The 71,325-nt window shown below is 44.2% G+C and overlaps 1 protein-coding gene across 6 annotated transcripts; it reads left to right on the top strand.

Annotated features, from left to right (window-relative positions):
* The first annotated feature begins 12,294 nt into the window (after positions 1-12,294).
* Positions 12,295-70,453, top strand: GPAM (glycerol-3-phosphate acyltransferase, mitochondrial). 6 transcript variants are annotated; one of them, XM_032312441.1, is made up of 21 exons: positions 12,295-12,504; positions 38,298-38,428; positions 39,580-39,702; positions 43,579-43,652; positions 45,910-46,023; positions 47,764-47,910; positions 48,836-48,932; positions 49,560-49,696; positions 52,284-52,383; positions 52,730-52,942; positions 54,822-54,935; positions 56,209-56,294; positions 57,039-57,154; positions 58,987-59,057; positions 60,094-60,358; positions 60,902-61,044; positions 62,424-62,501; positions 63,120-63,260; positions 64,483-64,672; positions 65,863-65,921; positions 66,596-70,453. In XM_032312441.1, the coding sequence occupies exons 2-21, from the start codon at positions 38,327-38,329 to the stop codon at positions 66,710-66,712; spliced, it is 2,487 nt and encodes an 828-aa protein (XP_032168332.1). In that variant the 5' UTR covers positions 12,295-12,504; positions 38,298-38,326; the 3' UTR covers positions 66,713-70,453. The 6 variants fall into 6 exon arrangements, with proteins under 6 accessions (XP_032168332.1, XP_032168331.1, XP_032168329.1 ...); XM_032312440.1 differs by having other exon boundaries at positions 12,295-12,513; XM_032312438.1 differs by lacking the exon at positions 12,295-12,504 and adding an exon at positions 36,248-36,612.
* Positions 70,454-71,325: the final 872 nt, after the last annotated feature.

The raw sequence follows: 71,325 nt of genomic DNA, 5'->3' as shown, positions 1-71,325 counted from the left end.
TACTTTTGTTACAGAAAACTCAAAAATAAAATGAAATTAAAAAAAAAAAAAAAAAAACCAGCACATTGGGGTGCCTGAGTGGCTCAGTCGTTAAGTGTCTGCCTTTGGCTCAGGTCATGATCCCAGCATCCTGGGATCGAGCCCCACATCAGGCTTCCAGGAAGCCTGCTTCTCCCTCTCCCCTTCCCTCTGCTTGTGTTCCCTCTCTCACTGTGTCTCTCTCTGTCAAATAAATAAATAAAATCTTAAAAAAAAAAAAAGCACAGGAAATAAATTTTTTAAAAATCTATAATTTCATTATTTGGGGATAATTACTATAAAGTGTTTACCTAACTATTCTTTAAAAACATATTCTTAAAAACATAATTGCTTTTAAAAGCCTACTCTAAAAAAGATAAAAATGGGGCTTTATTGTACATTCAGTGAGATCAGGGACATCGTCTATTATAATATGACTATTTAAAATCAAGGATAGTTCATACATTATAGGTTCCGTGAAACCTATTTAAATCACCTTCTCCCTGTGTCTCTCTACTATGAAGCCTCCTTGCAGCTAGGAGTGGCCATATGAGTTGTTCTGGTCAATGATATGAAGGCAGATACCCAAGGAAGGCTTCTCTTCCCAAATGAAAAATGATTAACTTAAAAAGAGAGGATTTGAAAAAAGAAGACTTTGCCATTTATACTTCCTTCTTTTTTTCTTCTTGGAAAGTGGATATGATGTTTGGGGTAGGGCGGCCATTTTGAAAACATGAGGATAAAATCCACAAAAGACAGTATAGCAAGGAAATAATAGAAACTGTTGATGATTTTCATGACAACTTCTCCAGCTCTGAGCCGTCTACCTTTGGAATTCTTACTTAGTGAGGAAATACACGCCCCACACTAGTCTAAACCACTATTTGTGAGTTTTCTGCTACGTGTAGCTGAATGCCTTTTTAACTGATTTGAGATGCATATGAAATCCAGCATTATTAATGTTTGTCCTTTATCTTTGCTCCATGTAAAATTACCAACTCTCACATCAGAGCTTGGTGGGTCCGTTTTGACAATAATATGCCTAATCCAACCACGGACTTGTTTCAGGTGTTCGTTTCAGTGTGAGTTCATAACATCTGGCTATTTTCACATTATCATTTTTTAAAAAGATTATATTTATTTATTTTAGAGAGAGAGAGAAAGAGGATGAGGCAGGGAGAGGCAGAAGGAGGAGAGACTCTCGAGCAGATTCCACACTGAGCGTGGAGCCTGATATGGGGCTTGATCTCACAACCCAGAGATCATGACCTGAGCCAAAATCAAGAGCCACCAGACATTTAACTGACTGAGCCACCCAGGTGCCCCCTCGCTCCATCATTTTTATGTAGGTTTGTAACTTTGCTGTTCCCCAAACCTCTTCAGTGACCAACTCACATCCACAAGTCAAGGTCTGAACTCTATATTTCGACATAGCTCTATATATCAACATAACACAGTGTTGTGTGAGTGATAGATACTCAATAAATATAAAGGTTTTATTGTCTGATTTTAACTCTGATTTCTTGATTACAGAACATGTAAACAATTCTGAGACTATTGATTTAGACATCTTTACGGGACCCACAAACACAAAATGATGCTTGTTTCTTAAAATGCTAGGCAGAATAGTCAACATGATACTGTCATACTGCTTTGTTTATGGAGTATTTTCAGCTGCCCATCACTCTTCATTTGCTTATTGTTACCAACACCTTATCTCTGGCCAGTGGTAAGATCCCTTTTGAAAGAGAGGATGTATTTCAAAAGACTTGAAAATGATTAGTGAGAAGGCTTTGATACTGTTCCTATTATCTCATGATTGCAAAGGGAATGTGGTTAATTAGTTGCCCTATGCTCGGGGTACTCAGACCCTTGAAGGGCTGGTGTTCTTGCCTGTTGGAGCAGGTGGAGCATCAGCAGGGAGCCTCATGGCCGGGCAGACAAAGAGGGAAGAGAACAGTATGGTTGCCCAATGAGCCTTTGAAACAAATCGATCCAGACTGTTTGTGGTTCCAAATGCCACTGGGTACTTGGCATGCAGTTCACCTTAGTATGCAATTGGTCAGTGGTTCAGGTGGGGGCAGGAACCTTGACCTCTGCTTGACCACTGCAACAGCAGATTGAGAACCAATTGCTTAATGAGTGTCTTCAGCTTGTCTTCATTTACCTGCTTCAGCCATGGGGACCCACACAATGAAGAAAAAGTCACTTGAGACCATAGCTTTGTTGGCTTCTCCCCAGTGGGAGGCCAGAGGGCCAGAAGCCAAGGCCTTGGTGAGTGCAGGAGTCTACTAGGCCTTGGCCTCACAGCCAATCCGATGAATCACTTGAGGAAGAGAAGAACCAGAACATCCAGTGGCTGAGCTTCAGGATGGAGAGGTGCCAGAGGAGAAGGTGGGGCAGGAGAGCGAGCTCTGGGTTCGTTGGAGAGAGTAGAGGAGAGAAATCACTGACCTCTTTTATTCTCCTTCATTCTCCAAACTCATTTTCCTTAAGAAGAAAAAGTTCAGGTTTAATGGACCCTCCCTTATGCAAAGATCACATTTATGAAAACACCGTTAGGTCATTTTTCTATAAGGAGACATTAGAAAAGGGTCCACAGGAAGTGAAGGAGGAAGACACTGTGTGGGTTAGAAAGGATAATAGATGTTTGCACATAAAGAGGTTTGGAGATTGTTTGGGCCACCACTTGCCTTTACTGACGTGAAAAAGCCAGGAGAAGAGTGGCATACCCAAGGTCACATGGTTCAGGGGGTAAGCTGGCTTCTTTTCACCAGCTCTGGTGATCTTGTCCTATATCCCCTCTGAACCTCCTTTTTCATTTCCAATGGGAAATGGCTGCCCACTCCCCTTCAGCCTCTGGGTCCTGACTTCTGTGCTCTGCAAGGCCCTTCTCAGTTCCTCTCCCATCACCTGCCCATTGATGACCCTCTGCCCAGGGCCAGGCCCCATGGTTGCAGAAGAGCACGTAACACGAGACTGGGAGTGTGCTAGTGTACAGCAGGTTCAGCCTTCTCTCTTCTTCAGCATCCTCTTGCTCCTTGGGGAGAAAAAAAATACCAGGAAGCAACTGGAAACCCAATCTGGATGTTTTGTATGTATTAAACGACGTTGCAAACTATTTGATGGCAAGGACTTTCATTAGTCTCTCCTGTAAATCGAGGGCCCTAGAGGACCTGGCACGTCATGGGTGCTCGTTATGAACTTGTTGGAAAAAACGAATGAATGTCTGTAAGAAGAATGGTGTGATTCTCAGAGTAGTTAGAGGAGGGTCCCAGAGAAGGTAGAGCCTAAGGCAGGCTTCAAAAACATGGCTACCAGTAATGCCTTTATTTATTTCTCAGATGTATTTACTGAATTATTTATCAGGCCAGGAATTCTTCTAGGTGGGGAGGAAGTTGCCACTGTTTACACAGAGGTCAGCGAAGGCTTCACTTATGAAGCGAGGAGTCATATCTGTTCTATGAGCGATCGCAGCGCCTGGGGAGTCCTACTCAGGACCCTTCCGCCCCCAACCCATCGCTTCCTAGAACATTCTTTTTCCTTCACTTCTGCACATAGACATCCCAGTGTGAATTGGGCTGGCTGGCTGGCTGACAGCGCTGGGAAAGTGAAACAGTGGAGTGCAAATGTATGTCAGTGACACCTGGGCCAGGTGACTCAGTGTCCTGAAGCTTTGAAAGTCAGGCCCCGACTTTCCCTGGAGTCTCTTCCCCAAGAGCCAGTGGCCTCCAGATGGCTTATCCAACATGGGGCTCTCTTCCAGGATGAAGAAGTTGTGGACACATCTGTGCTTGCGTGTGGTGGGAATCTGAAGAGTGCCAGCACATTCTGCATTCTAGATTAGAAGCTGACATCTGTTCCAGGGCAACATCTGCCTGGTCTGGGAGGGATCCCTGGGCACTACTCTGTCAGGCAGCTGTGAGGCTGGCAGCCACACAAGATCCCAATGGGATCTCTCCATGAGGGAGGTCTGAAACAGGCAAAGTCATCCTGAGGCACGTGCTCCAAACTGAGCTGGGGAATGTTCTGCTTAATGACGCAGAGGACTATTTGTGTTCTGTGGAAATGATTATGTTATTAATGAGTTTGGGGCTATAGTTTGGATATACATAAAGAGGTGATCCTGGAGGCTGGGGAAATTGAGGTGACTACTGTACATGTGTCTTTCCTATGGAGAAGGTCCATGGCTATCATCAGATTCCAAAAAGGGTAGCTGATCCCAAATGTGGAGTCCATCGTTCACTGTGTGTAAGGGAACTTGGCTTCTCAGGGGCAGGTGTCCAGATGGGCCCTGCTTTGAACGGACCCTTGCTGGGAGGGAATCTAAGAGAGCTTGCAACCCTGTTCCAGCATCTGTGTGGTAAGCAGGGGAAAGATCAAGACCTGTCTCCTGGCTCCAGCCCAGGGCCCGGGGAGCCCAAACTGTTTCCTGTCAGTGGAAAAAACAGCAGACTTTTATCTTTACAAACTAAGATGGTGAATTCCTACTTTCCATGAGATAGGAATAGGGCAATAGAAAATTCCAACCCAATCATTCCAGCTTTGGAAAATCATGATCATTTTTTATGTAATGATTTAACTTATTATTACTTAAATATTATCTTAAGTGGCTGTTTTTTAGCCCCATATAGGTGCATTTTGCAGTAGAGATGATGGTACATATTTTAAAACACTTCTATATGCATTGTCATTGAATCACTGGCCTGACTTTTCTCCTTTAGGAGTTGTGGGGACTGAACAAGTTCAGGAGGAAATGATAGACATCACTTTATATACCAGCCCCCTTGATCTACAGCCCTGTGTTAAGAAGGATTCTGAGGCCTCCAGTAAGCACTGTAAGAAGAGGCTTCCTGATTGGGACACTCTGCCAGGAACATAGGAAGAATGTTGTTGGTACCCTGAACCTCACAATGTTTATTCTCTTTTCCAACCATAAGATTCCATGACTGTATGGCAAGGGTCAGCAAATTACAGCCCTTGGACCCAAGGCAGTCCCCTACAAGTTTTTCTTTAAATAAAGTTTTATTAAAATACAACCCCATTGCTTTTATTTATTTTTATTTTTTTATTATTTTTTTCTCCATTTTTAAAATTAATTTATTTATTTTCAGCATAGCAGTATTCATTATTTTTTCACCACACCCAGTGCTCCATGCAATCCATGCCCTCTATAATACCCACCACCTGGTACCCCAACCTCCCACCCCCCCACCACTTCAAACCCCTCAGATTGTTTTTCAGAGTCCATAGTCTCCCATTGCTTTTACATATTATCCTGGCAGCTTTTGCCTACATGGCTGTTAAGTAACTGTGACCGAAACTGTAAGACCCATAAAGCCTAAAATATTTTCTATTTAGCTCTTTATAGAAAAAGGGTGTCAATTTTGTTTTAGGGCACTCAAGACATGTTTTTTAAATGTATACATCCAGGGAGGTAAGTGTTAACAATGATTGAGTGAGACAGTTCCATGGATACAAACAGCATTGGTTTAACGTTTCATGGAGCAGGCAGTCTCTGTTCCCATGGGGCCAGAGAATGGCACGATGTGATAAATGGATAGAATAAGGCATAAGGGATAAGGCAGAGACAAATAGAAAATGAATAAGGGACAAGAAAGTAAGTCTGAGCCCAGAGTTAATTCACACTTGGTTCAGGGGATATATTATGTTCATTTACAGGGAAATGAATATCACCTAAGATTGTGTTTGCCGAGGTGGCACCTTGGACAGGAATATCTCCATCCGGGGCCTAGAAATGTCTTTCAACCTCTGGAAGACTTATTAGCCTTATTAAGCAAACGAGGCAGCCCGAAGGAGAGGTCCTTGCTCAAGATCACATGCCATGTTCAGCCACCTTGTTCTCCCATGGCCCCCAGTTTGTTCCACTGCCACTCCCGGCTTCACAGAAGAGAACATCTTAGTTGAGGGCAGAATTCCCTTCATTGGTTCTAAGGTAAGAATTTCACACCACGATTTTGAATGTAAACTGGTAGGCCAATGGATTTTTTTTTTTTTTCATGTGCAAGAAAGGGAGCGTGGAAGTCCCCAGCTGCAGGTGGAGTTCAGACACTTCGACAGTCCAACAGTTGGAGCGTTTCTCCAAAAAGCAGGTGCTGAAACAGGAGTAGACATGCAGGGGATTTGTTAGGGGGAAATGCTTTTGGAGGATACAGAAGGAGGGAGCGGAAGTAGGTCGGCCTTGGATGGCGATGCTGGTCTGTGCCCTGTGAGGGGAGAGAGGGGAGGAAGGAAAAGCTTCAGACCACAGTGCAGTTCTGAGAACCTCACGGCTGGGCTGATGGGGCCATGTCGCAGGGGCAGAAAAGGACTGGTTCTAGTCTGCTGTCATACCCAGCCACGGACAGGCAGCAGCCTACTGAAACGTGGCCTCTGCTGATACGTGTCATGGATCCAAAATGGCAGCATCCAGAGGACGTTCATCAGCTACACCCCTGCGGCAGGTTCTCTTGAAAGGGAAGCTGAGTGACACATCTCTGTGCTGGTATGACACGCATTGCTTGCCTGCACGCCCTTGCCAAGTGCTGTTCCAGGCCTGGCAACTACTGGGATCTGAGGAACATTTTTCCCATGGCCAGGGAACTCATGGTCTAGCCAGGAAGAGTAATCTGCCCACCTGGACGAGGGAAAGTGCATTAAATCATGGAAAGATAATAAAGGAGAGCGACGGAACAGTCTGAGGTTGCCAGGAACAGTGTGTGGTGGTGGTTCAAAGAGGCATCCTTGGAGGAGAGCTTGGAATGTTCTCATTAGGCATGATGAGGATAGGCGTGTGTACTGGGTGTTCGGCCTCCGTTCAGCCCTGCCCGTGCCCACGTGTCTCCGCCGCCTACTCAACATTTATTGAGTATCCACCAAGTACCAGGCCCCGTGCCAGGGGCTGGATTGTGTGGGTCCCTGGCCACAAACAAGCTGAGGACATTGAGGGGCCGTAGAGACGCGGATGAGTCATTTAGAAACAACATCTACAGAAATACGTGTGGGTTTGTGTGGAACTCCTCATGACTGGAATCCTGCTGCTGTTTACAGTGGGGCACCAACAGTGGGCAAATCCCGGTTTCTCTCCCTAGGATCCCTAGGGTGGTGTCTGGAGATCTGTGTGCTTAGTAAGTACCTGGAGACTTTTGATAAAAAGGTCCTCCAACAACGCTTTAATTACTCTAGGGAAGCAAGAGAGAGAAACCCACAAGCCACTTGGAGGATTGGCTCTTACAGTCTATTTAGAAACATTGGTCACTGTGAAAGTGGTAGTAAGTAAATGTATGTGAATGTGTATTTTGTCTACCTGATCGGGAAAACAAAGACAGCCCAATGGCTGAATTTATCTTGAAAATCTATGGGGACTGTCACCCAATTTTAAAAAGTTTTGGGGATTTCACATTAAAGTTCATATTTCCATCCTCTCTTGAAGATAAAGAGATCTGACAACACAGCCTCCATTTTCCCATGCAATATTTGGCCAGAGATGGTAGATATTCTTAGATGGGATTACGTACACTCCATTTGACCTCGGTCCCCACCACTCCCTAGTAATTATGCCTAACTCATTTTTCTCATTTATATTACCTGTCTGGTGCTAAGATACTTTTTGGATATATGAGATATTAGACCATCTCCCCAATTCAATTGACAATTGTGTGTATCTCTGTGTGTGTTCTGTCCTTAAGTAGTACAGATAGAGCCCAAATCAAAGAGGGTTTTTATTTGGCCATGACATAATCATCAATGGTATGTGTCATTAATTGGGCACTTGATTAATGGAAGTTTTACGGATCTCTGGGATGAAAGACCCTTCCCAGGACCAGCTACTCAGAAGATGGCTGCAGTAGGAAAATTTCCCTGGTCAAAGGAGTCATTTTCTCTACTGAAGAGCTGACATAAATAGAAAGACTGTCCGTCAGCCAACTCTTTAAGGTCAAACTTTGACATAGCCTTGAGGAAATGAAAACTAAAGCTACCTGCACCCTTCTCTGAAGGCAACAGAACAGAGACAGCTAAAAGCAAGGAAGCACACACATGAATATGTGCCCAGATATGTCTTCCCACAGATATGTATGAATATGGATCTAGAGGCATATATGTTCTATGTCAACATATACACGGCTTTGGGAATGCTAGAAAAATCACTGAAGGGAAAATGGGAGTAAGTGACAGCTTGTAAGAGACAGAAGGGAAATGAATCTAAGAACTCTCTCTCTCTAAGATTTATTTATTTGGGGGAGAGAGAGGGAGAATGTACATGCTCGCACTGGTCGGGGGAGGGACAGAGGGAGAGGATGTCAAGCAGACTCCCATGAAGCACCCCATTTCAACATGGAGCTGGATCTCAGGACCCCCAAGATCACGACTGAATCTGAAACCAAGAGTCAGGCGCTCAACAGACTGAGCCACCCAGGTGGCCCCTAGGAACTCTCTTATGAGTGCTAATGTGAAATCACAGAAAGATCATTTGTGGGATTTGGAGTCAGATGGCCTTAGGCTTAAGTCCCCACTTCACCACATATTAACTGTATGACCTCAAGCATTTTAGTTAACCTCTCTGAGCTCTACTATTTCATTCTCTGAAATGGGTGTACATATTCCTACCCTGTAGGGTTTTCTAGGACCGGACCCATGATAGGTGCCAATAGACACGGTTTCTTCTCACCAAGTTGAACTTATTGATGGGTGCTTGCCTTGTTTTGCCTCCTGGTGCCCAGTATTCTCTGGCACTTTGAAGTGGGAGCAGATCTAAAGTTACCCTTTCATGTTCTGTAAGTGGGTCTTATAGACAGCTCAGAGATAGGAGGGATCTGGTACAAACTTGGGACTGTTTCGTACTCTTAGAGAGTTTTCTTTTTAATTTTTTTTCTCTTAGAGAGTTTTCTAACCAACTCTTTTGGGCAGTGGTTTTCCTGGTGTGTACTATATTCTGCAAGTGATGGGTCCAAGGAAACCAAATGCAGTATGCATGAACTTGGTGCAATGGGTCAAGAGCTAGGAGCCTTGAGACAGCTGGCTGGTTCCAGAATTCCAGTACTTTCACACCCTTCTGTCCATCCCATGTTTCCTACTCCCAGGTGAGAAGCCCTTTGCAAGGAATCTCCACTTCAGAGTTGAGCTGTGGTCATGCCTATCACCTGTGCTCTCCTGGTCTGCCAGGCCTCCTTCTCCCCATGGGGATCCCGCTTTGCCCTCCTGCTTCCCGGAGGATCCCTCATGGGTGGTGTGCACCAGGTCTGTGCTCTTTGGTTGGGGCTGGACAGGTGATCAAAGCTGGGTGGATTCTGTAGCTCTGACCCCACTCTTGCTATCCCTGGTTCCTGTTTTTCCCATCCCATCCCACCGAAACTCTGTTTGCATTATTTATCAGACGTTAAGGGTTGGATGAAACGTTGCCGGCCACAGGACAAGCTGGGAACATGGTCAGCCTTTGAATAGGACTCTCCCCACAGTCTCTCTGTTATTTCCTGCTCTTCTCTTCATAGTCATCTTTCCTCTCTATCTTCAGACTCGGGCATTCCTTACTCCCCTGCGAAGCATGGCATCTTCTTCCCTTGTCCCTCCCTTACGTGCAGTGCCTCCTCCAAGGTTACATGTTCTCCCACCTGAACTACCGGGACTTCAACGGCTCTCAGTTAAATGTTAGCAAGAAAGTACGCTGACTTAGCCCGTGTCTGGGAGTCACATATTTGCCTTTCAATTGTCAATGTGTGGCTCACTAGGTCTGTGTCTTTAGAAATGAGATGTAATCTTTCTGGACCGAATGTGCACATTTTTAAAATGCGTACGATAACATCTATTTTGTTGGGCTAGCTGTCGTTTTTTTAATAAATAATAAGGAAGTTCTTTTTTATTTCTTTATCTTTTTTTGTCTCCTTGAACTGCACATCCTAGAAGCCAAGACTGAGTATGTATGAAAGATTAAAGATCTGTTTTGTGTGTGTGAAGAGCCTGAGTAGAAAAAACATAGGACTTAATTCTGGCTTCAATTTTTGGATGGATGACTTTTGGCAAGTTACTGAAACTTTCTAATTTTTTATGGTATCATCTTTAAAATGACAATAAAAATAATATCTCCCTCATGCTTAGGATTGTGGAGACAATTACATACAAGGGAATGGGTGATGATGCTTCTGTAGAGTAAAAATCTATGCAAGTATCAGAGTCAGCTATTGCTGGGGTACTCTAACTTGTGGCCCTTCGAAGGCTCTCTGACCTGCTCTCTGACCTGCTTTGATGCCTTCTTTCTCTTCTACTATGTGGTTGTGAATTTGTGGGTAAAGGGAAGTGGAGGCATGTGTATGAGTCTCCATAGCAGCACTATTGCTAACAGCAAAAACGTGGAGACCTTCCAAATGTCCATCAAGCAATGAATGGATAAACAAATCATGACATATTTTTGCAATGGAATATTATTCACCTAAAAAGGAATGGAATGAACCTTGAAAGCTTTATGCTAAGTAGAAGAAGTCAGTACAAAAGGCCACATAGTATATGATTCTATTTACATGAAACGTTCAGGATAGGCAAATCCGTGGGAGACACCAAGTAAACCAGTGGCTGCCTAGAGCTGGTAGAGGTGGGCATGGGGGATGGTAGGCAGAATGACTGCTAATGGGGAGGCGTTTCTTTCTGGGAGGATAAAATGTTTTAAAATTGACTCTGCTGCTGGCCACACAACTGTGTGAATACGCTAGAAATTGTTGAATTATATAATTTAAATGGGTGAATTGTACGGTATGCAAATTATATCTTAAGGAGGCTGTTATATATATATATTTTTTAAATGGGGTGCCTGGGTGGCTCAGTCGGCTAAGCACCTACCTTCAGCTCAGGTCATGATCCCAGGGGCCTGGGATCGAGCCCTGCATCAGGCTCCCGGCTCAGCAGGAGCCTGCTTCTGCCTCTCCCTCTGCCTGCCATTCTGCCTACTTGTGGACTCACTTGAGCTCTCTCTCAAATAAATAAAATCTAAATTAAAAAAAAAAAAATTGGAGATACAATCTTGCTTTTCCTCTTTTTTTTTCCCCCCATAGTTGGAGCCCTGCAGGGGGCCCACTGACTTGGGTCCAGTTCCTGTTCATCACTGCTGGTTTCCCCCTGCCTGCTTTGGACGGGTCCAAACTCTCTGTAACAAGCTGCCTTGACTGGCCCCTTCCTTTGGTTTGACTGCACTGAAGACTAATATCAAACTCCTGCCTTCTGTGCTGTGAGAGTTTCATGAGGACAGGGGACTCAACCTGGTGATAAGGTAGATACTAAATCCATCTCTATTGCATAAAGTGTTGATGGAGAAGGTTGGGTGGAGGTAAGGGAAATTGACTGCTAATGGGAAGGGTTTTCTTTCTGAGGACCCTTGAAATGTCTTAAAATGGATTCTGCTGGTGCCTATGTGTTATTTGCATAACAAAGGGATACTGAAGTTCCTTCACAGAAGGGTTTCTTCACTTTTCTTAGGGCATGTAGAAACTTACAGGGACCTGGAAGAGTTCTCCCACTGAATCCTTGGCAGCCTCTGAGCCGAGAAGGGGCTGAGGGACATGTTCAAAGTCAGAGGGCTACAAGGCTGCCTAGCTGCCAACACCCACCCTCCTCGTGATGCCTCTGTGACCCCACAGAGCACAGACAGCATGTGAGGGGAAAGTGGTGGGGAAGGATGAAGACTACGGAAGCTCTAAGTCACTGCCAAGGAAATGCATGCGGAGCATCTCCAACACGTGATAGCAAGTCCCTAGAGACTCCATGGCCTCTTCGGGGACACAGCCAACAAGCTGCTCCTCTGGTGCCAAATACACTTACCACCTCCCCCACCCGCACGGTGACCCAGCCCTGCTCAGCCCCACTCAGGCTTGGTTTCTTAGCAGCAGCGAGAACTCTCTTGGCCTTGGCAACATGGAAACATCCAGGCTGGGAGCTGAGCGCCCCACGTGATAGCTCAGGATACTCAGCTGCAGGGCTAGCCCCCCCCTGCCCCCCCCCGCCCCTCCTGTCCCCCCTCCCCCGCCGCCCCTCCCCCCTCTGCCGGGTCAGGCTCCTCCACCGAGAATGAGCCTCTGAGCTCCCTACTTAGAAAATCCCCACCAGGCAAAGCCAAGAAGACACCACTTACAGCATCATTAAATTATAACGAGCCCTGAAACTCACTCCAAAAGCCCGGGTCTGTTTGCCCTTGCGGTCTGAAAGAAGCAGGCGATTGGTTGGCCCTGTTCGGCCTCGAAAGCCTTATCTCAGGCTGGTTATTATTTGATTAAAGAGGCTTCCTCCTCCTCTGGTGTTTCAGAACTGTGCTGGGAGGGTTTGCTGCAGCCTGGGGACTTTTTCTGAGGTTACTCTCGAGCACTCAAAGTCCTTCGGCCTCCAGCAGTACAAACAGACAGCCAGACGCCGCCACACACAGGGGCTGTCTTCCGAAAAGTTTCCATCAGCTTTGCACATCAGCTGGTTGAACATAATTCTTCAAACACTACAGAGTCAAGGATACAGGTATTAAAGGTAATTTATTTTGGCGGGGTGGGGGCGCACCTAACTTCCTAGGATGCCATGACACTCTAAATGGGGATACGGTTGGAGCTCTGGGGCTCAGAGTAGAAAGCAGGAGAGGTGGAGAAAGTGGAAAAAGGAAGTGCAAGAAAAAAACCTCAGAATCTTGGAATTCTACAGAAAGGCAAGACCAAGGGGTGAGTTATTTGCAGCTGGAGAGAGCTGTGAGCGCGATCACCAGGTCTCATTGACATCTGAGCGCTTTTGCTCCATGAAGCCCTTCCTGAGGTCTGTCCCCTTGGCATGTCCATCATCCTCCCCACTGGCTCAGAACCCCAAAGTCCTGACAGGGTTTTGGACGCTGTGTGAGCAATCCAGTTGCTTTAGCTTGAAACTTACCCGATCTGGTTTGCAAATGGGACATGGCGCGCCAGTCCTCGTGATGCTGACCGCAGAGAGGGGCAGAGTGGGGCCGAGCCCCGCATTTATGAGAATTTCTTTCCCACCTTGCAAAGATCTCTGTGTGCTGTGCACAGTCTGTTCTCATCCACTCGATGCCCCCACCTCAGTTGGGCGGGTAGAGGACAAGTCTGAGGACTTCCCCTGCTACCCATGCAGGCTGGGCTCCATGGGGTGCCAGCAGGGGTTTAGAGACCTAGGACGAGGATGAGGACAGGAGCATCCTCTCTGGCCAAGGAGGGGAGGAGACGATGCAAAACAAGAAAAACATTTTATTTTGCCATTAAATAGAAAAAAAAAAGGCTTTTAGGGTAAATTGGTATTAAAACTGGTTTTTCCCTCCACATGTTAGATGACTGCATCCCCTCTCTCTAGTCCTGGCAGTTCTTTTAACCACCCGAGGCTTCCATTCGGGATATCTTAATTCTGAACTGGCTGTATCCAGGTTGTTTGTGCGTTGCTGGCTTCAGTGGGATGGAATGTTGGCATCTCTTTGCCCCCAAAGCTTCTCCAGGAGGTGGAGAGCCCTTCTTCCTGCTGAGGACTCTGCCAACCCCCAGGAATTTTCTCTGCCCAGGCCCCCCACTGGATTTCCTGCCACTCTTCAGAGTAATGGTCAGAGGAGTTCATCAGAGTAAATCCTGCTTCCCTCTCAAAATTTTAAGGGACATGACAAGAGGGGGGACAAGCTCAGAGCAGGGGGGCTGTACCTCTTGGACCTGATTTCTTTCCTGCTCCTTTGGGAACACCTCCGCCCTTTGCCATCGTCTGGATGGCGTGGGACTTCCCCTCTCCCCTTCTCCCTCCCTGTCCCACCACATGGGGACTCGTTCTTCGCACCCGCCATGGTGTTCTTATTTCATGCTCTCCTTTCCGCTTGGCACACTTTCCCCCCTCCCCTGCCCCTTGCTCTGGCCAGGTCAACACGTGAGTTGGGTCTTTGAGTAAAGGTTCTTCCTCTGGTACTAGGTTAGGGAACGATCATTGTCTTACGATCGTTTGTGTCCTCGTCCATGGCCTCCCCTACACCGGCAGCTCTGTGAAGCCAGGGGTTTTACACTTGTTGACTCAGTTCTCATAACACGCCTGTGGGGTGACCGTCAACCCATTTCACAGATGGGAGAGCTGGATTAAGAAACAAGTTCACCGGGTAAATGGTGGGCTTCAGAACCCGTGCTTCCACACCTTTGCCGCATGCCAGTCTGGTTCTGAGTGAGTCCATGAGAAACAAATGCCTAGTGTCAGGGGAATGAGCAGAGCACGAGGCAATGCTCCCATCAGCTCTGCTGAACCGTTCCCTCCACTGAGAGGACAGCACAGGAGCCACAGCGCAGGTTGTGGGCAAGGCTTTGAGGATGTGGGGGTAAGTGGTCACAGACCCTGAACAGGAGCTCTGTCCTCTCTGTCAGGATCGGCTTTCCCCGTCAGTCTCTTGCCTACCTTTGTAGCCACGTTTAACCCCTTCTGGGCTCCATCCTGGAGACTGAGAGGGACTCCAGATCAGGAATTTGGCCAGCCTTGAAGGGGGTTCTTCAGGAAACCATCATGGCTGGACGCTCGGAGTCCATCAGATGTTGTCCTGAGGGCTCTCCCTGCCAGATCTCATTCGTGAGGGAGGGGGTCAGGATCATCCTGTGTCTTCGAGGAACAGACTAAGGCTGGGAGAACCAGCTTGCCCAAGCTGGTAAGTGCGAGAGCTGAAACTCAATTCTGGGTGTATCTGGCCTCAAAGCCGGCGCCCTTCCCACACACCAGGGGCTTTCACAAGCACTTAGCTTTGAACTCACTGGATCCCCTCTGAAATTCCCGTCAGGCCGATAGTCCTGCTCCACTGTCTGCCTTCCCAGTTGCTGAGTGCGGATCCCCTCACTGCGGTGTGGTCCTCAGCATCGTCTTCCCTGCCTGGACCACGGTCAAACATGGGGCTTGACAAGACCAGGGACTGGTTTGGGGGCATCTGGTCCAAGAACATCACAGCCAAAAAAGCCTCAACCAAGGTCCCCAGCCTAGGCGGATCTACAAAGTCTGAAAACCTTTGTTAGGAGAGTAGTAAGGCATTGGGAGTGTCATTTACTGCTGAATTTCGCTTTTTCCACTTGTTATTTGTGTTGTCTAAGTTCTAGTCTTCCTCACCTGGAAAAAGGGTGTAATGTGTCTCTCTTGGAGTTACTTGGGGAGTAGAGATTCTGTGTTCATTGGATGTGGGTGTGTGCCTGCCAGCTGTGAGGCACTGGGATACAGTAGAGAATCAGGCAGCAGCAGCTCCGTTCCCTTGTGGAAGTTACAGTCGGATTGGGGGCAATAGGCATTAAAAAAAAAAAAATCACACAAATAATTAGTTCCCTTTGTGGTGAGAAAAAGAACAAAGGACCTCATTTAGATGGGGGTGGCGAGCTAGTCACGAAAGACTTCTCTGATGGATCAGTAGCATATGAGCACCTCTCATGCCTCCAGAATGTAGTAGGTGCTCAGTATGTGTGGCCCTGGCCAACTTCCGGCAAGTCTCTGGGACTCAGAGGCTGTGAGTCTCAAGTGTGTGTGATGGGGGTGGACTGAATGATTCCTCAGGCCGAGTTGCCCCTATCCAGTATTTAAAATTCCCTTGATCCACAGCAAGATAGAGTCAGATTAAAAGAGACTCTCCTAACTCCCTGTCCAGTGCTCTTCTACCCAGCCGTCTCCTTGGATGGAGAGAGTCTGAGTCTAAACTCAAGGAGGCCAGGAGGAAGACTTGGCTGATTCTGTCTCCTGGAAGTCTCTTTCTCTAGCACCTCCTTCCACTCCCCAGCCACGACTCAATATCCTTGCTCCCTGGGGGTCACTCCTTCTAGATGGAAATCCCTCAGCCCCTTCCCAGGAACAGAAAACAGATTCTCTGTGTCTTTGCCCTCCAGGTTCCTACATGTCCAGCTTGGATGATTAACCCTCCTGCGGCCATCCTCTCTGATGGTGAGATCGCAACCACAGGCAGGCTGGGAGGGAGAGCTGTGAGTTGAGGATTTGGGGAAGGGCCCATCATCTTCCTTGGCTGCCCATGAGTGCTCCCAAGGCGGCCCCCTTCCCCCACCCACACAGCCTACCCCCAGGAGCACCATGTTCCTTTTGCATTGCACATAGTGTCATTTGTAAGCTTTCCGGCCAGGGTTTTAGTGACAGCCCTTGTGAGGAGCTGGTTAGCATTTTTTCCAGACAAAGCCAGAAACTGGGAGGTGATGGAAAGTCTAAGCTTGCCAAGAATGATGAGAAGAAATGATCAGTCTCAGGCTCCTGAAAGAATGTTCTTTAATTCTCTCCCACCTTCCCCATGGAGGACCCTGTCCCCTTGTTCTCCAGGGGCATATCAACTTTCTATCTCCTCTTCCTTACCAGGGGCCATACTCTTGCCTTCAGCTGTCTGTTAGCCAATCCCTACCAACTGTTTGCTGGTCATAATGCTTAGTAGGACCTCCCAGGGACATCAGTGTTTTAGCCAGTGATGCCTAAGGGAGCAATAATGGCGGGAAGACAGGCTATAGGATTGATCCTTCAAAGCATACCACTGTCTTCAAATGAACTCAGGATTTGAAAACCTTTCTTTGGTGGTGGTGGGGTTGGTCAGAGAGGATTGGATGGATATTGAGAAAGGAACAAAAATGCTGTACAATAAATGATACATTACCCCAAGAGCATTTCCAAAGAGACTGAGTAGCAAGTTGTACCCTGAGGCAAATCCTCCCCAGTGGGTCATAAAAGGAAAGTGGCAGCATATTTGCAATGGAAAGCACACCCTGCCCATTCAGTTCCCAGAACCTGCAGTCTTGCTGATCTTACCAAGGTGAAGCTGGGTTCTCTGGCCATGAGCAGCACTTCAGATGTATAATGGGGCTCCAAGCTGCCATGCTGAGCCAGTGGTAATGAAATCCTCCATGACTCCTGAGCCCTCAAGCAGGAGCCCTCTCCCCTCCCCAGCTCCCCAGCTCCCCAATGCTCTCCTTGCCTCAATGCACTTGCTTCATGAGCTTTGCATTTGACCTCCAACCCGCCCTATAGGTCTGGCAGGAAGTTTAGCTGCAGCTGGCTCTGTGCATTGAGCTTTAACCTCTTGCCAGAAATCAAATCGGCTAAAACAACAACAATAATAATAAATAACAACAACAACAACAAAAAAACAAGGACCCAAAATGAGTTTTCACAGAAAGCAACATCATTTCCCTGTGACTTCTTCTGTGGAGAGGAGTGGTTGCTGTAGAATTTAACCAGAGGGCTGCTTGGTAACAGCGCAGATGATGTTTGCTTTTTGTCAATTCCAAATTATAAGTGACTGTGGGGAACAGGGACCTGGGAAAATGGAAAGCCTTGGGACCGAAAGCTCTTCTCTGACTTGGCAATGGGAAAACCAGGGGGATCAAGCAGCAGGTGGGCAGGAGATTGGCTGCTCCACACCCAGCCCCAGTCTGGCCCAGACAGTTCAGGGACACAAGAGAGGTGCTGAGCCTTCACTCATCGGTCCCCTGGCATCTCCCCGGGGCGGTAGCAGTCCTAACCCCCATTGCACTCCCCTTGGGGCTCATTTTAATGATCTTGTGGGATGATGCCCAGGGTGAGCCTGCTGGTAGGATGGAGGTGAGGCTCTCCATCCATTGCACCAGCCAGAAACAGCATGCATGGTTAGACGATAGAAAATGTGCCCTCTACTCGTCACATTGTCTAAGTTCACGAAGCAGCACTCTGTGTTCCTAGTGCTTTGCCATTGCTCCTTGGAATGCCCTTTTCCTACACCGTCACCCCTGCCCCACAACTAATTAGCTCCGTGACTCAGGGTAACGAGGCACAACCCCTGCTCTCAAGGAACTCAAAGCCCAGTGGAAGAGATGGGTAATTAAACAAATAATTTAGGGTAGCATTACCACGTGGAGATTGCTATCATAGAGCAGAGAGGCTTATTCTAGGGGCAAGTTCTATCCCTGCAACCCTACCCCTCACCTCTTCTTGTCCTTGTCCTGCAATACCTTCCCTGTTCAATCCTGGGTCTCAAACCTAATTCTTCTCCCAGCAACGCCAGTGGCTACTCGCAGTAGCCATGTTCCAGACTGCAGACCAGTGCTGGTTTATGATGTTTTTCTAAGAACTAAGGACAAAGTAGCCAGTCTTTAATACAGCTGTGTGTATTTCCTTGGAGGAACCTGCTTTCCTTCTGAGAGTCTATCCCTCCTGTTTGTTGAGATATTGAGACATTCTTTCTTATGAGATGATGATGTTTGTAGGTTATCAATTTATGTTGCATTTAATTTTCATATTATGACTGGGCAGAAAAAATAGCATCCATTGTTTACTGCACAGTGATAGTTCAAAGTCTGGGAAGCATTGTCCAACAAACTGCTTGTCATCAAGGTTAACACCTATGTCCAAACCCAAGTGGGAGCCCCTGGCATGTCTTTCTTCGTGTCTGATTTCTCAGTCTGTAGCCAACTGGCCAAGCTGATGTATTCAAATTCTACTCATTTCCCGGAGACACTTAGCTGGCCGTGGCGGCCAGATCCTTAAATAGACACTCCTGTTTATTTGGCGTCACAGGCTGCTGTATGTTTAATGCCTTGAGTATCCAATTTCTGGGCCAAACTCATGAAAATCTAAAGGGGAATTATCTGTCTCAGAAAGCAATTGCAATGGAAATAAAAGCAATTCATACTCAGTGTTATCAGGGTGTTTAATTTTTCATTGAAATTGCAAGATAAAAGTTGATCTTGTGTTAACCCAGATCTCCAGCTTCCACTGAGCTGCAGCTTAGAAACTGCTAGAAAAGATACAAGTACCCTCACCCAGAACAGCCTTTCAGGGGCTGTCCCTCTATCTCATGAGGTTAGGAAATCTTGAGGTCGAATGGTCTTGTCTAGCTAAATGAAGTTCCATACTGCCTCTGGTTATCCCACCATTGAAGATATGGTCCAGGGCATTGGAAGTCCCCACAAAAGCTTGATGGATAGAAGAAAATGCCCATCAGGCAAACCAAATCCCAATAACATATGTGGTAAAGTCCAAATTCTTGGGCCATGGTTGAATGTTTCTATATTAAAAGTTATTTAAGGGACACTGAGGTGGCACCAACCTTGGTTGGACACCACCTCTTGGTTTTGGCTCAGGTCATGACCTCAGGGTTCTGAGACTGAGCCCCGTGTTGGGCTCTGTGCTGAGCATGGAGTCTGCTTGAGATTCTCTTTCCCTCTTCCTTTGGCCCTCCTGTTTGTGCACTCTCTCTCTCAAGTAAATAAATAAATCTTTAAAAAAAGATTATTTAATATAAGCGATTCATGCCGGGCTTAGATAATTTAGCTATAAGGAGGGTTTTCTTTTACCACTCTGCAATGTTGGTTTTGCTCTGCGATGGCCAATCAAAGGGAGACTCTGATGTTTGGACTGAGTCCTTCTTGAGGTCAAGGATGTGTCTTGTGTGTGTTATTGGTGAACACGCTCTTCTCCTTCTGCCGAGGTCCCCTGGGACCTACCCCATCTCTTGGCAGGTAAGATGCCAAAAAATTATTGTTGGTGGAAACAATAATACAAATGACTCTTATCTTTTGGAAAGAATCAGTTTCTGGCAGTTTCTACCTTGACCTAATGTGACCACTTAATCACTCATATTTTTCACTTGCCTATTTAATTATTAGAAGAAAAATTTTTTTTGACTTGATAATTATGTTTTGGTTTGCAACCCTAAGAAGAGGAAAAAGGGGGAGCAAAACTGATGGGCAACTAAGGCCTCTAGTGAGCACTCTGCCCTCCCATTGGTCCCAAGTTTTCTGGAACCTTCCCCGGCTGCTTATTCAGGGTGTCATCCAGACTTGGGAGCAGCAGGCTTGGTCCACTTACTTGTATTTGGTTTGCCTGGACTCTTTGGCCAACACAGTCGTTTCCACTGAACTCCTCCCACTTGTAACGGGCAGCCCTCTTGTTGGTCAGCAACTTGAGGTCTGGCAAGAACAACGTAGAAGGCTTAAGTGTGTTTCTCATCATGGCATTGCCATCAATCCATTGTATGGTCCTGGGCAGGTCATCCTTCTCTCTGGGTCATAGTTTCCTCATCTGTAAAACACGTTGGATTAGATCAGAATTTCTAAGCTTGACCCTATTGACATTGTGGGCCAGATCATTTTTGTTGTGGGGCTGGCTGTCCTCTGCATTGTAGGATGCTTAGGAGCATCCTGGCTTCTACCTACTGGTTTCCAGTAGTACTCTTCCCCTCTTTTGTGATGACTGAAAGTATCTCTAGACATTTCCAAATGTCTTCCTGGGGGCAGAATTATCCCCAGTTGAGAACTATTGGATTAGATTGACCCAATTGGATTGGGTTTGAGAAACCACATTGAGTTGTTAATCTCTCCTGTTTTATTGAGCACCTACTGTATACTAGGCACTATATTTGGTTTTGTAGCCTAAATATTTTTTATAGATATTCCACTGAGTAAGTGCCGTCTACTTTACAAAAATCTGAGTAAGAAGCTAGGCATTGAGATAGAATGAAAAAAGAGAATCTCTCTTTGGATTCTTACTAGCCTCATCTCTAAAACATCAACTTTACCCACGGTTGTCAGGACCTAATGCTTAGTGTATATAAAGGACCTTAGATCATAGTAGACATCCAATAATTAAATTCATTCTCCTTTCTTACCCACCCCTGAGAGAATCAGATCTGCACAAAACATTAACTTTATCAGCCTTGCTCTGCCATCTCTAGACATCTACCCTTCACCGACCACATGCTGCCTCCCCTCTCCCCAGTCAGTCCAGTACTGATATGTCTTCTTTAAAAAATCTCAAACTGGGGGGCACCTGGGTGGCTCAGGTCATGATCCCAGGGTCCTGGGATCGAGCCCCGCACCGGGCTCTCAGCCCTGCACTGGGCTTTCAGTTCAGAGGAGGGAGCCTGCTTCCTCCTCTCTCTCTCTGCCTGCTTCTCTGCCTACCAGTGATCTCTGTCTGTCAGATAAATAAATAAAATCTTAAAAAAAAAAATCTCCAACTGTTTGTTTCAAGGAGAGCCCCCTCACTGCAGTCTCTTCTATCACCAGATTATTAACTTGGTCCATTTTTGAAGGAGTTGCCTCTCTCTAGGGAAGAAAAAGAGTCTTCAGAGTCTGGAGAATCACCAAGATTTGCAGAGGCCATTGTTTCATGTTTGCTTTGCCTGATGACAATAAGGATCCAAGGAAGAGGGAGCTCCTGCTCTATGAGTTATCAGCACTGCCTCTCTGGGGCCATTGGTTGGGCCATGGGTTTTAGCATGGGTTCTGAGTGTCTCAAGGGCAAAGACCATGCATTGTCTTCTGTGGGAGCTCCTGCACCATCTCCTCCAGGGAAAACATGTTGGTGTTTGGTAGCTGACATGGCGAGAGGCATCATAGGATTTCAGGGCAATGGAGTTGGAATCTGTATTTTCCTTTCCAGTCAGATCCTGACCAGGGGCTCTGGGGAACATGCAGACAGTGTAATTCTTGGGGAAAAAAATGGTTCATGCTCAAAGCCTAGCTCTGTCGCTTCCTCTCTGTTTCACCTTGGGACATTTATGTTATTACTTGGAACCTCAGCTGTTGTATCTGAGAAGTCTGCAATCACAGGGGTCCCTTTTCACAGGGAGGTTGTGAGAATGAAATGCTAGAAGATGTGGACAGTATACGGTACAGTCCTGGTAAATATTAAGTGCTCAATAGAAATCCACTTTGATTGAAAATAGGTATCATCTTAAATAGTAACTATAAATAATAATAACTAGGACAGGTATTAGACAACAAAAAGAGGGATTTGGGTGGTTGAAAACGTAGATATGAGATTGACTTGTTCCATTGCTCATGAGAAAACAGGCTCAGAAGGGGAAGCGAAGGGAAGGGCGCCCAGGTTACTGGCAGAGCTGGGGGAGGTCTTGCATCTCTAGATTCTCCTTCACATGCTGGTTCTGCCATGGTGGGGCTGCTTTCCTGTGTTAAAGAAATGAAATACTCACTGACACCTGTAAACATGGTCAGGCAGATTCTTCAGGACTCCCCAGAGGCATGAGGACCATCACGATGGGGCTTTTTACAGTGGGTAGGACAGACTGGGCTTATCTCCAAATACAGCACTGGCAGGGAGAGGGGAGGGGTCAGCAGATGGAAAAGTACTAAGCGGCAACAGCAAGGGTAAGGGGGACTCTGACTCAACCGACCTAACCGGATTCTTCACCGAAGACAGGCCAGGGTGGTCAGGCAAGACCTGTAGGCTGCTGGAGGGTGCTGAGCCTGATCAGATAGGAAAGTCAGGGACCTGGCGAAACTGATGTAGCAGTGTTCTTGCTAACACTGGGTTTTACTAGAACGTGCACAGAGGGTCTTAGGAGAAGGTCCAGGAGACCACCTAAAGTTTGAATTTTTGTCGCCTGCCCAAATATTTAAAGCCCATGTTTGGAAAATTACATACAGATTGGGGAAAATGTGCCTGTTAATTTAAGCACTATGTGCTGTTCCAGGAGGGAAACTTTTTTCTAGGTAAGAGAGAATGAATATTTGTCTAATGGGTTTGTGATGACCTAGGGTTGCCCGAGAGAAAAGCAGAGTGTGAGAGGAGGCTTAGCACCCCCAAAACTCCCCGGCCACACCAGCCTGTCCTTCTGTAGAGCCCACCACTACAGAAACTACGGCCTTTGTCCCTCCTTCTCCCACCTTCTCAAAGGTCAGCCCTTACCTCCCAGCCCAGGCCCAAGGCACTGGTGGGCTGATCTTTTCCTTTAATGGGGACATTCAGTCTCAAGAGCTGCTATGAATGACCGTAATATAACTGAGCACAAATTGTGTTCCCCTTCCCAGTAAAGTACAAGAGATTGCCCTGGCCTGGCTCCGAGCTGTGATTCATAGCGTATCTTTCACCTCTTGCCAACAACCGTAAGCTTGCTTGAGAAGGAAAAGACTGAAGGTTTTAGGCTCACTGTTGAAAGAGGAAGAATTTTAACAGAGTGGCTTTCTTACACTTGGTCCTTCAATATTGACCATTTGGGGGCTTGCTTGCAGTGGGAGGTTATGTGGTTCTGTTCAGACACTGGCATCACGTCTAATTCATATGATGCAAAATCAGGTATAACTACATGTGAATGGAACCTTGGTAAAAATGGAATAACTTAATTGAATTAGTTTGTACTGTACTCTTAAATGATGGTCATAGTTCAGTTAAGAGGTTGAATTAGTAGAGTCCGATTTCCTATCAGAACTCTATCTCTTACTCTATCTTTTTCTATGTAAGTTAAAACTTACCTGAAAATGGCCATCTTTCTTATCTAAAGAGCTATCAGTGGCACAGAGCACATATTTTAATGTTTGCCTTTTATTCCCCTCCTCTTTTGTTTAACCCCCTTCTGGCATAGCGTATCATCAAATTATGAATTAAACGAGGGATCTGGGGGCACCTGGGTGGCTCAGTGGGTGAAAGCCTCTGCCTTCGGCTCAGGTCATGGTCCCAGAGTCCTGGGATCGAGCCCCGCATCAGGCTCTCTGCTCAGCAGGGGGCCTGCTTCCCTTCCTCTCTCTCTGGCTGCCTCTCTGCCTACCTGTGATCTCTGTCTGTCAAATAAATAAATAAAATCTTAAAAAAAAAAAAAAAAAGGAGGGATCTGGGCCAAATCCTGCCAACCATTTGTTTTGCAAATAAAGTTTTATTGGCACACAGCCACATCCATTTGTTTATGTACTGTCTATATCTGTTCTCATGCTACTGTGGGATTGTGAGTTGCATAGTTGTGACAGGGACCACATGGCCCCCAAAGCCTTAAGCATTTACTAGCTGGCCCTTTATAGAAAGAGTGTCTGATTCCTGATTTAGAGTATGAGTGTTGGAGTCAAACATGCCTAGGTTCAAATCAGGTCTTGGTTACTTGCTAGCTTGTAACAAGCTAGTTTTAACATTGGAAACACTGGCAGAACCTCTCCAAAACCTAATATGTACCATAGGGATAATTGATAAATACCTACCATGGAGGGGTGGTGTGAGAATTCAGTGAGATAAGCATTTGTGTCTGGCACAGAGCAAATGTTATCCCTGAGCATTCATTTGGCCCACAAATGTTTATCTAGTGGTTTCTGTGGGCTAAACTGGCGTTGGAGGGCAGGAGGAGGGGGAGGACAGGGTAGGATGGTGGGGTGGGGGGGCATGGCCATGACAGAGATTGACTTAGAAGGTCCGGGCTCTACTAGAGCTTACATTCTAATGGGGGAAGAGAGGAAACATAAAGAAAATGAATCACAGATTATTATCAGATAGTGATAAATGCTATAAACAAAATAAAATAGGATGGCACAGAAGAAAGTGACGAGGCAGGGAACACAAAGTTGCTAGCCAAGACAAGACCTGCACATAAGAATGAGTCAGCCATGTACAGATCCAGAAAAAGAATGCTCCTGATAGCAGGAACAAGTAAGGAATCCCTGAGCCAGGGATGATTCAGGTTGGTTTAAGAAGAGGGATGGCCTCGGGGACCAGGGCTGTAGGGGAGAGGAGGATGGCGGAGGTCAGCAGGGGTAAGAGCATGCTGACACTTGTGGGCCTTGAGAAGATTTTAGAAGCAGAGGTGCAATCTGAGACCATAATGGAGCAGAAATGAGGTCCTTGGCCTCATTCTCTGACCTTTGTTGTAAATATATTATTCTTCCTCTTTGGTGTCTGGCATGTGACACTGTTAGAAACCGGAGACAGAAAGGGGTTAGGGAGTCCTCATCAAATGGGAAGCTTTTGGTTGTGGCAAGCCCATCCCACCACCCTGGCTGATCCCAGCCGCCCCACTTGGGCTCGTCTCCTTACAGTACCCCTGACTCACCCAAAGATCTATTGGCCGATGCCATTACCTCTTTGAAATTTTTCTTATCAGGAGGCTTTAATGCCTCTCCAGGCAGAGCACTTAAGGTGAAAACCAGTTAATGTAATCTTAAAACACTCTAAAAAATTTCCAGCAATATAAGACCACCAGATAATCATTTTGTCCCTAGGGTCACTCAGAATTCACAGCTCAGTTCCCATAATTAGCATTTCTTTTGTGTCTGAATCATTGAACAGGCGTGAAGAGCCCCAGTGATAATATTTTGCCTGCTGGACATTTTAAAGAGAGCAGAGCCATAGATACAATCAGTTACCCAAAATGCCTCTGGAGTTGCTGATAATAATAGCCATGTGGCGTTTCCCAGGTTCAAAGCTGTGCTGCAAACCTAGCTTCCTTAAATTAAAAATCTACCTTTAGTTGACCTACCTTTATTGGCTTGGGAAGACTCTTCCTCTTCATCCTCCTTCTTCTTCGTCCTCTTCCTCATCACCACAATCCTTTATTGGAAAGTACTTACCTGACTAATAGTAACTAGACTTCCTTTACAATGTACCAGTACGTGTTTCTGTCTCATCTTGCCTTTAGACATTGTTCAAAGAACAAGATTCCGAATGGGGCTGTCTTCCAACCCATGCTTTCAAACACTGATTCTTAATCTGGAATCCATGAATGACCTTGCGCAGGGCAGGGGGCATGGAGAGTGGGTGACGAACCCCCTGAAATCAGATGTGAACTTCTATATGTACCTTCCTCCCCCCCTCAGGAGAGGGTCTAGAGTTTCATCAGATTCTCAAAGTGTTCCCCTGACTCTAAAAAGTGGAGTCTTTAAGACTTTAGTGACATAACCCCATAGCATAGTCACCGAAGGAAAACTCTGTGCAAATGTGTAAGTGGAAAAGGGAAGTTGTTGGGGTTGGAGCTGGAGAAGCCCGTGATTCTGAACTACCACACTGATTGATTATGAACCTAGATCCTATGAAGCCTCCCAGACTAGATATTTTCCCAGAAACTCTTAAGATAATTGCGAACATTATATATTGGCCACTATTCACCAGGTGCTGTCTAGCAGGATCTTCCATATTTTAACTTTTAGTCTTCACAGCCACCCTACAAAGGAGATACTATGACTAGTCTTGCTGTACAGATAAGGGAAATGAGGCACAGAGAGATTAAAACCATAGATTGAGTTTGCATTTAACATTCCAAGACCCTCCATAGTCCTGGATAATGTATCTTGTCAATCTGTAATTAATGGTCTAGAGTAATTACTATTTCAGACATGTCTGAATGGTAGCCATGTTGTAATCTTCAAACACATGCCTAATTAATAATAGGATTCCTGTAGGGGCGTCCTCCAGTTTTGTGGATAAGAAGAGATTGCAGGTCATGTGCAGAGGAGAGCCAGCTGACTACTCTTATAATTAAAATTTGTCTAAGAGCGTCGCTGTGGTTTATAAAATGGGGTTACTGAGTATGTAGATAATTTTACTGTAACTATTATCACCATTCAAAAATTCCTGCCATGTACCTAAGGCATGCCATGACACTGTAGAGCTTAAAGCTAACTAAGCCTTCTCTCTGAGAGGTTACAATTTCCTTCATTCCAGGAGGGGATCAGTTTATGGGGCTTTCGATATAATTCATGATATATTTTTCAACAGTTAATGAGCAGGTGACCTAGAAGTTTAGGGACTATCCTCTAAAAACATCATTTATAATTAACCTAGAGAAAACCAACATTGTGGATATGAAGGTTTACTTAATCCCATCTATAACCTACAGTGGTTACTAGGAATTCTACAATTCATGGATGAATGCTAAATTTATATATGTGTGCCAGTGATTTAGGTTGGAACCCTGGATCAGAACTGACAGCTTTTGGAAAAAGTAACTATAAAATAAGTTGATCAAGGGGAATACTGTTTTGCCATCTCCTAAGCAGAACTGGATGTACAAGAGGAATGCGGGAGGTGTACGTCACCCAGTGAAGGGTCAGCCTCAGTGACCTGTGCAATCAGCGGTATAACCAAGTGGGACTACAGGAGGGGATTGTACCCTGTGACTCAGGATTATGGAAAGCCTATCATACAATATCTTACTTTCATGTCAGAGATCATCCTTGTAATCCATCTCAAATATTCTATGGGATAATATGATGACAACCGTCAGAAAAGATTTGGTAAAAATCACAGCCAGTTGTATTATTTTGCTTTTTCAGGTTTTGCTTTCTATCAGGTAATTTAGAAAATTGGAAACTGTGTTGATAACACTCTTTGGAAACCTTTTATTTTAGGAAATGTGTAAGTAAAAAGCTAAAGATGGTTATAAGGGGTACGTTCGGAACACCCAATATTTTCTAAAAGAAAATCTTGGAGCTTCTGTGTCCCCACAAGTAATAAAACTAGATGTCTTTTAAAATATTCTAACTGGAGATTTAGTTAAACTTTGTGGATCTTCCTGATTAGATTTAATAAGTGAAGTTCTAGCTTACTTTTCTCTCATTAGAAAATGAATAATTTAAATGCAAAGTAGTTTTGCTTCTCCTTGTCCTCTTCATGAAAACTTTTTTCCTTTTTGACAAAAACTGATTCTAAGGAGGAAGTAGAAATAAATCCCTCTCCAGCCATTTCTAACTTCCAAGTATTTTCAAATTCCTCCCTTCAAGTGTCCTGGGCACATAGTGTTTGCCTCCCAGCCTCTGCTTTGCCTTGTTCTCCATTGCGGATCCTTACCCATGGAAGACCACCACCCTGGTGTGGCTGGTCACCAATGGAGACCTGGGCCCCTATTCACCCTGGTGTTTATGTTGTTCCCTCTCCTCTGACCCAGGAAGGGGGAGGATGGGTAATCTGCTTCCTATCTCTCTACCAAGCTTGAATACATGTTTCTCTAAGACCCATAGAGTCCTGAGCCCCTAAGACTCTTTGGTTCGTTATTGCTCCTGGAATACTTCTGTTCTCAAAGTTATACTTGTCCACAACTATTAATAGCTGTAATAGCTACTCACACTCTCCTTTATTAAATAAGTAATCACATCTTGTACTTAGACATTCAACGAACAGATCTTGAGCACCTGTTTTGTGCAAGGCACTGTTGGGTGCTAGGAAATTGAGAAAGGAATGGGAAAGGTCAAGAATTTAAGAGGGACAGGCAGGTGTTAAATGGCTAATTCTACAGCCGAGTCTTCAATTAAAATTGTGATAAGTCCCATGGGGGAGAAGCATCTGACAAGGGGTCTGACTTAGTCTGGGGGTCAGTGAGGGAGCTGGGAACTGAGCTGTGTTACGAGGCATGGATTGTAGAGAAAAGAGGGGCTTGTGGTGGGGACCACTGCCAGCAGACGAAGCTGTATGTGCAGGAGAAGGGCAGAGCCATCTTACTGAAGGACTGAAAACAAACCAGGGTGGCCCAAGTCAGAGACAAAGAGCAAGTGGGAGCAGAGGAGGGTGGGAAGATTAGCAGGCCAGGTCTGAGACTTTTCCTAAAAGTCTCTGTCGTAAAAGTCCTAAAAACTGCAACAACAGCAGAACGGATTTTAATCACTTGCAGTGGGGATCAGGCAAAGAGATGGGAGTGTTTGAAATGCTCAGTGTTGCATTTTCAAAGGTCCATTCTGGCTGCTGTGTGGGATGTCTGCATGGGAAGCAGACATGAGAAGCCTTGGCAGGAAGTTTTGTGTTTCCCAGGGAGGATGGTAATGGCCTGCATTAGGCTAGTGCAGGTGGAGAGGAGGAAATGGGTGGTGGGTTGAAAGCTATGTAGAAGGTTACATTGCTGGAAGTTGGTGTTGGATTGGATCTAGGAAGAAATTAAGAATGACTCCTGAGTTGCTGATCTGCTGATAGAATAGGGAGTAAGAATGAAGGACGACCTTGAGTCAGCAAACGTTGCCAAGAAAAAACACCCAGGTAGGGAGAAGGAAGTCCAGGAGAGCATGGGGTTGTGAAAGCCGAGGAAAGGCCTTGCCCCTTCCACTAGAACTTGAACTTGCTCAGCAAGTCATCAGTATCTGACAACCTGATATCATGCAGATGGTAGTATAAAAGCAGAAGGGCTCTGGGTAAGTGTGGGCACTCACCATCTAGTCCACATGAGGATCCCTCTTCCAGAAGACAAGATGCTTCGTGTCCAGCTAACATCTCAACTCCATAAACCACCAGGACAATATCTTCCAGAAACGGACAGCGATTTTCAGAGAGGTGACCTAAAGCAGTTTTTAGGAACAAAACTACAAGTTGTCTTCAGAAACGCAACAAAAGCACAACAAAGGCAAGCTTTTATGAGGTCATATGGGGTGGTCTGGCCTGTTAAAAGCTCCCAAATCTCTTCATTCCAGATTGGGAATTTTGGTTTATCCATCCCAACTAGAAGGTTCACTGAGATTGTTCTGATAATCATTAGAGTTGTTCGTTAATGTTTGGGTATCTTGTTTCGGACACATGGTAGGATGACATTTTCTCACCTACTTGCTTCATACAGAGCTCCAGCCAATGAAATTGGAACTCAAGCCCTGTATGGATTAAGAGCCAGTGGGTGCTTTATACTCTCTGCTCTTGACCTCAGCACATAAGGAAGTATGTGTCAACATGGAGCCTCCCCAGTGACCTTCCTGAGCAGAGTTTCTATAATAACCTGCCCTTTACATGTAGCATACACAAGAAATAAACTTTGTTGTCTTAAGACTCTGAGACATTTGTTACTGTATCATAACTTAGTCCATTCTGACTGATACAGAGACACTTTTTTCCAGAACAAAGTAACCTTAAGAGTTCCTACGAGTTCCAAAGATTTTAGGACAAATTCTTTGCCAGGGTTTAAACTCAAAGAATTAAGATCTCTCTTTTGTTTCCAAAGTCTCTGCAATAGGAGACCTACTGACAATGATAGTAATAGCTCCTATTTAGTAAATCGTAACCATGCAGCAGGTGCTATGTTAATTATCTTGCATACATTATTCCATTTAATTTCAAAATAACCCAATAAGGAAGTGGACATGAGCAAATCTACTTTAAAAATGAGAGAACTGAGGCTCAGAGAGCTTAAATAACTTGCCCAGGGTTACGCAGCTGGTAAATGGCAGAACCAAGATCGGAATCCAGAGTGTCTGGCTCCAAAGTCCTTGCAGTATTCTCAGACATTCTGCTAGAAGGATTCAGAGTTGTTTTCCACTGATGTCCTCACTCACAGTTCAGTTCTAATGCCAACCCCATCTGAATATCTTTGTGGAGTGGGGTTTAACATTAAGATATGCTTTTCAGACCTGGGACTCGACTACCCTAACTGCTAGGCCCTCACCGAAAATGTTTGAAAATGTTTGTTTTGTGTTTGTGCTCTAGAATCAGATAACTTTGAATTCAAATGGTGGTTCTACCATGTCCTGGAGTCACTTAACCTCTCCGTATACCTCAGTTTCTCCATCTGAAAAATGTGGGTAATAATTGTTCCTGGCTCATGGGGCTGTGGGAAGGATGGGCCCCTTCTTTTTCTGTTTGCTCTTAGATCCATTCCCCTCCTTTCCTGCTCTGTTTTATGTCCGGGAGGGGAGTGGTCCCTGCAAACTCATTCCTTAGGCTTCTATGCAGTTTGTTTCAGCCCGTAGGAGGGGTTTGCAGGGGGAGGGAGGCAGAAAGAGGGGAAGCCAGGGAGGGTGTCCCTCCCTTTTCAGGTGGCATCTCCAGCCATGGTAGCCTTGTGGGTTGGAGGACCCAACCCTTTGGGGTCCTCCTAGGTAGCCCCCTCCCCTTGGTCCTTGGTCCTAGATGTTGCTTAGGTGGCTCTGGCTCCTGGTTCTGTCAATATTTTACTTTGTTGCTCCAGCCCTAGGGTACTGATCTGTTGTTGCTAATCTCTGGGCTGCCTCAGGGTTCCCTTTTGTTCTTTCAGCTCTTCCAAGACCTTCCTAAGATGGATTCTGTGTGAAAATTACACTTTCAGTGGTCTAGCCTGGCTTGTTTTCCAGGTTGTGCCACGATTGATACAGAGGATTGCTTCAGATAATGCCTCCAAAGTACTTAGAACACTGGTTGGCACATCAGAAGTGCTCAACCCATGGTAGCTTACAAAGTGCGCCTGCTTTCCTCTTACCCAGATTCTCTGTGGCCGGTTGGCCCCAGGCAGGCCCTTGCCCACATCACAGCTCCTGAGTCACTGCCTTCCCCTTCCAGGTTGGCCAGTGCCCAGGACCTGGGCTTCTGTTTTGATTCATCCTCCTCTAATATTTATAGAGTAAAGGGCCTGTGAATTCCTCCATGACATTATTGACACGTCACAATGTTATGTTTAATTTTTGAGATTTCTTATGGTGTCTTGAAAAGCCCGGCTTTACCTGGCCCCTTTGGCTTCCCAACACCTCCCTCTGCCACTTTCCTACTTATTCCCCTCCTGTCCACGCCACTCACTTCTGTCTCCCAGCCCCATCCTCCCACAGGGTTTTGGCATGTGGACTTCCCGCTCCTTGGAAAGGTCTTCTCTGGGCTCCTGTCAGACATGGTCCTTCTCACACCACAGTCTTGGCTTGGCTGCTCTTTCCTTAGAGAGGCCCTCCCTGACCACCTTCTCTAATGCTGGTTACCTCTGTTGTCCTCTGTGACAGAGGCTGTTTGGAACTTCACTGTACTTTTCCATAGCATGTCTCCCTCCTGACCTGCCAGAGGCCATCAGACTCCTAACACCACCTGGGCAGATCCGTGTGACATCCCCATATCGCCATCTTGTATCCTCAGGTGCTAAAAAGATGGGCCCCAAAGGGGCTCTCAGTCAGTATGTTAGGAAAGAATGGTTATCAAAGTAACTGCATGTCAAGGTCCATGGAAGTCCAATAGTGATCATTCTTGGGATTTGCCTCTTCTCCCTTATGGGCACCTGTGTTGTGCAGAACGCCTGTCAGCCAGTTTCCTTCGCCACTGTTGCTTGCCCAGGCCTTGCATGGTATGTGGGCCCCATTCCCTCCACAACACACTTGGCCACTGGGATCTTCACTGAGGCTCCCAAGACTCTAGCCTTCTGGTCCTCTGAGTCCTCCCATGGTCACCCTCCTTCTGCAGACTGACCACCTCCACTGGCCCTGCATGAGGCACTCTCGAGTGGAATCCAGAACCAGCTCCCTCAACGCTTAGCCTCTTCTCAGTGCTTGGGCCATGTGGGTCCCTGCCTGCTTCTCAGACGACATCTTCTGGCACAACCCACGGGATTGTGTCTTCTTACACAACTCCCAGGATTCCACAGGAAAAACAAAAGGCTCATTCAGGGTTTGTCTTCTTGGTGAACAACCTGATCAATAGTTTCTCATTTTTTGACTTTCAGTAACAAAAAGGCAGATACTTGCAATCAGCCTCCCTTAAGGGCTTGGGGAATCTTGAGATTTGAACCCAAGAGTCTGGCTGGATGCCTTGGGAAAAGGGGAAAAAGTAACTTCCATTTCTTAACCATGAACTTAATAGTTGTAAAAAAAAAAAAAAATCAACTTGCAAGCTAATTTCTTAATTACCCTGCTCCACTAGTTCTCTGATCCTATGCCTCAGATGCCCTCTGGAAATAGTGCCCTGCCCTGAGGCACAGCTGATGGCTGAAAGAAAGTCTGGAACCCTGCCTAGTTCCTGCAGGCTTTCCTTCTTGGCCGTAGAGGTGTGGGGGGTTGAGTCCTGTCAGGTAGCCCATCCTGTAGGAGGTCCTGGCTGAGCAGCCAACCCCAGGACCCCTGGATCTGTAACCTGAGCCCAAAGCAGCTGCTTAACTGACTGAGCCACCCAGATGCCCTCTTTGAATACTTTAAAGATGCCACTTCCCTGATTTCCTGTTTGCAAATTTCTGATAAGAAATCTGTCCTCATTGTATCTTTGCTCCTTTGTATAGTGATTTTTTTTTTCTCTATGATTTTAAGATTTTCAATTTACCACTGGTTTTAAGCAATTTAATTGTGATGTTCCTTGGTATAACTTTCTTTATAGTTGGGCTTCTTGGATTTGTGAGATTATAGTTTTTATCAAATTTGGGAAGTTTTCAGCTGCTATTTCTTCAACTATTTTTTTCTGTCTCCCCTGACCCCTCCTCATTCCCATATTTCTCCTGTCCTTCAGGGACTCTAGTTATGTGTATGTTAAGCTCACTGATACTCTGTATATTCAGGCTTTTTATTCCTCTGTATTTCACTTTGGATAGTTTGTATTGCAGAGTTTTCAGGTTCTTTAACATCCCCCTCCCCCGCCTCCTTCTCCTTCCAGGTTGGCCAGGTCCCAGGACCTGGGCTTCTGTTTTGATTCATTCTCCTCTAATCTTTATAGGGTAAAGGGCCTGTGAGACCCAGTAATGTTAATCCGCTATTAGTCCCACAGAAGTGTAGGGATGTGTGTGTTAAAAATCTCAGACAATGTTTTTATGATTTCTAGGTATTTGCTTTGGGTCTTTTTAAAGATTTCCCATATCTCTATTTCTTTGGCCATATAGAATATAGTTACAATTTTTTTTAATGTCCTAGTTTACTAATTCTATAATTTCTGTGACTCTTTCAAGTTTGGATTGTTTTAAAAGGTCACCTCTGCATTTTGAGATGGACTTAGAAGTAAAAAGTTCAAGAAAAGGAATTCTTGTTTTCCTTCCTGCTCCTTTTTTTAAAGAAAAAAAGGTTTTTTTTAGAGGTTTATTTATTTATTTATTTATTTATTTGACAAACAGAGATCACAAGTAGGCAGAGAGGCAGGCAGAGAGAGAGCCTGGTGTGGGGCTCAACCCCAGGACTCTGAGATCATGATCTGAGCTGAAGGCAGAGGCTTAACCCACTGAGCCACCCAGGAGCCCCAAAGAAAATTTTTACTTATTTATTTGAAAGACAGGGAGAGAGCACGAGTGGGACAAACTACAAAGGGAGAGAGATAAGCAGATACCCCACTGAGCAGGGAACCTGATGTGATGAGGGGGATCAATCCCAGGACTCCAGGGTCATGACCTGAGCTGAAGGCAGATGCTTAACCAACTGAACCACCCAGGTGCCCCTCTGTTACCCTTTCAATTGATTGATTTTTCCCCTTATGTGGGCTATTTTTCCCTACGTGTTTTTTTGTTTTGTTTTGTTTTGTTTTTTGTTTTGTTTTGTATGCCTGATCATTTTTGATTGGATGCCAGAATTTTGTGAATTTTATCTTGTTGGGTGCCGGATATTTCTGATTTTCTATAATGCTGTTGTACTGGTTTGGGGACACTTTGTTCTTGGAAATGGTTTGATTCTTTTGGTGCTGGCTTTTAAGATTTCTTTGGTAGGACCAGAACAGTATTTACTCTATGATCATTTTTACCCCACTACTAAGACAAGACCTATTGAATCATGAATTATGAGGTTTCTGATCTGAGTGCCAAGATCAGGTCCTATTCCTGGTCCTATATAATCATTGGGTATCTTTCCACTCTGATTTGTGGGAACAGAACTATTCCCTGCGCTGTGCAAGCTTTGGTGATTGTTCTCGCCCTCTGTCTGGGTGGCTTTTTCCCTGGCCACGGGTAGCTTCCTCACACTCACACACTTAATCAGCTGAAGATGAACAAGGCCTTCTGTAGGTCTCCAGGGCTCCTTTCACTCTATAGTTCTCTTCTCTCCGGCACTCAACCCCCAGCTCCCACTGTTTTGCCTTTCCCAGTCTCCCAGTTCTATTTCCGCAACTCAGGGTGTCTGTTTAGCTCTTCCTTGATTCCCCTGTCTGCGCTGCTTCCTGGCCACTCTCTCAGGCGGTAAGCAGAGGCAATCAGAGTGCTCACCTCATTCATCTGCTCTCCCTTATGCACCACTGGTGCATTTCTGCCTATTTATGTACTTTATTTACTTGTTTTAGTAAGAGAGTAAATTCAGTCAATGCTGTTCCATCTCGGCTGGCTAGACTGGATTACTATAAATGATCGTTATTCTGTTGATAAAACAGATTGCTGTGTCAACTGTTTCCAAAACAGTTCCCATTAGGTAACCTGAAACATCTTGCACAGCAATCCGCATCTCCTGCAAGTACAGTACATCCTTGTGCAATGTGTGTTACAGAAGAGTTGCCTACAAATAAGGTCTGTGTAAGATAATCTGATTTTTCCCTCTGCCTTCCATTTGCATTCCTGCAGTACTCTCTCTGCATCATTTCTCATCACTTTTTCTTTATCTGTGACTTCAAGCTCTGAGACTTTCCTTTGTCCCCCCCCCCTTTTTTTCTTTTTCGTTAGAGACCAGTAATCTATACACAAAATGTCATGATGTTGGGGGATTAGAATTCATTGCATTGTTGTCAACACAGTCCTTGAGTACTCAGTGCTTAACTCAGAGTTAAGGTCTGTGTGGGGTAGAATAGAGGCAGGCTTCAACTTCAAACCAGCTCAGTCTTTTTTCCCCCCCATATGAATAGCTACTTCTGCAGTTTTGGATTGTTTTAAAAGGCCACCTCTGCATTTTGAGATGGACTTAGATGTAGAAAGTTCAAGAAAAGGAATTCTTGTTTTCCTTCCGGCTCCTCAGTTTCAGCAATATTTATTGTTTATTACAACAGTGCTATTGTATTAGCTAAGAGACTGAGACAAGTCACTGACATTGATGATGAGTTCATAACATTATGGAAGAATGACATACATTGATAAAGACCCAAGGTGTGGCACTGCAGTAAATCTGTGAGACTTCACAGAAGGGTGTGATTACTGAGGGCTGGAGAGATTAGGGTAGGTAGGCTTGGAGACCTAGTTCAGGAGGGAACTATGGAATTTAGGAAAACGTGGTGAGCACAATTAGGAGTATGGGAGCCCATGGTTTGACGAGGGACAACCAGAGAGGTTGGAGTAGGAGCTTCTACTGGAGAACCGTGGGGAAAGTAGAGGAGGTCTTATGTGCCAGGCTTGGGCATTTGGGCTGTGAGAGCTCTGGATGGTTTTTGATGGGAGGACATGGAAGCTATGTTTCCATGAGAGGGTTAGGGTTAATGTGTGCAGAGCTGATGAAGACTGGTGGCAGGGGTATAAGCATTTGTTTATGACTTAATCATCTTTGTATTCCCATGTGCTGGTTCAAACTTAATGCTTGTTGCTAAGGTGCGTGTAAAAGGTGATCCTTTGCATTCCAAATTACTAATATTCTTGATAATCAATGGCCTTGTCAATGGCATGACGAATATTGTGAAAGAACTTCGTGCCCCATGTAGAATTAAAGGTAGGCAAATTTGGACTCAGGCTCTTTCAAGCCTTGTTTCTCTTTGAACTCATTCTGTTCCAAGGCACTCAGTCATTGTTACAGAAATTACACAACAGGGTCGCTCCCAATCCCCACCTCCCCCAACCCTAACAATTTCGGCATATTCTTACAAATCTCCTATGACAGACCACACATGCACACGGGAACCAAAGAGCCCAAGCGAACTTTCCCAAAAGAGCCTGAGGCCGGGACAGACTTCCAGATGGGCAGAATCGACACAATGTAGCCCGAGGCGCGCGTGCACGAGCGCGCAGCGTGCGCGCGCACAACACCTGCACGTGACTCAGCACCGAGGCTGAGTAACCGATTAGGCACTCACTCTCCATTTTTGGCCCCACCGGGCCCTGGCGTGCACGGGTTCCACGCCGAAAAGCACGCGGAGCTCGGGAGCGCCCCCCCGCCCCCCCGCCACCATTCCGGCGCCCAGCCCGGGGCCGGCGGACTCGCGGAGACTCCGCTCACTGGCGGGCGCCGGTTGCGTCATCGGGACGCGACATTGCAGCGGCACCGGTGGAGACTTGAAGTGCCGGCAGCTGCAGGGGCGGAAGCCGGAGCTGGCGGAGCTGGCGGAGCTGCCGGTGCGGACCGCGAGGGCGAGAGCGGCTGCGGGACGCTGCTCGGGCCCAGAGCGCCGCGACAGGTGCGTCGTCGCCCTCTCCGCTGGACCCGGCGCCACGCCAGCAGGTTGTCCATCTCCCCGGAGCTGCAGGACTCCCCCTGAGAAATGGGCCCGGCTCGTGGGGATGGGGGTCGGGCTGCGGCATGGGTTCCCTGGGCGGGACGGAGGTTCCTGTGGACTGAGTAGCGTACGCACCTGAAGGCATCGTGGGGGCATTGGCTTTCAGGCATCTGGGGCTTGTGCTGGGGACAGTCCCATGACACTTAACAGTGACTGGCCTGAGCGCACGCCGTGTGCCAGACGCTGTGTTAGGCGCGTTATAGGTACTGTCCAGCCCTCCCAGCAACCCCAGGAGGTAAGATCTATCATAATATGCCCATGTTCCAGATGGGGAAACCAAGGCGTAGAAGTTAACCAACTTGTTCAAAGTCAGCACAGATGGTCAGCAGTGGGGGATTCGAACTTGTGGATGTTTGGCCCAAGAGCTGATCCCCATATCTCTGTTCCTTTAAAAGTTGGTTCCCCTCAGCTAATAGTCTGGCGCGTCCAGATTTCGTTTTAGTTCTCGACCTTGGATAAACGCTGTAGGGAGGGAGGAGCGAACCGTGACTTCCTATTGGCACCCGACTCTCCCTCCACTACTCCCATGGCTGGGGCCAGCAGCGACTTTTTCTCAGGCAGCAATGGAGCTCCCCCTGTTGTAGCTACATTCTGCTTGTGAAACTGATAGCTGATTTATTTCATAATAGTGAAGAGCTTTCAGGCCAGGTGCATTGCTTTGCTATCGTCTCAACTGGCCTATTAGGTTAGGTTGATGTCATGTTAATTTGTTAAGGACGTACTCTATGGTTGTGCTGAGAATAATAGTTACCGCAGCAAACCCATATGGGAAGTAACGCTGTTACCCCGGACGTGACCTTTCAGAGTTTTAAAGGAATAATTTAAGGCGGGGTGAGAAGTAGTCAAAAGCTAAAGCAATTTGAGAATTATCTTAGGGAGTTTTTGTATTTTAGGTTAATCTCTGCTTTCTTTAACAGTTCACTGTTAATGAACATTTTCCATTAGGGTACGAAAAGCCTTATTGAAAATGATGAAAACTTTTAAATCAGATATTTCAAGACGGTGTGGTTTTGATTTAGAACTTCGTAGGTGTATTAAAAGTGCAAATATCATTGCACTTAAGGTATCACAAGAAATCTGAGAGTTTAATTCACTTTAAGTGGGAAACTCTAAAGGTTCCCTCTTTGCCTTCACCATTTTTACACTGCATATTATGTATGACCAGGAATTCCCAGCACATAATTTTAAAAAATTATCTCTTTGTGCACATATATGTAACTTCTACTTAATTAAACACATACCTTCATCCTCCCAGGAACCTCCCAGTTGTTAATGCAAATGAAATAATTCTTTGTCACCTACCTCAAATAAGCTGTTATTTACCCTTGCACGTTTGTGGCTATTTTGCTCAGGAAATATAAAGTTACACATTTTGATTAAAAAAAAAATCAGAATGGTCTACCAGAGTTGCTGAGTTTAAATACATCAAAGTCTGCTTTTACACGTTGACTAAACATGGTACACATCCACCAGTAGTTCATTTGACATCCTGTGATGGATCAAAATAATGTTGAGGTCAGAATTTTGAGTTTTGGTCTTTACTCTCTGTATTAGTCATTAATTTAAATGGCGTATATTTTTTATAGCACATGATTTGGGAGTTACCTTTTGTGACATGGATGAATCTGCACTGACGCTCGGCACAATAGATGTTTCTTATCTGCCAAATTCATCAGAATACAGTGTTGGTCGATGTAAGCATGCAAATGAGGAATGGGTAAGTTTCATACAGGTTAGAAGCATTCAACCTAAAGATGTTTGTTTCAGTGTTGTTTATGAAGGTAGCTGGAAGCGACATAATATCAAATAGAGGTTAATAGTTAAAGAGACTGCCTCCAGCTGTTAGAAGATATGTTTATGGAGCCTAATATTTAAACATTCTTAAGATTTTTTGTTAATTGGGAAGAAGAAATTGGTTGAGATATTTAAGCACAGTGATTGTGTTAAAAAGCAAAATACTTTGCAAAGAAAAAAGAACCTACTAGGAGTTGTTTTGGGTAGTGTACTTATAAAGATACTTTCTGTGTCTATTTTCTGTAATAAGTATGAATCTTGTAATGGAAATAAGGGTTTTTAAAAAATAAAAATAGGAAATTTAGTATGAAAATCAATTCAAAGGACTTGCATTTTGTATTTTTTTTCTATTTTGACATAGTATGGCATGTTTAAAATATTTCTTGAACACCATCTACTTTATATTAAAAATGATGGGAAGTTTTGGGATTTTTTTTACTTATTTTTGAGAATGTTGTTTTCGGTGGGATATGAGCAACTGATGAGCAAGTTATTATACGCAGCTTAAAATATTTTACTTTGAATAAAAAACAAGGTAAACTTATATAACATTCCTTTAGCCTGACAACAGAGTTTAAAGTTTAAATCATAGAGTTTAAATCCTAGCTCAAATTCTGCTCCTCTGTTCTAAACATTTTGCTCATCGAGTTCATTCGCTGTTCATATCCCAAAGCTAAGGCTTTGTACTACTTTTGTGGGAGTCTGTGGTTGAAGAGGAACAAGATGAACTGTTAGCATATGGATCCAGGAGTCTGGTTTTATTCATCCTGCTGCTTTCACGGGCTTTTTAACCTTGCTCAACTGGTTTTGAATCTCTGAGTGTGCAGTAGTCCTTGCTGGCTACTACTGTTCTTAGGTTCTCAATTTTTGCTTATGTTCCAAGTTTTGTTTCAAGTGTTGATGATGCAGGGGAGTAGTACCATGAAGGAAAATCACTCTTGAGAAACTTATTACCAAACAAAACCTAAGTCTAGGTTTCTCTTATATCTGAAATATCTTGGTTTTCAAGATCAGGTGGACAAATACGGTCCTCTTGCCATTCAGGCACTTTTTTCCCCCATTAACATTTTTTAGGGTGAGTGTGGTTTCAGACCTACTGTCTTCAGATCTGCAACCTTAAAATGGAAAGAAAGCCTAATGAGCCGGAAAAGGCCATTTGTCGGAAGATGTTGTTATTCCTGTACTCCTCAGAGCTGGGTAAGAATGTTACTGCTTGTTGACCTTTAATACACAGAGTGAAATTCCAACTTTGTGTGAATTTTATTGTTGGATAGTCTTAATGAACTTAATTCATTTTTAGAACTTCAGCCCATGTTTTTTTTTTTTTTTTTTTTTAAAGATTTTTTATTTATTTATTTGACAGAGATCACAAGTAGGCGGAGAGGCAGGCAGAGAGAGAGAGAGGAGGAAGCAGGCTCCCCGCTGAGCAGAGAGCCCAATGCGGGACTCGATCCCAGGACCCTGAGATCATGACCTGAGCCGAAGGCAGCGGCTTAACCCACTGAGCCACCCAGGCGCCCCTAGAACTTCAGCCCATGTTTATAAACCAAATATTCCAAGTAGTGATGGTGACTCACTTTTTCTTTCCATTCATTGACTCAGTAAATAGTGGTCAAACAGTTGGTGCTAAGTGATAATTTGGTTCTTTTTTAGTTTAGTTTGTTTTTTTAAGATTTTATTTATTTGAGAGAGAGAACGGGAACACACTTGAAAGAGGGAGAGAGGACAAGGAGGGAGAAAGCAGGGGGAGAAGCAGACTCCCTGCTGAGCAGGGAGGCCAACAACACACTGGTTTTTTGTTGTTGTTGTTTTTTTTTTTCAGTTCAGTATGTCTTCAGAAGAGCAGATCTTACTATTAGATCAGTCTTCTTTTTTCATTTTTTATTTTTAAGTTCAATTAGCCAATACGTAGTACATCATTCATTTTTGGTGTGTGTGTGCAGTGATTCATTAGGTGCTTAACATCCAGTGCTCATCAATCGCATGACTTCCTTAATTATAAAGAGTTGGTGGGAACCTTCGTATAACTCCTAGATGTTGAACTATTTTTTTTCTTTTTAAAGATTTTATTTATTTATTTGACAGATCACAAGTAGGCAGAGAGGCAGGCAGAGAGAAAGAGGGGGAAGCGATTCCCCGCTGAGCAGAGAGCCCGATGCGGAGCTCGTTCCCAGCGTCGATATGGGATCATGACCTGAGCCGAAGGCAGAGGCTTTAACCCACTGAGCCACCCAGCTGCCCCTAGACGTTGAACTTTTGACTCATGGTTAAAATCCTAGTGAGATGAGCAAGAAATAGCAGGACAGAGTGAAGTTTTAAAGCTGTGACTTTGCCCCACTCTCCTTTTTCTAAGTTTCTGTTGGGATGGGTAGGGAGGGTGGGTGTCTATTGACTGTGATAGTGAGGGTTGCTTACTAAAATCTTAGGATGGGGGTGCCTGGGTGGCTCAGTCAGATAGGTATCTGACTCCTGATTTCTGCTCAGGTCATGATCTCAGGGTTATGAGATGGATCTGTGCATGGAAGGGGCTCTGTGCTCGGCATGGAGTCTGTGGGATGTGCTTGAGATTCTCTCTTACTCTCTTCTCCCCACTCAAACTAAATCAAATATTTTTAAAAGATAAAATAAGCAGTGCCTGGATGGCTGAGTCCGTTAAGCATCTGCCTTTTGCTCAGGTCATGATCTCAGGGTCCTGGGATCGAGTCCCACGTTGAATCTGCTTCTCCCTCTCCCTCTGCCCCTCCCCCCTGCTCGTACTTGCTCAAACACACACACGCTTTCTCTCTCTCTCTCTCAAATAAAATCTTTTAAAAGTAAAATGTTAGGATGAAGATTTTAAATAGAACATGTATAGATTTGTTTGTATTTTGGTGAAATAAACACACGTCATGCAAAATCTTCCACATTACACTGTCGTATTTGAGAAGAGTCAGTTGGATGGAAGCCAAGCCTCTGCTGGTAATTTGCTAGGGGACGAGTTAGCCGAGGAATGTAGACTCGAATTTGGCTGTGTTCTTGGGCAGTAGAGTTACCTTTTAAAAGGTATACCTGGATGTTAATGCTTTCTCTGGGATGGGCCAGTTATCAGGACAGAAATTCTGCCATTTGAGTGCCTTTCATTTACAGACATTACTTATGACCTGTGTGGATAGCTAACCATGCTGTGTGAATTTTCTACTCAGGGTTGGCTTGGCAGGAGGTAGAATTCTGAGTGCTATAAAGGGATTCACTAACTTGGGAAAGATTTGTGTGGGACCCAAGCAATTTATGTTAAATATTCTGGTCTGCTCAAGAATGTCTAAATTATAAATATTGTTCCTTTTAAATCACAAGTGCTTTGTTGTGGGAATTTGGTAGAATTGAATGACCATGATATTTCTAGTCTAAGAATAAGGCCAGTTCAGATTAGTAGGCCAGTAGAAATACAATTTTTTTTTTTTAAAGATTTTATTTATTTGATACACGAGAGAGATCACAAGTAAGCAGAGAGGGGGGGACGCAGGCTCCCTGCCCAGCAGAGAGCCGGATGTGGGGCTCGATCCCAGGACCCTTAGATCATGACCAGAGCTGAAGGCAGAGGCTCAACCTACTGAGCCACCGAGGTGCCCCAGAAATACAAATTTAAATAAATGATCATGTGGCTTTTCTTTTTAGACTGGCATCTTATCTAATTCTAATTTCAAATGCTTAAAAGATCAAAATAATACCTTGACTTTAATGTGTTTTTTTTTTAAAAGAAGATTTATTTATTTTAGAGAGAGAGCACACATGCATACATGTGTGAGCATAGGGGAGGGGCAGAAGGAGAGGGAGAGAAAATCCCAAGCAGATTCTGTGCTGAGCACAGGGCCCAACGAGGCTTCATCCCAGGACACTGCGATCATGACCTGAGCCAAAACCAAGAGTATGAAGCTCAACCAACTGATCCATCCAGGCATCCTGACTCTAATGTGTTCTTAAATCAGGGGAGAGTATAGGAAATTATCTGGTGGTGGTAGTGGTGGCAGGGGTGTTTTAGGGTGGGCATAGAGGAGTTGTACAATAAATAATTGATTTTTTGTTTAAATACAGTACCTGATGGGGTTGAACTTGATCTTAAAGTTCTTTCATGACATGTTTATTTATAATAATTTTAAACAGTACTTTCCTAGTAATTTTTTGATATTTCCTACCCTTTCCCTTTCTCTAATATCCTGTTTCCTCATCTTTAAAGAGATTCCACGTAAATATTTCTATATCTTCTATTGAAGGTACATTATGTTTTCCCAGGATTTATTTGTGGAATGTTCACCTTTTTGTCCACACTGATAAAACTACAGACTTTCTCTTTCCAGAAGAGCTATCTCTGAGTTATCCTTTACGGTTTCCTGTAAAGAGTGTGACCTTTAGCCATACATTTTCCAATTAAGTAAACAGTCGTTTTAGAGAAATAAAGACCGTACTTTTTCAACCAAGATGTAAATTTGAATATTAAAACTGCCCTCAGCCTCAATTTTCCTGTCTGTAAAATGGGGATGATAATTATTGTGTCAGGATTATTGCCATATTAAGTAACCTAATGATAACTACATGGTACTTAGCATGCTATTTTTGCATTTGGAGAGCCATGAAAACTCCAGTATTCCCATCAATGATTTAATAAACTCTCAGTAGCTTCAGCTCTTTTGGGTTAGAGGTAGGGAGTGAGGCAGGAAAGGGAGGCAAAATTTTCTTTGCAAGGTGGTAAGCCTTATTTCTGAATGTTTGACCTTCTTTGAAGACTAAAAAATACTTTTCAATAAAACATAATTTTTCTTCATCTCTTAGTTTATTTTTGAAGCAATCCTTAACGTTTTACTTAATAAAAGTTATCCAATAATGTGAGCAAATTTGCTTTGCAAGGTGGTAAGCCTTATTTGACCTTCTTTGAAGACTAAAAAATACTTTTCAATAAAAGATAATTTTTCTTCATCTCTTAGTTTATTTTTGAAGCAATCCTTAACGTTTTACTTAATAAAAGTTATCCAGTAATGTGAGCTCTTCACCAGCCATCCGGTCATGTACTCATGTCTACATTTATTTTGTTTCATGTAGGATAAATTTTTCAACTCCAGTATCCCATCTTTGGGTTTGCGGAATGTTATTTATATCAATGAAACTCACACAAGGTAAAAAGAAATTTCTTTTGTTTCTAATACATCACAAAAGAATAACTATAATAATCAATGGCTATACTCTAAGAGGAATTTCTTCATCTTTTTGAGAATTAATAGAATTGAGTTTCTGACACAAGAGGTGTTATCTGAAAATCAGAAGCAGCACAGCCCCCTGAGAGATCAGTTACTATTACTACTATGTAATTATATAGTAACTATTTCATGAGAGTGTAGATATCACTTATAGCTTTCTCTTTTTATTTGCATATTGATTTTATATCTGAAGTGTGCCAAAACGTGATAAAGATTTATCTGAGGAAAGGGTAAGTTCAAATGTCTTATGATCTATTATTATTATTTTATGCTTAAAAATTGAAATCAGCCTTATCTATGGAGTTTTAGAAGATGTGTCCCTGTAGTGAGTAAATGTGTTTTCATTTTATTAACTAGCTTAAGGCTTTCTTTAGAATTCTTCCAGACATCAGGCACTTGGGAATGGGCTGTTAGGCATCCCAGTGAGAGAAAGAGGCTTTGTTTTATGTGAATCTAGGCTAAGGGATAAGGGATGGGGGAGGGGAGGTTATATGAATGTCTGTGAGGCAGGAGAGAATGACAGCCAAAAATATTGCCTGTTCGTATAATTAATTCTAAGAGTGAATGCCTGGAAAAGGTCAGCGGTAGGTTCAGGTGATGAGACATGCTTGAAATTTTGTGAAAATTGATCCAAGAAGTCAAATACTTAAATTTGAAGGCTTTCTGCTATTACTGATCATATTTTGGTGATGAGATCGTAAGTGAGCCTGACAATACCTGCATATAACAGGGTTTTTTTTTTTTTTTTTTAATAGAACCAAAGTCAAAGGACTTATTTTTTCCTATTCCCATGCTACCTTTCTCTCTCTGTCTTAAATTTAAAGGAGAGAAGAGAAATTCTAGCCCCCTGATTTTTTCCCCCTTTTTGACTTAACCTAAGAAAAGGGATCTCATAGAGTCTCTTCTTGTTTATGTAAGTAGCCATTTTATGTATGAAGCCACAGGGTCCATTTGTTGTCCGTAGTTGAAGGCAGCTAGGAAAACAAAGCCTGCACTGTATGGTCTAGGTGATCTGAAACCAGTCTGTGTGTCAAGCTGCCCTGTGTAGCTGAGCTGGCTACTTCACTTCTGTGTGTGTCAAATGAAGCAAAGCCTGGATACTTTGCTACACACATACATAGCTTTCAGTCCATTGCAGATGGATTTCATCGAGAGCTGGGACTTCACACATTCCAGTAACTATAGTGAAAGTGTTCACTCAAGGAAGAATTTAGAATTAAACATTTAACATAGTGTGTCAAGTTTGCAGATAATTGAGACAAGGGAAAGGAGGTGGAAAAAGAGTTGTCAGGAAAAGAGATGAAGGAACTAGTGATTCATCAATAGTTCTTCCCCCGGTTACTTTTCCTTAACTGGAGACTTTTCAGAATTCATGAATTTGTATTTGAAATCTGTCCATTCGAATGTCATTATGGGTGAAATGATAATGAGGCATTATGTAATCATTATAAATGTTTTCAAATCATTGCACATAAAGGTTCATGACATTGTTATTCTGAGGTTTCTGTCCCCAAGCCCCCATATAAATAAAATAGTTATCAAAACCAATGGAATAGGTCCTATCCTTTAGATATGTCAAATGTTGGGGGGAAGAATGTAAGAACTTCTGGCTTCATAAACCCAGTGTGCAAATGTTTAGACCATGCTTTAGTTATCCTTGACTCCTCTCAACTAATCAGCTTTGTCAGTTCAATGTGAGAGTCAGTGATGACCTTAGGTTAAAAAAGAAAATTACCTTTAATAAAAAAAAATTGGCCCTTCATTAGGAAAGACTTCTGAATGCTCTCTTTATAGTTCATAGCTCTAAGTTAATATAGCTTATGTATATAGCATTCAGCATACTTGCTTTTAAAAAAAGTATTAATAAAATAAGACATTTTTCTTTCTTTTGCTTTTATGTTTGGTTAATTATTTGGCAGAGTAACATCTTTCAAACATTTTAGTACACAGATTCCAAGTTTAAATTTTAGTTGAGAGTACATGAAAGATACAAGGAATGCAATTATCTGCATAGATCATCCTGAACTACTAAGGAGAATCTGCTGTAGAAGAACACCAAATTTCAGGAATAGATGAAACAAGGCTTTGCTTTTACAGCAGGGAAACTGCTGAACAAGTCAATCAATTTGTTTTAGGTCTTCCTAGACTACTCTGCTAAATCTTTTTCACGTTGCAGACACCGAGGATGGCTTGCAAGACGTCTTTCCTACGTGCTTTTTGTTCAAGAGCGAGATGTCCATAAAGGCATGTTTGCCACCAATGTGGCTGAAAATGTACTGAACAGCACTAGGTAAGGGTGGGGATACTGTTATAAAGGGAAGAAGCAGGGATGGGGGGGCAGGAGAGGGAGTAGGGTAGGGATTGCCTTCCTTTGTTAACCTTTAGTTTCTCTGGGACTCTGTTTCAAGAGGATTCCCATTTCCAAATGTTAAGTGTTAAACTTCAAAGGAAAGCAAGGAAAGGTAGGAGAACAGATGGTTTTGGGAAAAGCAATCTTGTTTTATGCATTAGCGATTGAATGGATTAGTCATATGTGAAGGTGAGTTGGAATTCAGAGATGCACATATTTCCAGTTCTCTGTTAAGTTTTCTGTAATATGAACGTTTGGGACATTATGTTTCCTGTCATGACAGCCAAAAGAGAAACATTTGATATTTCTGTCAAATAGTTATTGAGTACCTAGGCACAAATTCTTGTGCTAGGAAGTCCTTACTAGAAATTTTAAGAGAATAAGATTCTGTCCTTGCTCGCAGATGAGCTTGCTTACAAGCGGGAGAGTTATCCCACTTGAACTCATGTGGAGTGGGGAAATAAATCATTCTCAAGTTTAGGCGTTAGGCTCTGGGAGTTGGCATAAAGATCAGTCTCTGATCTGTCTCATTAGTGTTGCCGTGGTAGATGTCTACTTGGATTTGGGGAGCCAGAGGCTGGAGTGGTTTGAAAGACTGCTTAGAAATGGAGGCCCTGTAGTGTGGTTGTTGAGGTCCGAACAGTGGTGGCATATAGTAGGTGCTCAATAAATGTTTATTGAATGAATGAATAAATAGTCGATAATGGAGATTTAATAATCTTTTCAATTACTTGTAAAAAATTCCCGTCCAGATTGAAATAAAGGTATTAAAATAATAAGCCTAAGGTGCATCAGTGCCCAGTAGAATAGTCTGTTGTATTAATGACTTAGGGACCTATGTAGGGTTTTGCTGTGGGCTGTTCTAAAATCAGTAGCAACAGAGGGAGAAAACGTAATTATTTGAAACCCTTTGGGTTATAGTATATTCTATTTTCTAGGTAAAAACCTCCAACTATGTTTCATTCCATCCAGATGGTTTGACTAATAACTAGGATATTAAATGATTAAAGGAGGTTTAACCTCATGTGTTCTTCCCTAAGTCACATGGAAAATTTACACAACTAGATTAAATCTTACCTCTTACTTCACTGCTTATAGCTCTGTGTTGTTTTATCTTGAGATGTGCCTTTCTTAAATTACAGGGTTGCTATGGAAAAACACGTATAAATATTTCTGCCCCTCTTTGATCCTTTCTAGAGAGGCTGACATATCATTCTATTAATAAAGTCACCATAAATGAGTAATACAGTAAGTCTTTAAAAGAGAAATCCTACCTTACTTTGGCAGTGGATTTTGGTTAGATACCTCTGAGTTATATACCTAAAGGGGTAACTTCATTCTCTCCCCTCTGCCAGAGTGTAACTTTGTATCTCCTGCTGAATATCTGAAACATTCAAATTCATGTAGCCATTACCCAGTGAATTTGAGTTAAATTCTTTTTTTTTTTTTTTCCTTAAAGCTGCCTTCCAGATTCCTCAGGGATTCACTGATTTAGGAATATAGTGTCCTTAATCTTTATCAGGCAACCAAACAAAACATATCTAACTTGAGCTTATTTTCATGTTAATCACATATTAAGAAAATATATTTCGTTTTGTGGTTTATAGCTATGATTTAGAAAATACCGAATGCAGAATGTAGCATAGAGCCAGTTACATTGTCTTTCTGTTTTCCAATCAGAGTACAAGAGGCAATTGCAGAAGTGGCTGCTGAACTAAACCCTGATGGTTCTGCTCAGCAGCAATCAAAAGCCATCAGTAAAGTGAGAAAGAAAGCCAAAAGGATCCTTCAAGAAATGGTTGCCACTGTCTCACCAACGATGATCAGGTATTCAAAGGCAAAGCAAAAAGCTTTCAGTGATAACCATCCTGTTTTGAGCAAACAGGGACTGAACCATTGGACTTCCCCAGCACAATGGTTTTGGTCCAAAGGAAGTTTGGACATATTCTGATGTTAACATTCCTTTTTATTTTATTTCTTTTTAAAATTTTTAAGAAGATTTTATTTATGAGAGAGGGAGAGAGAGATCATGAGAAGTGGGGAAGGGTAGAGGGAGAAGCAGACTCCCCGCTGAGCAGGGAGCCAGCCCAGTGTGGGACTTGATCCCATGCGGGACTTGATCCCATGCGGGACTGGATCCCATGCAGGACTCGATCCCAGAACCCTGAGCTGAAGGCAGACACTGAGCTGAAGCTGAAGGCAGACATTTAACCGACCGAGGCACCCGAGTGCCCCAAATTCCTTTTTATATTCTTGTTCAGCTTCTGTGGGAAGTAGCCCTATGGTAGGCTTTAAGGTGCCTTAATCTTTCTTAATTGATAGCAGCCGTTGTATGACTGCTGATCTCTCTAGACATGTGAGCTAGGCTTCACATATCCATATCTTAAACGGAGTGGTTTTATACTGCTTTCTGCTCGCCTAAATACTCGGTTGATGATGGTTGATGATGTACTTCTGAAGTGTAAAGTGTGCTGTTTGAGTGAAATGTAAGATTTTAGTTTGTAATAAATAGGTAAATAGAAATGTAAGATTTTAATCTGTAATAAATACATGTATCTATAAGGATGCATGTAAAAGTCAGCTCTTTAATACAGTAGTTCAGGTACACAGACATACACACACACTAAGTTACTTATAAGCGCTCTTAGGTTGAAGGTTCAGAAACTTAAGTAGACAAAAGTCAGCTCTCTTTAAATGTATGTATGTACATTTAATTTATTTTTCTTTTTCATTTTTTTTTTTAACTTTTTAGATTGACAGGATGGGTGTTACTCAAGCTGTTCAACAGCTTCTTTTGGAATATTCAGATTCACAAAGGCCAACTGGAGATGGTTAAAGCTGCAACTGAGGCAAGAATTTGTGTGATCTGTCATTCTGTTGTTCCCACGTTTCTGGAGTGAATTTAGAGTTCTTTTGTATGGAAGTGTTCTCTTGTGCCCTGTGTGCGTCCATCCTATTTGGAAGATTTCCCCCATATGACAGGAGCACAGTAGCTGGGCATTTGGGGAAGGGTGAGTAAAGGCGGACCCAGCAGGAGTGTGCTGGGCTCCTTTTGTAAGTTACCTTGCAGTAACTCTGAAATTAACCAGAACAGTCATATTCACAAATGAAGAAGTAAAAGCACAGATAGGTTAAGCTTTCCCAGTCATGGCTAGTGAGTGACTGCCCAGGATTTCAAGCCAAGCTTGACTTTAAACCCTCTGCCCTTTTGATGTGATCAGGGCCATCCCTTAAAAGATACATAAAAACTACTTCAATTCTCGGTTCCCCAGCTCTTTTTTTTTCTTTATTGTGGTGGTGGTTGTTTTTAGTGAAGGCAGTATTAAATTGGAAGAAGTTCATATTACTGGAAAATGTTTTTAAAGAATGAGTCATTGATCAGCCAGTGTTTGAGAGATTCTAACCAAATAGGAAGTTGCAAAGTGTGATTGAAGTTCATATTTGAATTTTAAATTTGGCATTTTTTCTTTTACTAGATGAATTTGCCACTTATATTTCTACCAGTTCACAGATCACATATTGACTATCTCCTGCTGACTTTCATTCTCTTCTGCCATAACATCAAAGCACCGTACATTGCTTCAGGCAACAATCTTAACATTCCCATCTTCAGGTAAGGCCAGTTTATTTGGAAATTTAAGGTATGGAAAAGATTATATTTTGAATTTTTGGTGTTTTCATTATACATTTTGAAACATAGTAAAGATGACATTAGCTTTTTTTGTTTTCATTGTAAAAGTAATGTTCATTGTGAAAAATCTGAAAGGTACCAAAAGCATCAAGACTATCTCCATTATTTTTATATTTTATGAGGGTTACTTGGTGAACTGTGAATACCTCAACTTCGTGGGCAATATTTATCAAATGGCTAAAATGCAGTCAGAAAGATAAGATAGCAAATTACTGTGTCAGGCGTGGCAGTAGGTAAGGTGAGGGTTGGGTATGGGTCACTGTGGTGGCAAAGAGTAAGTAAGAACAACCATACTGTTAACTCTGACCTAATAATTGAGTAGCACTAGAAACATGTCACCATTATAATATGACACAAAAACAGTGTATTTCAGAGGTTTTCAGGAGAATGCAGTGCATTCCTTTCAGAGGAAATAGTAGGTAGAGAGTCCGAGAGATTCAAACGCATGGTATGGTCAGGAAACAGCAGATGATTCCGTAGGGTTAGAATGCAGGATGCAGTGGGAAGAGTCAGAGGCCAGAAGTGCTCATTGCATAGGGACTGAGAGCTGGATCAGAACAGTTTTTAAGCCAAGAGTTTAGAGTGTATCCCATCATTGAAAAATGGTCAGATTTGCATTTTGAAAAGTCATTCTGCATTGGAGAGTGTTAGAGAAATTCTGACTCTATTATAGTAGCTGAGGCAAAAGATAATGAAGGCTTAGATTAAAATCTGTAGTGATGCTCCTGGTGAGGAAGGCATAGAGTGGGAAAGTGTTTAGTAAGTTGAGTTTATAAGACGAAATGCTAGTCCAGAGACGGGGGGGATGCGGGAGGAAGGGAGCTGGGTAGATAGAGGGGCTGGTCACCAGCGGGGAGGGGGTGAGGCGTAGATTGAGGTGGTTGGGGACATCGAAGGTTCAAATTCCAAAGAACAGAGCAGCCGTGACATCAGCTCTGAGCAGTAGGGAGTGCGAGGAGGATGGATTTACAGTAACTGGAGGGCAGGTGGGCTGGAGGGGTGTCACGTAAGGTCTTGCAAAGTGGCCATGATGACTTGTGTGTGCCGTGAAGTCTGAGCCTCAGCCTCACAGTCCAAGGAGCTCCTTCCTAACCCACTGGCTCAGAGCTCTGTGGATACCCCGACTCACAGGGATGGCTGAAGGGAAGCCACTGGTTCATGTAGTTAGCTGATACTTACCCTGCTGTACTTCAGGCGAGAGTGAAGAAGTTACATAGTCCTTGCCTTCAGCTAGTTCGTAATCTACTGGGGACTAGAGACAAACAGCTATAATGCAATGCGATAACACCCCTGTGGGGCAGACATGTTTCTCTAGGGACGGGAATAACTGTGTTTACTCTCCTGGGGGCCTCTTCCCAGTACTGGGGAAACTGGGAAGTTGCCTTAGAAAGTCACCAGACAGTTGGTAGCAGGCATAGACTTAGAGCCAAGAGGACCGTTCCTTTCGGGCTTTAGGGAGGTCCTGCCCCATAATATAATAGTTTGCCTTTCCTGTCATCAGAATGACTCCTGTACCCATTCCCTCCAGGTTCTCAACTTACAAGTGCTTCTGGAGGGATCACTTTGAAATGCGTGTTAAAAATCGATAATTTCTCGTAACCTACGTCCCCTTTTCATGAGCTCTGTGCCAGTCGGTGCTTAGCTCATCCGTCCTTCAGATGCGACAGGTGATGACCTGGCCTGTTTGTTGGCAGCTGTCTTTTCAACCCACTTTTCAGTTTCTGTGGAAGGGTCATCTCATTCATTATGAACTTTTCTGTAGTTCTGCTCTCAGAGAGTGATAGAAGATACTGAAATTATATAGCAATATGATATTAATACCACTCTATGTGAAAAGCATAAGAGGAAGCTTTGAGTTTGGAAAGGTTGCTTTAACTATTATAAAGTTTCACCTCAATATCAAAACCCATCACTGTCATAGAAAGAACCATGGGATTGAAAAAAATCATTTTATCCCTGTGTACACACACATTGAAGCACATTTTTGTTTCATGTTTTGGGGAAATGGTTATGCTTGGTTTTGGTTGTTAAAATTATCCTTGTCTCAGGGACACTGTCTAAGGGTACGTTCTTGAGAAAATTTCCCCAAAGGACCGTTTGTAACATCATATTCATTTTGTAGTAAATGCGAAAGGCAGATTTCAGGATGTCTTACAATCAGTGTCCTGAGATCCTGGACAGTTTTAAAATTTAGCAGTATTTCATCATCCTCTTAAAATCTGTAACCCCACCTTTGCAGGGTGATATATTGTACGGACTTCTTTCAGTTTGGAACAGACATTAGTAGAGCTTCAGTGCATGAGGTGATGTTCTAAAGGCTGATGAATGTTGCAAATGATGGAAACATGTCAGTAACACGGAGAATGGAAAAATGGTGACATTTTCACTGTCAGCAACTCAAACAACACATGTGGTTTATATTCCTATGGCTTATGTTTTGAAGTTACTTGGAATTTGAGTATTCTTACATTTTTCTTTATTAATAAATGATGCATTCTTCAATTTATAGTACCTTGATCCATAAGCTTGGGGGGTTTTTCATACGACGGAGGCTGGATGAAACACCAGATGGACGGAAGGACATTCTCTACAGAGCTTTGCTCCATGGGGTATGTACGGTCTTTCGTCATCCTTAAAGCCATTATAGTAGTTACGATAGTAGAAAGAAAAACAGACTTGACTGAGATTTAAAAAAGAAATAAACCTTATTGTCTATGTAATTATTGTTTGGGTAGGAAGTTGATGATTATTTCCTTTATCACCAAAACATACCATTGGAGTGGCTGGCTTGCTATTATTCACGTGGGTAAAATATTTTGTCAGTGGTGAAGTTAAAAGGTTTTTGTTTAAGATTTAACTTTGCTGAGCTTATTCCAAGGAGGGAGGTCTTGCATTCCAGCTTATGCTAAGTTGGGCAGTCTCGAATTCATGGTTTACATTCTCCTTATACTCCAGCATATAGTTGAACTACTTCGACAGCAGCAGTTCTTGGAGATTTTTCTGGAAGGCACGCGTTCTAGGAGTGGAAAAACCTCCTGTGCTCGGGCAGGACTTTTGTCAGTCGTGGTAGATACTCTGTCTACTAATACCATCCCAGACATCTTGATAATACCTGTTGGAATCGCCTATGATCGTATTATTGAAGGTCACTACAATGGCGAACAGCTGGTAAGAGCACTACCTTCCCAAACATCTTCTCCACTTTCAAGTTGTTTTGCTTTTAGAATTTGCTTTTGGAATCAAGGAGGCATTTTTTTGCTACAATATAAAGCACTGTAGGAAGCTCGGCAGAGTGGGTGTGGTGAGTGGCTTCTGTCTCTTGTATCCATCTGATTGGTAGGGCTGATGTGGCGTTCTCCTGCACATCTTTTGTATCCATTCATCTGTTGGTAGCTACGTGGGCTGCTTCCATACTTCGGCTGGTGTAAATAATGCTGCGGCAAACACGGGGTGCATGTAACCCTTTGAACTAGTGTTTTTGTATTTTGGGGGTAAATACCCAGTAGTGTGATTATGGGATTGTAGGGTAGTTGTGTTTAATTTTTTGAGGAACCTCCGTGCTGTGTTCCACATTGGCTGCACTAGTTTGCATTCCCACTAGCGGTGCAAGAGGGGTCCTTTTCCTCCCCATCTCTGAAAGACTTGTTTCTTGTGTTTTTGATGCTAGACATTCCGACAGGTGTGGTATCTCGTAGTAGTTTTGATTCGCATTTCCCTGATGACATGTCCGTGGGCATCTGTATGTCTTTTATGGAAAACTATCTGTTCATGTCTTCTGCCCATTTTTAAAAAAGATTTATTTATTAATTTATTTGAGAGTGAGAAGATGCATGGAGGGGCTTGGGGAGGGAAAGAAGAAGGAGGAGAATCTCAAGCCGACTCTGCACTGAACATGGGCACTGATGTGGGGCTTGATCTTATGACCCCAAGATCATGACCTGATCCGAAACCAAGAGTCGGATGCCTAACTGACCGCAGCACCCAGGGACCCCTGCCCATTTTTAATTGGATTATTTGTTTCTTTGGGGTTGAGTTAAGTTCTTTATGCTTTACCTGCTAAGACTTTATTCTTTTGTTGTGTATGTAGTTTTCAGATATCTTCTCCCATGCAGTAGGTTGTCTTTTAGTTTGGTTGAATGTTTCCTTTGCTATGCAGAAACTTTTTATTTTCATGTAGACTTAATAGTTTATTTTTGTTTTTATTTCCCTTGTCTTGAGACATATCTAGAAAAATGTTGCTGTGTAGTGTCAGAGAAATTATTGCCTGTGCTCCCGTAAAGGACTTTTTATGGTTTCAGGTCTCATATTTAGAACTTTAATCCATTTTGAGTTTATTTTTGTGTATGGTGTAAGAAAGTGGTACAGTTTAGTTCTTTTGCATATAGCTGTCCAGTTTTACCTTCACCATTTGTTGAAGAGAGTCTTTAAACCATCGCACATTCTTGCCTCCTTTGTTGAAGAGTAATTGACCAAATAATTGTGGGTTTACTTCTGACTTTCTGTTCCATTGATCTGTGTGTCTGTTTTTGTGCCAGTATCATAGTTTGCGGTGATTTTTTGTGAATGGCATAAACTGTGTACTAAGTGAATTAATGTAAAGTGTTCTGGTTTTCATTGACCAAACTGCCTCTCCCAATAAGAAGATTACATCTTTTAACATTTTTGCACGCTAAACATTTTATGACAGGTCTCAGTCAATGAATATTTTTCTCCTTTATTTAGCGTTTTTCTTTACACAAAGCTCCAGCTTCCATTAAAAAAATAAATGGCCGGTGCCTGGGTGGCTCAGTCAGTTAAGCATATGGGTCTTGGTTTCGGCTTGGGTCGTGATCTCAAGGTGGTGAAATTGAGCCCTGCATCAGGCTCTGCACTGGCTGGGGAGGCCGCTGGAGATTCAGTCTCCCTTCCTCTGTGTGTCTTCCCCATACATGCCCTTTCTCAAATAAATAAATCAAATAAGTCAATAAATAAATGCATTTTTTTTGGATAACAGAATATCCGTTAGCTGTATTTCTTACCATGCTATTCTTTCAAAATTGGAATTTAGGGAAAGCCTAAGAAGAATGAGAGCCTTTGGAGTGTAGCTAGAGGAGTTATCAGAATGTTACGAAAAAACTATGGCTGTGTCAGAGTGGATTTTGCACAACCATTTTCCTTAAAGGTGAGTATATGTTGGAAGGAAACAGTGTTAAAGCGTTGGCAAGCTCTGGTTGGAAGATGTGGGCTCTGTTCCTGCCTCTGCTGCCTCCTCTCCATGTGACCTCGGTTTCTTCTCTGAAGACTATGTCAAGAATAGCATTTCCTAAATTTTCCTACCAAAGTATGCTTATTGACAGAGGATAGTGTATGTCTGTCTTTGGGGGCGGCCAGGGTTAGCATTTGTTGCTGTCGTTTCTTTTTTAGTTGATGAGAGTTCTGCATATTGCTTTATGCTGTATGTCGGTATTTTATATTATATTTTAAAATTCCCTTTAGGGAAAATTTTGTAAAACCTACCCCTAAAATCTGGGTAAAATTGACCATCTAGGATGATGTTCTCCTGAGTGGAATCCACACGTACACATTCAAAGGGAGAATGCCATTCTTGTGCAGAAGCCTGGCGCTGGGGGTCCCCGGAGGTCCTGGTGGTTTTGAATTCCTAAGATTTTCAAATTTGTGAAGGAGGAGGATGAGTAAGGGAATCGGGAGCCTGTGATAAGGCGCAGACGTCCTACTTTTGCTTTCGTTCCATTCTTAGTTTTACTTCTAAGATCCTAACTGCCGTGCTGCATGCTTTCTGGTCTTCCATGCTTTCCACTTCGAGGAGCCTTGTCGTTTCTTTCCACTTCATCTTTTTCAAAACTACTGCACAACTTCTCTATATTGTTACGATTTGCTTTTGGATTGAGGTTCTTTTGAATATTATGTGACCCTCAGGTCGTCAGAGTTCCTTTGAAAATCATGGTTGTGTTGCTTATTACTATATTGGGGATGTCAGATAATTTTGTGTAGATGTGAGAAAAGTTAAGTGTTTTCCTTTAACTTTTAAATAATTTTGTTTAAGGGATGCCTGACTGGCTCAGTTGGTAGAGCACGCGGCTCTTGATATTGGGGTTGTGAGTTCAAGCCCCACTTTGGGTGTGGAGCCTGCTTAAAAAAGAAAAATGTAAAACTTAAAAGAATTAAAAAAATACACAATTTTGCTTAAGCATCATTGTCTCATCCTTTGTGTCATCCTCAGTCCTTAGATTTCATGCTTGCCCAAATTCCAGGAGTCGTCCTGCACTTCTGAAGGTAGTTTAGGATGTAGAAAGTACTCCTGCTCTGTAGCATGGCTCATTCTATAAAGTGCTCCCTTTTTACTGTTTGAAGATTGAATTACATTTGATATACGTAAGCAAAACAGGGAGAGTTAATGACTGTGTTGTGTTCCCCCTCCCCTCCGCCCTCCCCAGGAGTATTTAGAAAGCCAAAGTCAGAAACCTGTGTCTGCTCCGCTCTCTCTGGAGCAAGCCTTGTTACCAGCTATAATTCCTTTAAGGTAAGATCTGTGGAAATTTTTTATACTAACGACACTGTCAGATACCTGTTATTTCTGGCATCGCAGAGAAAACTAGGTTAAGTTTATGAAGAGTGGGCTCCTTCTCACTGCACTTCTCACTTCTCACTTCTCCTGCACTTCCTCACTTTGGGTGACTTTTCTCTTGGTCTGATAGAGGACAGTGAAGTGACAACATTTTCATATCAGTCTGGAGGTTTTTGATTATTTGCGTTATAACATCTTTTTGATTGTATGATCAGGAGTTCTTATTCGATTTATGCTTTTGGATGTTGGAACCAAATACTTTCTGGTAGTAGCTTAGGTTATGCATATTGTACATAAGTGTAGCATATAAAAACGTGTACGTTTCCCAGAATTCGAATTAAATTGTAACTTAGAGAAGTTAAATATTAAGCCCCTCCCCTAATGTGTTCAGGTGTCAAATTTTTAGATATGTTTTAAAATGAGGTATCTTGCTTCATGCAGTTTTTTCGGCTGGTGGCTTTTTGGATGTGATGTACCAATAGATTATTTGGTCCTAACTCAATAAAACCTTTTGGTCAGGAGAGTGTATTAAATATAATAATGTATATCATGGAGGAAAATAATGCATTGAAATAATCTGTTTGCGGTTTACATTCGGAATATGTAGTAATTAGACATTTATACCTTAGTTCTAGATAGTTTGCTTCTAAAAGAGTGTGGTTGTAGAGTCTTTTTTCTGAAAAGAAAAAATCTTTTCAGACCCAGTGACGCTGCAGACAAAGATGCAGACACATCCACGAACGAGTCCAGAAATGTAACAGATGAACCCTTCCGAAGAAGACTGATTGCAAATCTGGCCGAGCACATCCTCTTCAGTGAGTACAATACCAAACCCTTTAGTTCTGCGGCCCAGATTCAGCATGGTGCGGGGCACACGCCCTGGGATTGGAATCTGCTGGAGTTCGCTTCTGCTGCTTCTCCTCCTACTACGCAGGTGGCGATGGGAGGGTGTTAGAGGGTGATGCCGGCGGGGGTGGGGGTTTGAAGTAAGCAAGTGAAACATCACACATGGTGCCTGAGAACTCATAGCCGCTCTTACGCTTTTTAAAAAAATAGTCCTGTCAGAATGATTTATTGCCTGCTGTTCATGAATTTGTTCCTTTGAACTAATGAGTGGTGTGGCATCTAGGTTTATAGTTGTGTGTCCATTTTCCTGCTGACCCCACGATTATTTTTATCCAGCACATATCGAGAGGCTGTTATGTATGTGTAAAGGGGGAAAGCTTCGTTTCAGTCATAGGGACTACCCAGGGAAGACCTGGCAGTTCCGCCTGAGCTCACGCTTGTCTGGGTGGCGTAGCTGGGCACAGGGAATTCAAGCGGAAGTGAGCCAGAGCAGAGCGAGGTGCACGAAGAATTAGCTTTCTCTGAGCCCCAAGTGCCAACACGTGTCATGTTGTAGAATGTGCTTCACAATTGCGTGGCAGAGGCTGGCGCCTTGGTGCACAGCCCAGGTGGGCTGTCCTTGCTGTCCCCTGTGCCTCGCTCCCAGGCTGGCCAAACTCTCCGCACCTGCTGGGGTCCCCATCGTGGGGACATCTCCCCTCCTCTGGCTCCTGCCCCTCCAGCTACTCCTGCTCCCGCTTCACGGGAGGTCAGAGTGTTCTTTCTTAAAAGCACCTCTGTTTGTTTCTCTCTACCCAGGTAACAGGAATGTGGCTGTCTGGTCTCTAGAAAATTTTTTTTATGGTTTTGTGATGCACTGTTTTCCATTTATAACACAAACATTCATTCATGTTTTTAAAAAATTATAAGAATTCTTTTTAATGGCTATGAATATGGTACTTGGTACTGTTTTTCATTTTTTTAAACACTGGAGACAATACTCAATGTGAGTGAAATATTCATGAATTCATTGTAATCTCAGAAAATTCACAGATGGTGTGTTTTTTCTGATTATTCCTTAGATGTTCTCATATTTGATTTATATGATTATGATTTTCTACAGATTCCGAGCATTGGGTTATGGACTACAGTACTTCTCAAATGTGTTTCTGTCCTCTCCCCTCCATCCCTCCCACCTGGTCATTTCCTCCCCAGCCCAGTGAACGACACAGCATCTTCATCTTACCAATGAGGAAGCTGCGGCATGGGGGTTGAAGTCATTTCCCTCAAGTTATGAAATTAGGCCACGTAGAAATCAGATTTGAGCCCACATTTTCTGCCATCAGATCAGCAAGCCCTTCTCCCACTGTGCCTCTGTCCTCGGGTGACAGGGACTCTGTCCACAGGAGAGAGCAGTCGGAGTGAAGCCAGAGCCTGGAGCCAGGAGCGAGCCCAGTAACACAGAACTGGGAGAAGTGGGAGACCCCGTAGAAATGCCAGAACAGGCTTCTGTGTTGGGTCTTGGTATTTCCAGGAAAGTGTCTGTTGGCCATTGAGTGACTAAATTCCACTGGCCTTTTTGGAAAGTGGAGCGTCTTAGGCTGGATACTGGTACACGACGCTGATGATCTCTGATGAGGATCTGTTGGCCAGAACGTGGGATACTGTTGTTGTTTCCCTTCCGTAAATTCTAGTTACAGGAAATGTGGTAGAAGTAGAGGTATTTATAGTTGTAAATACTCCCATTTCAGATTTAGGTACTTTTGGAGACTTTACACTATTTTAAAAAAAGGGAACCTAAATTTCTGTGCTTGCCTTCTAGCTGCTAGCAAGTCCTGTGCCATTATGTCCACACACATCGTGGCCTGTCTGCTCCTCTACAGACACCGGCAGGTACGTCTGCTGTGTCCCTGCGGTCATGGGGGAGGTGTGCGAACGCCGTGTCAGCTGGTCAGCTACTTGGTCGCAAATGGACATGGTCCTGTCCTGGCTTCTGCTTTAGAGATAAGCAGTAAAGGAATCCAGGTACCCTGCCCACGGGGGCTTAGAGATCTGATGGAGGAATCTACCTGAAAAAAACTCCAAGACTGCATCACATAGACGACAGTAGGACATTCTTGGAGTCATATAGTTCACGTAAATAAGGCCTATTGCGTTGATGTGCAGTGAGTGTTCTGACAGCTGATGACAGCTCTTGGACTTGTATTTCGGGCCATATGCCCTTCATGAACTTGACTAAGTACTGGGATTGAAAAGACTGTATCTGTGCCATCCATAGTCATGTTCTCAATAACAAACATAGTGTCTACGTGTGTGTACACGTATGTATACATATACATACATGTTACATATGCACACATATATTACATATATGCATAGGCACGATGTGAGTAGTTGTCAGATAAATATTTAAAATGAGGGAAATCGGGGCACCTGGGTGGCTCAGTCAGTTAAGTGTCTGCTTTAGGCTCAGGTCGTGATCTCAGGGTCCTGGGGTCAAGCCCCACATCAGGCTCCTTGCTTAGCAGGAAGCCTACTTCTCCCTTTTCCTGCTTGTGCCATTTCTCTCTCTCTCTTCTCTCTCAAATAAAATCATTAAAAAATATATAAAATGAGGGGAATTACTGCTAAAACATAAACATTTCTAACTTTTAGATGGCTTCTTCTGCCCTGCGTAATCTGAGATGCTCCTGTCACATCTTGTGTCCAAAGCATACTTTTGAACATGAATATCTTAACTTTCTGAGGACCAGCTTTTTCACCAGTTTTCTGACATCCTGTGCCCTAATACTCTGGCCTTTTTACTCTCTGTGCCAATAGCAGGCTGCTGGAAAGCCACGGCAGGAAATAAAATCCTCGGAATGGCCTCTTGGCCTCTTGGGAGGCAGGTTTTCCACTGTCATGAGACCATTTCTGTGTGTTTCTCCAGGGCATTGATCTCTCCACATTGGTGGAGGACTTCTTTGTGATAAAGGAGGAGGTCCTGGCGCGTGATTTTGACCTGGGCTTCTCCGGGAACTCAGAAGATGTCGTCATGCACGCCATACAGCTGCTGGGAAATTGTGTCACCATCACCCACACCAGCAGGAGCGATGAGTTTTTTATTACCCCCAGCACAACTGTCCCGTCGGTCTTTGAACTCAACTTCTACAGCAATGGCGTGCTCCACGTCTTCATCATGGAGGCCATCATAGGTACGGGCTGCCCTGCAGCAGCTTCACGGGAGGGAGAAGGGCCTAAAGCACTTGGTAGCTTCTGTTGACTGTGATGATAGCCCCTCGTGGGAAGGGGATGTGTTGCTGTAGTTTTCGTTTTCAAATGCAAGTGTAATCTGCTGTATTGCTCTAGCTTATTTTTTATACTTACTCGTCAAGAGTGGGTACTGAATTACCGTTGGCCTAGTATTACACTTAGTCCGAGGCGGGGAGGGAAGGTGTTTGGCCATCAGGAGCTGGGAGTCTGAGTGAGACGACAAAGCGCACATGGTAGTGAAGTGAGTGTAGGGGGTGAAGAGGGAGCAGGGGAAGCAGAGTGGGCGGGACCGAAGCTCCTGAGGAAGGGGTCAGAGGGAGCTGGGATCACAATCCTGAAGGGATGTATGACATTTTTCTCCAGTAAATGCAGATAATTCTCTTTGATGTATTCACGATCTATTAAGGTAATCCACGTTTTCTCAATCAGCTGAAGTTCTCTTGGAGGAAAGGCTGTGGGCTTCACTGATGTTTTTCTCTCCTTAGCCTGCAGCCTTTATGCCGTTCTGAATAAGAGGGGCTCAGCGGGGCCTGCGGGGCCGTCCCCCAGCTTGATCAGCCAGGAGCAGCTGGTGCGGAAGGCTGCCAGCCTGTGCTACCTCCTCTCTAACGAAGGCACCATATCACTTGTAAGTGAAGGCTCCTTCACTTACGAAGGAGTGTGACCTGTTGTCTTTTTCTTGAGAATTTCTACGAAATTTTCATGAAAACACAAGCCACCTGTGTTTTTCTCTCAGATAGCATTTGGTCTGTTACTGAGGCTGTACCTTCTACTCCTGAGTCTCAGTGACTCTCGGGCCAATATCTTGTTTGCTCTCTTTGTTTGCTGCTGGGGTCACTGCTCCAGTGAACCCTTCATGTGGTGGTGAGGCGCAACAGGACGGATTGCTCAACATTCGTCATGAGTCAAATCCAAAGTGACTGCGCTCTTACTGTACGGAAGGCACTGGGTCAGAGGCCTGCAAATAGTTAACATGCCCAGAAGACCGGAGCCAGAAAACAGTCTTAAAAATCATCTGTCCAACTCCTTGTCACTTGACAAATGGGAAAACTAAGGCGCAGCAGGACCGATGAGTGTTTATTTGTACTGAAGCACTTTTAGACATTCGTAATGAGGCATATGTATTAAGCAATAGATTCTTTTCCCTCAAAATCATCAACAAATAGTATTCATATTCTACTTAAAGTGTAATACTCTCTCCCACTTACCTGAATGTGTCCAGGGACATTTGTGCATAATTGTATTGTGAGGATGGCCCTCCACAGCGTTCTTTGCATGTGGCATATTGTCACCGTGCTGGGGAATCTGTTTTGCATGAACCTTGGGGGGCAGGGCAGGATGGGGTGGGTGTATAGAGCTCCCAAGATTGACCTTGTCCTTTCCCTGGGCCATTTTTGAGTTATCTGAATATTTGTTTCCTCCTTCACCACCGCTACACACAGTGTTTATGGTGAGGCAGCATTTGCAGAGAAATTGTCTTGTGGAGGAAGAGAAGTCAGCGGCAGCAGGGCCCGGTGAGCGGTCCTTCTGAGGGCTTGCTCCCGGCAGGGGGAGACTGAGCTCGGGGCGCCCGTGCAGGTGGAGCCACACTGGGTGCTCTGCCAGACACAGAATGTGGGCTCTTCTTAGGCATTGCCTTTGACCATGCATTCATCAAGAGGGTGGGAATCTTAGGACTTAACCAGTCGAACGAGGTAGCTGATATGGAAGCATTTGGCAGTTACCTTGTACAGCGTTTTCTGTCTATAAAAAGGTCTGTGATGGGGCGCCTGGGTGGCTCAGTCCATTAAGCACCTGCCCTTGGCTCAGGTCATGATCCCAGGGTCCTGGGATTGAGCCCTGTGTCGGGCTCCCTGCTCAGCGGGGGGCCTGCTTCTCCCTCTCTCTCTGCCCCTCCCTGCACCCACTTGTGCTTTTTTTCTCTCTCAAATAAATAAAATCTTAAAATAAGTAAATAAATAAATAAAAGGTCAGGGACACTTATATTTAAATGCCCTTTCTTTCCAGCCCTGCCAGACATTTCACCAGATTTGCCATGAAACAGTAGGAAGGTTTATCCAGTATGGCATTCTCATCGTGGCCGAGGTAAGAGGACTGGCTTTCCTTCATTTGCCTTTATTCGGTTTGCTCTTCCTTATCTTTTCTACCAATTATTTTAACCAGTGTTACAACCGATTATTTTAGCCAATAATTACGTTTGGTGCGTAGTCAAGTCCACATGAAGAGAAAAGAGAAGTCAGAATAGGGAGAGTAAACCCCTCTGGGGATTATTTGCAGTATTGTGGTCACTCTTGTGTAACTGGTATTGTCTAGAACATATCTTAACTGACACCCGAAAGTTTTCATTCCAAGAAATGTTTTACATATCCGTGTGCTTGTAGCTTACATACACACAGTTTTCTCTTGAGATTTTAATTTTTATCGATTTAGTGTAGTAAGAATGGCGTGGGAAAGTAGACCTCGGCTTAGAGGGTTCTTTATTTGCCCTGACTGGCAGCTCCCCTCGCCACCCCTTCCGTTCCTCCTTTCCTTCCCCACTGTCTCTCGAGTGACTCTGAGTTTGGAGGCAAAGGTGGGTTGATACCGTGAATGGCTAACAGAGAGCAGGGAGGCAGGGGGAGGGGCTGCTGGCCTGACGTCAGCCTCGCGAATGTTCGTGTGCCCGCTCATGTTTATTTCCTCTTCGCCATCTCTTTGGCACAGCAAGATGACCAGGAAGACATTAGTCCTGGTCTTGCCGAGCAGCAGTGGGACAAGAAGCTTCCCGAGCCTTTGTCTTGGAGAAGCGACGAAGAAGACGAAGACAGTGATTTTGGTGAGGAGCAGCGAGATTGCTACCTGAAGGTACTTCGGTGAAGGGTTCTGGTGGGCGTTGTAGGGAGGAGTGGAGTTTTTTGTTGTCCCTAGTTGACAGGGTCCTTAGAAACTGAGCCTCTGCCGACTTACTCACATTCCTGGCCCCACGAACCGGCCGGGTTAATAATAAAGACCTCAAATGTTTGAGGTGAGTGAGTGCGCCCGTTGCTCAGCTTGGGTGCAGGTAATGGAAGAGGACACAGAAGTGCGGATTCGGGAAGGGGAACCTCATGAGACACCCTTCCCGACCCTTCCCGACCCTCTCCTCGCCGTCCCCGGGTGCAGACCTGTCGCCCACACCTACGCTCCCTCCCGAAGAGGCAGCACTGTTCAGTCCTCACTGAGCCCAGGGAGCAGCTGCGGGGGAAGGGGGGTTAGAGCAGAAGGGGAAGGAGAGGGCTCCCCCGTCCCTCGGCGGCCGCAGCCCACGGCTCTTTCCGAGTCCTGCTCAGTCTTGCCAGCCCGCCCCAGATGGCATATGTTGAACCATTTGCCTTCAGTTAAAACAAATCCCATCGCAGGAGAAACTTTAGATTTTTTAAAAGATGGATTGTCCTTGATTTGTCATTTTATAAGTTAATAATGACTCATTTTTTTCTGAATACCTTAAGTGGATTACTCTGTAACACCCCTGATTTGCACGCACACACACACACACACACACACTCAGGAGGTGTCACTTCTGGAGAGTCCACCTGGCCTTTTTGGGTATGACCGGCTGTGAGTTGGGGCAGTAGCCTTGCTGCCGTCCCGCAGAGGGCCTGATCCGAGCGTGCCTGTTTTGGGTGGCGGCAGTGAGAGCCCCTCTGCCACCCGGCACACCCCACTGTGCCAAGAAGTGGGCCAAAGGCCAGGCGGGGTGACGGCAAGTGAGTTCTGGGGAAGACTGAGGTGACCTCAGTGGTCTTGCCACGTGTCTTCTTTCACACTCGAGTGAAACCTGGGAGGGTCCGGCCTGGGGACCCGCCGTGTTCAGTGATGACAATGTGTCATTCAAGTGTGCCGGTTTCTTCTGGGCAGCCGTTCAGTGACTGCAAACCTCAAGCGCTGTCGAAAACAGTGACTCCCATAAAGAACCCGTTGCACAGCTAGGGGCCTTTCCGGCAGAGGGTCCGTGGCCGCGGCGCGGTGGGCTGCGTGCGGAAGGTGCTGCGTCAGCAGGCTTGTTTCTCCTTCTCTGTGACCTCGTGCCCCGGCCTTGCACCCCCAGGTGAGCCAGTCCAAGGAGCACCAGCAGTTCATCACCTTCTTGCAGAGGCTTCTCGGGCCCTTGCTGGAGGCCTACAGCTCCGCCGCCATCTTCATCCACAACTTCAGCGGGCCGGTCCCTGAGCCCGAGTACCTGCAGAGGCTGCACAAGTACCTGGTGGCCAGGACGGAAAGGCGCGTCGCCGTGTATGGTAGGCCTGTCCCCGCTCCGGTCCCTTGGAAGAGCTGAGCCTTTCTGGATGACAGGAATCTGCTTGTGTAGGCCACTGGGAAAAAGTGCAAAATTAGCCCGACCGCTAACTTCATAGGCTCCCGTGCTTATTTGTTTCAGGATGTTCTAGAAATGGAATGATGCAGCTCTATACTCTTGGGTGTGGCTTTTTTCACTTAACATGATAAGTGGAGTCCTGCGTGTCCGTGCGTGTGCTTGTGTGTGTACTCCTGTTGCTTTAGAGTGTTCCCCCATATCACTGTTTACGGCATCCGACGTGTGACCCTCGTTGACGGCTGGGGGGTCGGGGTGCCTGCACTCAAGAGCTGCAGTGGCTGGTGCAGCCGTGAGCGTGCTTGAACGCGCTGACGCTACCCTGTGCCCCCTGCGCTGGGCCGCGTGTAGGAGTAGCGGCCTGTGAGCGCCTGTGTGAGGCCCACGGGGGGCTCCTGGAAGGTGCCAATCTGTACCCCGGCAGCGGCGTGTTTCCGGGGCTCCGCGTCCGGCTCGTGCTCGGTCGTGTCTGCGTGATGAGAGGTGCGACCGGGGTGGGAGCAGTGTCTCTGTGCAGTGACGGCTTGCACTGAAGCTGCTTGGAATCAAGACATTTTAGAGCCAGAAGGGATCTCGAGATAATTTCTCTCTAGACATCTCTCCATATCCATATAGGCCCCTATAGTTCTGGATTTCTCTCTAGATAGCTGTCGTAGCTCCCACAGCTAGCGAATGGGCACACCCGGCTGCAGGGCTTCTTCTCTGACCTCTAGTCTGTGCGCTCTCCGGCTCCGCTGACTAAGGCCTCCTCCTTGTCCACACTGCACTGCGCGGCCGAACAGAATTTCTGCCCACGGTCTTGTTCGCGCCCCTCAAAAGCCGCTCACGGCGGGCGTTGTAGGGTTTCTCCTTCTCTTCCTTTCTCGCATTTCCTCCCTCCTTCTCTCTCTCTTTTCTTCTTGCTCTTTTTGTCTTAAAAAGATGACAGAATAAGTTTAAAGAAACAGCAGAGCCTTTGAGACCTCCCAGGTTGCCAGTGGTGGGGGCGCGCTGGGCCCCAGTCTGCCGCCTGGCTCAGCCCCTCTCCAGGGCCTCCCACACTTCTTACTGTGGATGTTGGGGGTTTTGAGTTTGCCAGGCCTCAGCTTTTCACAGGGTCTCATCCTTTCTCCGCAGCTGAGAGTGCCACTTACTGCCTTGTGAAGAATGCTGTGAAAATGTTTAAGGATATCGGGGTGAGTTCCCACTGCTTATGGTAGGAAGGCACGTGTTAACTTCTCTTTCTGCTCAGACCTGGTCTGTTTTAGCCACCTGCATTTGGGGTGGGCCCTGAAAAAGCAGTTTCTGCTGGACCGATCGTGACCACATTTCTGGGGATTGGGAGGGGGATAGCCTTATAGAAAGTGGGACACACCAGTACAGATTTATTTGAATGTTCCAGAATTTTCCTGGTTTTCACCTTCATACCCAAGCTGTTTACATATAACAAGTGGCAGTGCATTTCAACACGCTACTACAATTTTCCGCAGGGATGTTAGTTATGTCCTATGATTTTCAGTTACTGTGTTTCTACTGGTATTGCTGGAAGTTTCCTCTGGTGTACTGTACTCCATGTGTCATACGGGACAGGAGTTCCGTGGAGGTACTAATGGCCTTTGTAAGGAACTCTTTGTGACTTTATTCTAACACAGATTTTAAAGTATAGTATGCTGATTGGACTCTACCCAAAAGAAACCCATCACACCTGCATCCACAACCCTACTCATGAACCCCCACACGTCCATTTATTTAAAACCAGGATACAGTGTTATGTGCCTTGATTGCTTTTTGGGTCTAGAACAAAGGTCAGGGCGGGTGACAGAAATATCTTCTTATTTTGGTTTGTCTTTAATTTCAACTTTCTCTCTAGGTTTTTAAAGAGACCAAACAAAAGAGAGTGTCCGTTTTAGAACTCAGCAGCACGTTTCTACCTCAGTGCAACCGGCAAAAACTCCTAGAGTACATTCTGAGTTTCGTGGTGCTGTAGGTTACTGCTGGCACCTCTGGCAAGTGGAGGGTATCAGACGAGTCCCTCGCAGGCTCCAGCCTCTGGCTCGAGAGCTGAAGGTGCCGACGTGTGGGCAGGCCTGCCCTGTCCTGCTGTGACGTGCTGGAAGACAAGTGCCTTCCCTCCGCGGGGCTGTGCTTCCCCCCTACTCCGAGACGACACAGCAGCCTTCGTGGGATGCTCGGGGGCCCCCAGCCTCCACTTGCAACTCATCATCAATAGGTGACACAATGAAATCTCAAAAAATTATTTTGGAATTTATTAAAGATTTCCCTTTTAAGTATCACCGTTAAGGACTAAATTACTGTGATGGGCACAAAAATGTAGATTCATTCTAGAACCGAATCTTACATAGCATACTTAATACTGTCGGATAATTTGTCGTAATATTTTCTGATTAATGGTTAATGCTTCCTTTAAACATAATTGAGTCATCCATTCACTGGTTTTCTTTTTTCTTTTCTTTTTTTTTTTTTTCAGTTTTATCTTCATCAATAGTAGCTAATTTTAAAGGGGACACCTTTCATCCAAAGTGCTTTACAAATGAATGGGCTGATCTAGATCACACCCAGGTATCACTGTGCTGTCCTTTGCAGTCAGATTTAGAAAGTGTTTGACAAGCTACACGAATACACAATATTGGTTTAGGTCAGAAATAGAGCTAATGTGATCAGACAGTTCACATCAGGAGGTAGATTTGGCTGGCAGAATTCAAGGTAAACTTGGCCAGAACACTGACTTTGAACTTTTGCTCATATAAAAAAGTGCCATTGAGTTTTAAATGACCAGCAAGTATTTAGGAACGACACCTGTTTGATGTCCATACCCCTTCCCACCCCCCAGGTGGCACCTGCCTCTCCTGGATACAGCTGTTTCTTGGAGATTCTCCAACCAAACAGCAACTGTCCTAACTTGACTAGCCTGATAGACTGTGAGCGGAAAGTGCTATGGCTAGAGGCTGCTGACCCAGGGCTCTCATGTACTGTGTATAGGTTGTGCACTACACCCAGTCCGCGTGACTGGTGCCCACTCAAGTTGTGTGGTGCGCAACCTGTGCCACGTGTGTGGTAGCCCAATTGACTGCTCCGTGGTTGGAGGCAGTTACAGATTTTTAGCTGTGAGGAAAAACCATGTTTTTTTAAAAAATGTATATGGTTATATGCCTAAACCCTAATGCCACATGGTGGCAAATTATGATGAAAAATTGTCTGTGCATAATGGGTAGGTGCCTTCTTAGGAGCAGGGAGCATTACTGTTCATTGTGGTAACTATGGTGATTTCATAAAGATCATGTGATATTAAAACATTTTCTGACAGCTTACTGTTTCTTTTCTCCAATGGTATTATGGAATTAGGAATTTTTCCTGGTGAATATTGCATATAGTCTTTGAATTGGAAGTACTGAGAATTAAGTTTGTACTTTCATAAGCTTGGACTCGAAACACTAATGGCGCCTCATGAGTATCCCCTGTGTGTTGGGAGAAGGAAGGGGACTGACCGGTACTTCACGTCGTATGAAAGATCTCGTCTGAAACTCCTAGCAATAATGCTGTGCTGTCGTGAGCTTTTTCTAGTCTTCTCAGATTCTGTGTTTAAAATCTGTTTGTTCTTTGTAGGAATTCATGTACCCTTAGCCATTGTCAGTGTTGTTGCGGCTCTGGTGTGGAGCAGGGTCCCCGCCTGGTAGTGCTCTGTTGTACTAACGGGGACGGAGGAACACTTCTTCTGTTGGCTGGAGCCGTGCATGTGGGGGACACCCAGGGAGACTTACTTATCCCCATGGTATTCTTTTTCTGGGCGGCAGTCACTGCACTAGTCTCTCTCATTCTCCCTCTAAATTATAGATCAAGGATTGCTCAAGCTCTCTCTGAGTTACCTGGGAAGTCAAGGCTGGGACTGATTTCAGGTGGACTCTGCTGCCCAGCCTGTGACTTCTGCTAAGGGCTGCTGTGCTAGCCTGAGCAGGGAACAATGGCTTCTCTGGCTTCATTTTTCCTTTCAGTTGGTTTGTTTCTAGAAATGTAATCAGATGCTTTGGAGATGCAATATATGATTTGCTAGCTCTCTCGCAACTTAACTCACTGTGAGAATAAATATGCATGCTTTTTGTAATTAACTGGTGCTTTGAAAACCTTTTTTAAGGAAGAAAAAATCTCAACCAAAGTTATGCTCATCCCGACAAGCTGACCCTGAGTTAATTTTAGCACAACTCATTCTTCAGTGCCTCATTACTGAAAAAAAAACATACATCATCACAGTAAGGCTTCCAGATAGCACTGTTTTGCTTAAAGATTTATTCTCACTGTTTTCCAAAAGCGAATGGCTTCCATGTAAGATTATACAAACTAGGTGCTTGTAAATAATTTATTACAGTTTACTCTACTGCATTTCTCTAAAACTGAAATGCATGCCCTCCAGGGGAAGACTGTGAGTCAAAAAAAAAAAAAAATCCAATAATAAGCAATATGAATCTGCACGCTTTCCAACTGAGGATGTCCTAAGTGATTTCAGAAAAGAGAAAGGATTTTTTTGTTCCCTTAAATTTCAAGAAAAGCAAAGGGAAGGAACTTGTGTGAGACGTGTAGAACTAGTAGCACAGAACTAGTAACTCCTTAGTCTGCCTTCTCAGATCTGTTCAGTCTCTCGAAGTCATGAGGATAAGTAGAGAAAATACATCAGGGATTTCCATGAATGTAAACTTAGATTATGGAACTTCCAGGCACCTGAAGGGGAAAAGCATTTCCCATGGTTCTCCATGTAATCTGAGTGCTCTGTGAGATGTTCGTGGGTGTTTCGTGGATGTGTTGCTGGTAAAATAAATGTGTACGTGGATCTCCTTGTTTTAGAAGCTCACAGTGCGCTCTAGCACGGTGTGGGCTCAGGCTGTGCCCGGTCCCAGGCCTGTTTTTGCAGCATTTCCAAACTGTTGTGATGCCAGGACCTCTTTCCCCCTTGGTATCCCTGTGAACCTCTCACTAGTATGCCATGGAAAACAATTTGGGAAACACTACGTTAGGTAGTTCTCTAAGGGGACAAACCAGTGCAGGATGCTAGGGAGGCAGAATTTGCATGCATTTTGTACAATCACCTGTTAGAGTTAGTTGGATGTATGTTCTCCCCCTGGAGATGATAAGCACAGAAAACTGTAATACAGGCGGTCAGGTCTCTTTCCGTTGATGGAGAGATCAGCCGTCCATGATCCTGGGTTTTTCCCTGAAAGTAATAAAGTTAACACAAGGATTAACTGGGGTAAATAATTAAGATTTTAATTCAGATCTAGAAGAAAATATTGCACAACTGAATGCAGATTTTTATCCACAGATAGTTCTAGTGTTTAGATATGATTAAGACCTATCATTGAAGTTTATAAGACTTAATTTGGATGTAATCTGTTTTTTAAAACGCTCTTTTTAGGAACTTGAGACTTGGCATCTGGTGTTCTAGTTTAATACAAACTAATGATTGCATTTGAAAGAATTTTGACTTTATTTCTAAACATCTAGAGCTCTGAAATGCCTTGATGGAAGGTGTTATTTTCCTGTTGTACAAAGAAATGTTAAATTGTTGTAAAAAGAATTACTATAAAGTACTGTGAAATAATACTGCGTGATTTTGTGAGCGAAACTTATTTGGAAACGTTGTTTGAATTTTATGCCTGTTAATGTATTGTAAGAAGCACAGAAGTGTAGTTTTGTTTTAATAAACCAAAAAATGAATATATTCTTGATGTCTTGCATTTGTAATTAAAAGTTCCCAACAAAATACATTAGATAAACAATTGTTCCTGTTTTATTTTACATAAAACTTCATTAAAACGCTTACAGGAGATAATCTTACATAAATGTATGAGCCTGCCGTGCATGGTGTTATTACTGATCTGTAGCTCTCCAAATTTGATCAAGCATTTGCTCGACTTAGTCCATATTCTCATTACAGAGATATACTTTGAGTTTCTGTAAAGAGTCCTTTAAACTTGGTGCTTCTGTCATATTCTTATGTACTGAAGTGTTGGGTTATTTTCCACTAGTTCATAATAGTTGCTCAAAAAATATTAGTTGACTTTTTTTTTGACAAGTAAGGCAAGTATTTTCTTACAGCACTATTTTCTGTGGATCCTTCAAAAATCACTCAGTGCAGCCTTCTCAAGAGCGTGCCCTCTGCCGTCCGTGTCCTTTGGGTACGTAACATGGCTGTGAACCTGACATTCAAGACCATCCCATCTGTTCTCCCCCAGACCCTCTGTCTGAACTTTGTACTCTCTCCCTCTGGTTTGCGCTGGAAGACGATTGCCAGGATTCTGTCCTTGCCCTTTGGTGCATTCATTTTTTTCTTTGCATTAGCAACTCCCTTGCTGTGGCCAAATGTGACCTTCCCTTTATCATATCAAATTCCACTTTTTACAACCACTCACTCTAAGTGGATGTTCATCTTGCAGGCTAATCTCTTAATGTTCAGTTCGGTGCCCACTCATTTTAGTCTTGTTTGTTCCTTTTTTTAACACCTTGCAGTCTGTCTCCTACACACATAGCTAGTAAAATTCTTATGTCCTTCCTTGACAAATACCAAGGGGTTTTTCTAATTGTTGCCCATAC

This window comes from Mustela erminea, chromosome 14, assembly GCF_009829155.1.
Source record: "Mustela erminea isolate mMusErm1 chromosome 14, mMusErm1.Pri, whole genome shotgun sequence".
In the NCBI taxonomy this organism is placed as follows: domain Eukaryota; kingdom Metazoa; phylum Chordata; class Mammalia; order Carnivora; family Mustelidae; genus Mustela; species Mustela erminea.
Note: the sequence above shows the minus strand (reverse complement) of the source record. Positions and strands in the feature narration are given on the sequence as shown.

Bases quoted from the DNA above. Each gene is read 5' to 3' on its own strand.
- GPAM (XM_032312441.1), top strand. From the start codon at position 38,327: ATGGATGAATCTGCACTGACGCTCGGCACAATAGATGTTTCTTATCTG. The intron at 60,359-60,901 runs GTACGGGCTGCC...TTCTCTCCTTAG, and splicing joins CATCATGGAGGCCATCATAG to CCTGCAGCCTTTATGCCGTT. The intron at 65,922-66,595 runs GTGAGTTCCCAC...CTTTCTCTCTAG, and splicing joins AAATGTTTAAGGATATCGGG to GTTTTTAAAGAGACCAAACA.